Here is a 72,089-nt window from a genome sequence, read left to right as displayed (position 1 = left end):
TGCTTTAGATTAAATATTAGAAGAAAATGATAATTGCAGTTTGTCTAATTTGTAGATTTCCATAGTGATTAAATTTTTTTGCGTTAACATTAATATAAATAACTGTCGTAATCATAAAACACTGACAGCTATTAGAAGCATAACATTACAGAAGACAGTAGGTAAAATCATATTTATTATGCAGATAACTTTTAATACATGATTTAACTGTACATGTGTAAGCAAATCAGTTAGACTTGAAGTACATGGTTTAAAAAACAGTTAAACTTGGAATATACGTCCTCGTACAGCCATTGCATGAAGGTAAACAGATACTTAGATGTGCACCTAGAATATGTGAGAAAATGAGATTTCAATTATTACCAGTGTTCAGCTGATGTAGCCATAGGTAGACTGTGGTGCATAATCATAGGCCTGATATATTCAGTAGATAAGAGATCTGATGAAATCATAGATCAAGGGATAAATAGATCAGTAAAAAAATGGTGGGAATTTAAAAGTTGTTTTCTGTTATGTGCCAGACATTCCTTGTTGATCACTAGTTCCTGACAACCTCTAAAGTTAGACAGCAGTGAGCTTCGAAAACCTCAGAGTAATAGTAAATGATTCATCAGATTTTAAAAACACTGCCTTTTCATAAGTAGTATACATACAATAATCAATTTATGGAAATGAACTAGAAACTAAAAAATTACCTCGCGTGCTACAGACATTTTATGAACATTGATCACATAGCACACTTCCAAATGGTTATTGATATCACATTTTTTGTACCCCGAGTTTTCATACTGCATCATCTATCACATTTGAAGTCTTTCATTGGGCAAACATTAAGGAGTGCATTTTTTACATAATGTACTGGTAATACATTATGTACAAAATGTACCTGGTGCTCACATAACATACACAGCAAAACATTTGTTGTACGTAAAGAAAATTTGGATAATTTCTCATTCTTTATTTGGATTCAATCATTATAATATGCATAATATTTTCAATATTAGAATTTTTAAATCTGATAAATCATTTGCAGTAGCCCTAAACAATGGCACCTGTTCAACTGCACATTAAACATGGAAGCTGTTTTTTTTGGGGGGGGGTGTTTAATTTATTTGATTACAGTATACTGTGGCTAAGGGTAGAGATACTTTCAAAGAGAAATTAGCTCATACATATTTCATATATGCGGAAAACTATGAAAACACACATGCAGCCAACCTATTCGCCAGAATGTGAACACAGGTTGAATTATCAGTACTCAGCTACTTTACTGCTAGTGAAGCCAGAGCTAGACATTTTATTACCTAATAAAATAACTGCTGCTTGCAAATTATGCTTTCCAGTTCCTGCCAAAATTCTAAAAATTTTGACGCTCCTATGTCTTGCTGCCCATTGCAGTCATACAGGTTGCCTTGGCCACCGATGAGCATTAAACATGAAGGCAACTGGGATGTAATGGACCATACGATTACACTTGGTTTCAGAACTGTATGGACATGCATAATGCATGACATAATGTGGCATTTTGTTGATGCAGACCATTGATGTGATTCTTGATGGTGTTGATGTATTAAGATTCATCTGGAAAAAATGAATTTATGTTATTTATCCTTGTATTTGCAAAGTTCTATGCACAACTATAGCTGTAGTCACTTATAATGTTCTAACGAGGGTTTAGTTAGGTTATTTGAATATGGCAAAGCACCTAAGGGCTGCTTATTTTTTCTACCAAAGTTAGCTGAAACAATGGTCACTTTAAAAAAACTACTTTATTATTTTGCTATGTAGCACCTACTTAGTTCTGAACTGTAGAATAATATAACTGAAACAGCCATACATACAGATTATGTTATCTTAATCAATGAGTCAAACTAGTGAGTTCATTGCTTAAGCATTCACCAGCTTTAAGAAAACCAGATCAGGTAGGATATTGCTTTTTTTTTTTCCCTTTTAACATAATTAAGTATCAATGTGCTTTATAAATGATAATTCAAATTGTGACAAAGGTACCTATTGATTATTTACTACATCTCAGATTTTTAGAGGTAGTTATTTCCCAGCAATGATATCTGTGTGTTTTCTTCGGTGGTAAAGTGCCAATAAATAGTATTTAACTGTAACAGTCCTGTATAATCATAACTGACTTCTGATAATTGTGTATGTAATTTTATATTTCATTTTTGTTAGCCATTTTGCATTTTATAAATATGGGTCTTTTTGATTTGCTAAAAATAATGAAAACAGAAAACTGTTCGTTTTTTCTAGTTTCAGTCTGCTATGTCATGGGATAGTAAAAATCTCATAGAATGAAATAATAATCATTCCAAAAGCATATTGCAGTACTAGTAAAGTTCTGATATATGCAAATAAATCATTATGTTAAAGAAAGGAAATTGGTTTGAGGGAAGCATAGCTTATTAATTTTTGTTCATCAGAGTTCACAAAGTGTATAACTTACTCAAAATAATTCTAAAATTTTGAATTTTGGTACTTTCTAATTTTCTGAACCTCACCAGAATGCTGTGAAAAATTATTCATGGTCTAAACCATGTTGCTAAGAAAAATTTATGTGGCTACATATGTCACTAAAAATCATTTATGTGACAACCCAAGTATACACATAGCATTCTCCCAGACAGCACTTCTCCAGATATTTTCACCAGTGTGGTTGAAGATTATGATCCCTCCTATGGGAATTTCAGTACTTCAGCATTGCGGTGGACCACATACTGCAGTTTCTGTTGTTTCTGGTAAAATCTTTGGCAATGTAGCTTTCTCCATGCATTCAACATAAAAGGCATCACATGCCCCTCTTTCCTTTCTCATTTTAGGATTCTGGTGCCAAAATTTTGCAATTTTCTGATTTTTTTTTTAATTAAAAAGATTTATAGGAAGAACAACGGTGAAAAAAAGCCTAGAAATGTGCGTGTCTTGTATTAAAGAATGTAAAACAATAGGTGGTGGTGGATGCATCGTTGAAATAAATTTAAAGATATGCAAACATCCTAACTCACCAACAAGTTTGCAAATGCTCTTCAAAGTTGCCAATGGGTTCATGACTTACCACATCTGTGGTAAGAATGTAAATTCCATATATTTTATGGCTCTTGTTAAAGATGGAATTAAACACAGGAATTTTAATTTAATAACTTATAATATTTAAACACAAAAACTTATTTCTATGTTTCCCTTAATGGGAGAGCAAACATAAATATTGTTGCAAAATTTAGTTTAAAATATTAATGGTAAATTTAAAATACATTTAAAATGCAATTTGTCACAGTTCTAGATCCCCATCTTTAGAAAAAGGAAGAAAAAAGGTAATGAAGTAGAAATAGATAATGGAAATGACACTGTGTATTTTAAAATATAAATGAAAATTTGGGATAATCCAAGCAATGTTTATGTGTGTAAAAAGTATATTCCTTACTACCTTATGCATACTAAAGGTACCTGATAGATTTAACTGATAACAGTTACTTTTAAAAGAAGAATAATATTAAGAGCAATTCAAAGGTTGTATTTAATTTAAGGGACAGTAGGCAATGTAGGCATATATATTTTGCTGTAAATTGACTGGCAAATGTTATTCAGTAAAGGAAAAGATCCCACATGTGCTTTCTCTATACCACTACTTTAATCTAGTCCATCATTAACAATATTTTTCCTGGGATTCCATCTCAGGGTAAAATTGTAAGCTTTGTAATCTTGTTCTTAAAAATGTAGTTGTATCACGATAAAACATTAATAAACTATGTTAAATATTGTTTTTCCAACATTCCATTAGCAAAATAGAATAAGGATATAACCCTCTCAAGCAAATAACCCATTTTCCTTCCTTTGTAATGATCCGGTATTTCTCAAGGTGTATTGCATAAAGTAAAAATATATATTAACATATGAATTAATTCAGTTGTATATAAAATCACCTCTGACTTTTTAACTGATTTTTTTAAAGGATTAAAACATAACCGATGCACGCCATAAAAGGATTTTTATTACACGGGCTCGAGAAGCTTTACCACGTTACAAAACAAATGACGCCGAAAGCTCTATGTTACGTTTGTATTCTTCTAACTAATAGCAGCGAAGCAGCTATCACAGCAGGAGGTACAGCGAGTACGTTTTAGGAACATGCATCCCGGCTCCGATGCTTCTTAGTTTTTGCAAAAAATCATAATTCCAGCCGGAGTGCACCAGAGCTCTAAACAAGAAGGATGCTGCACTTGTAATTGAATATTGTAATTGCAGCTTTTATGTAATTGAATAACAATTTCAGTAGGAATTCTATCTTGAAAATTTTATTTTTAGCAATAAATTTATATTAAAAATCGCTTATTAAATTGAAATTTATCTGTTTACATTTAATTTAATTTTAAATATTTAATTACTTTAATCTTTAATTATTAAATCTTTCAATAAATAATTAACTAATTATCTAATAGCTATCAATTAAATTGTAAATAATTATATATAATTATTGATTAAATAGCATTTAATAAACAATAATTAAGTAGCTATTAATTAATATGATAATAATTGACTATTGAGTTTTAAAATTATTAATTAGTTTAATAGTCGTTTTATTTATTTACTCTTGTTCCCTATTTGCTGACGGTCTTCCATAGGGCTCCGGCAGTTCTAATTTTAGAAATTAAGCTAAATAGCTATATATTATGTATAAATTATAATATAATGTATAACATATAATGCTATGTATTATGTGTGCTATTATGTATCTATAAATACAATAAACGCATATATAGATCAATATATTTTTAGTATATAATGATTCAAAATAAATTTTATGGAAAAAAAAACACACTTTTGTCAGCAAAGAATTTCTGGACATCCCAAGTTAAATACATATGAAATCATTTGCTTACATTCAGTGAACGTTAAAATCAAAACAGCGACACAATGCTTACAACAGCCAGCAATTCCTCCTTTACATGAACAAGAAATTTTAAAAAAAAAAAAAAAAAAAAAAAAAAAAATTATTTTTCCTTTTCCAATAATGAAATGTCCGTCGATTTCAAGCGATCATTACACTATAGAACTTACCCTTCAATAGGAAGTCAAAATTTGTACATTGGGTTTTTCAAGTAAAATTCTGTGCTTTACCAAATGATGCGCTTTTTAAAATTCTCTCTGCTTCAGTAATATAGCGAGAATTTTCGCCTCCTTGAACAAAATCAAACATTTCGCAAAAGCTAAGCAACTCCATTTTTGGATGGACGAAGTCAGATCACAAATCAAAATACCGGTTTTTATCCGCCATACCTACATGCGAATTTAATCGCGGATAAAAAGATAAGGAAAAGTAGTAGAAAATATCATATCTAGAGCTTTAGCAACTTTCCACACAGAATGGTCGGTGTGCGAAAGACTTTCAATGAAGTTATCCCAGCAATTGTTTCTGTAGTCGTTGATAAGTTTTCTGAGGTTTCGATTGGCAGCATTAAATCTTCTTATGTCTTGGGTGGAGTGAGACCGTTGATAAATTTTTCTTAGTCTATTTTTCTCTGTAATTTTCTGTCTAATATTTTGTGGGACCGTATAATTATTCTGTTTTGGAATAAATTTGGTGTGGTTGATGGCTTCGTTGATTTTACTGCTAAGATAGACTGTGGCATCATGAATTTCGCTTTTATTAGTCATTTTAGTGGTAGCAGATATGTTTTCTTCAAGGTGTTAAGCATAGTTTTCCCAATTAATGCGGCACTTTATAGGCGGAAGACCATGCTTTAAGCCATACAAAGTGAAGCGTACTGGTAGGTGATCTGAAGAAAGTTCATTATCCACTTGGAGAAAAGGTATTTGAGGAACATTGAAGATAATTAAGATGTCTAATACATCAGAAGTATTTGAGATTTGATGAAGATGCGTAGGTTCATCTGGACCATAAATGTTGATATCAGGGTTGTTGATGATGTAATTATTAAGAATAATTCCGTCTGGATTATTTCGCCTGGAGTTCCAGTTAGCGTCCTTACAATTTAGGTCCCCCGCAATAATAGTTGGATAACTTGAGAATATAGTCAAGATCTTGAGTGTTGAGGCTATTGTTGGGTGGCTTATAAACAGCAATGTTGAGATATTCTTTATTATCACTGTTCAAAATAGATACACTTGCTTCAAAGCTCATAAGGGGAAGAGGGAAAATGGTACTGTTCAGACATTTTTTCATGAGAATAGCTGTACCGCCACCACGATTATGAAGACGGTCAGATCTATAGATGTTGTAGTTGGGAATTTTAAATTTGTCATTTGATTTGAGGTGGGTTTCACTTAATAAAATTACATCCAGACTGTGCTGGTTGATGTAGTTTTGAATTTCAATTTTTCGATTTTTAATACCATTACTATTATAAAACATAAACTTGGCAAAATTAATATGTTGCATGGTATTTGGATTAGCCGTATGGGCGTAATTATTGGCCGATGCTATTCGCACCACCGGTGCGATTAGCCGCTTAAGCTATTCGCACCAACATTAACCCCGCATGCGCATTGAGTTGTAAAAGGCAGGTTTCTAAAATGGCGTAGTTTATCATTTTTTAGGCGTTGGCGACTTTCAAAAGTTTAGAATGGAAAATGGGTTCCTTTTCTTATAAAAAGAAGGAACACATTTCTTTTTATTAAAGTATATATAAAAAAGGCAGATTTTTATGTTCGCAATGTATATCCTTTTCCTGAACGGTTTGAATAGTTTAAATGACTGATTTCAAGGGGGGGGAAATCGTGCTGACATTTTTTATACTTCTTAGAATACATTTAGCTTTAAAGATGTGTTTTGCTCAATCAAGCCTTTAATTCATTCCTCTTTGAAAAATTTCGTCCGATAAAAGATACTAAAAATTAGACAGCGGATTTCTGTGTAAAAAATTTAGACATGAAATAAGTTAAAAGCGATTATATGAAATATTAAATGAATTATTCTGTATGCCTGCTTATTTTTTTTATGGAATTCCTTGGCATTTTCAGGACGCAAAAAGTACTTCAAAGAACTTTGAAATATTAGTACAAACACATTAAACAATTAAATTGAAATAAATAATGGGATGTAATTTAAAAGACAGAAAAAATTAATGTAAGAGATTTAGATTTAAAAATTTGCACACAGAAATAATTTATCAGATTGTATAAGGTTTTATTTCATAAATAACTTTGATTTTGAAATATGGCATTTGAACCTATAAACATGAGTGGATACTGAAAAAATGATGAATATATAAGAATATTATCATTTTCAGTCAGTTTTCTTATAGAATAATAAATTTTGACAGTCCTATGCTATAAGAATAGGTCTAAGTTTGCATAAACATTCCTCTGTTAAATAAAAGAATTTAAGCAATTTTTGTAGCCTTTTTGTCAAGACACTAAAGATTTTTTTAACTAATTACTTGTCCTCGCTTGCAATCAGAACCATCATTAAATCCCTATTTTATTTAATCATTTCCTGAACATTATCATGTATATAGATTGACTTCGTCTTTGTAACTGATAATTATTACTTGCAAATTATTCTCTTGCTGGTGAACTACTAACAAACCTTTCTATTGCTGAGTTAGGGTTAACAACCTTTGCTCTCACAACCGCCTGCCTTACGGAAATCGGCGTAAAATGCGGCCGATGCTATTCGCACCAGCGGTGCGTTTAGCCGCTTAAGCTATTCGCACCACCATTGACCACGCATGTGCATTGAACTGTTAGATCCATAACGGATTCGACGTACGCGAACTGCCTAAGAGTTGTAGTGAGCCTTTTTTTTTTTTTTTTTTTTGAAGGCGGGTTACTACCTTGGCGTAGTTTATCATTTTTTAAGCGTTGGCGACTTTCAAAAGTTTAGAATGGAAAATGGGTTCCTTTTCTTATAAAAAGACGGAACACATTTCCTTTTATTAAAGTACATATAAAAAAGGTTAGATTGTTCGCAATGTTTATCGTTTTCCTGAACAGTTGAAATAGTTTAAATGACTGATTGGGGGGGGGGACAAAATCTTGTTTACATTTTTTTGATTTTCTTAGAACACATTTAGCTTCAAAGATGTGTTTTGCGCAATCAAGACTTTAATTCATTCCTATTTGAAAATCTTCCTCGGTTTAAAGATAATAAAAATTAGACAGAGGTTTTCTGTGTAGAAAATTTAGACATGAAATAAGCGATTAAATCAACTATTAAATGACTAATTAATCACATAATACTGGTTAATAACAATTCTGTATGCCTGTTTATTTTTTTATGGAAATATTTGGCATTTTCATGACACATCAAGTACTTCAAAGAACTTTGAAGTATTAGTTCAAGCACATTAATAAACTAAATTGAAATAAATAATGGGATGTAATTTAAAAGGTAGGAAAAAAAATTAATGTAAGAGATTTAGATTTAAAAATTTGCACACAGAAATGATTTATCAGATTGTATAAGGTTTTATTTCATAAATAACTTTGATTTTGAAATATGGCATTTGAAACTATAAACATGAATGGATACTGAAAAAATGATGAATATATAAGAATATTATAATTTTTAGTAACTTTTCTTATTGAATAATAAATTCTGACAGTCCTATGCTATAAGACGTCTAAGTTTGCATAAAAATTCCTCTCTTAAGGGGACTCATACACCTTAAAACCCATAAAATGTTCGAATAGGTGACTGTTGCAAGAATCTGGATAACTTATTTATTTTACAAACAATTACTACCAACTTTTACAGCTGACTACATAATATAGCTGCTTTATGAAACAGTAATCAGAAAGTTTGTGTTGCGACAAATATTTTTATAATTTATTCCGCTTTGTGACTACATTTTTCGTCATGTTTCCGCCATACCTACATGCGAATTTAATCGCGGATAAAAAGGTAAGGAAAAGTAGTAGATAATATCCTAAAAATATTATTGTGTCCATGGGTGTAGTCAAAAGGAGAGGAAGCTGTGATCATTTGCAATAAATAGTGTCTCACAGTGAGTATGTTTGCTAAGGCTGAATAGATGTGATGATGGGGGAGGAAAGGTTAGTGTTGAGATGCTTCGTATTCATGGTATTGAACATGGAATACAAGGCAATATGTATGCTTTCATCCTGAGACACACAGCAAAAGACCCATAACATCAGACAAAAATATATATTACTTTAACTAAAATAACTAAAGACAATAAACATAGATCGGTGGTATTTATTAATATATTTATCATAATTTATTACAAGTTTATTTATTGTCAGTTTGCTATCATAATTTATTACTTGTTAATTAATGCTAGTTTAACACATTGAAGAAAACAGTATTTATAATATCTCATAATTCTAAGAATTTATTTAAGGCAATGAAGAAAAAGACATTAAACAGATAGCAAACAACAGTTTGAGAAAAAAAATCGATGAGGTATAATATTTAAAGGCAAAAAAATATTTAAGCGATCTCAGGGGAAAAAAAAAAAAAAAAAAAAGATCGGAGAGCGAAGTAGCGCATAGCGTAACCTAATATACACGTCGCTCCGCAAAATCTCCATTTTCCCTCTATGGAAACTGGAAATACCTCAAAACAAGACAGGACTAAGGCCTTATACTAGTAGATAGGGCTTAACCTGTATAGTAGGGCGGGCTCAGAAGGGAGAATTGTTGACAAACGAGACTGATAACGAAGTTAGCGCCTGTTTGGAATTGTTACCACAAAAAGAGACGCAAGCAATGAGCAATTTCAAGCATTATTTAACGCTAAAAACTGGTGAACAATTATATTAATAAATTTAAAAGCACTTAGATTTGATTTAGTTTAGATGAAGGAAGGATACTTATCTCAAAATTCCATGGTTTCTTCGTGTATTCTCGCAGTGTCCACTCTATCACTCTCATTAACATCGGAGCTAAATTAGGGAAAGAAGAGTTTAAAGCTTTCGCTGCGGAGTTAGATCTAACCGTTGCGAAAGATGTGAAAATTGTTATTTTAACCCTTTAACTGCTTAAGACGTGTTTAAACGTTTTTGGAATTTCTTTAAAAATGCTTAAGACGTCTTTACACGAATTTCAAATGCCCGAAAAATGCTTAAGACTTGTATACACGAATCCCGAATTTCGCGAAGATTGCTTAAGACGTGTTTAGACGATGCGATCTGGTCTTCCTTCCCCTACCTTTCTGCAGGCGGCTGTCAGTTGACACAAAGGTCTTAATAGGGTGTGAAGTCTCTTTGAAAAGAGCGCTTTAGGAAAAAGTCCTTAGAGTGAAGTATCTTTGTCAGACAGCAGGTATGTATTATCTGTGTGCCGACTAAAAGTTTGCGAAAGAAGATAAATCGTTTTACAACTGTTTGCCTTGTGGTACTTTATACAAATGAAAGTCAAACAGGATCCGACGTTGTTATAGTACATTGCCGAATTTTAGTAGAAACAAGAAAAAATAAGAATTGTAACGGAAGACGCCTTTATGCCTATATGTTATAGAATCAAATATTTTATTTTTGTATTGAAAAATGATTACAATTTCTGATTCGGCTGGAAAAAATATAAAATGTTGCAACAAGCTTTCTTGCTTGCCTTCGTATTTCAAATGCGCGTTATTATAATGGTATATTCTTCTTTTTACATTCTTAAATGTTAAAACTGTACTTTCAGCATGACTGAGTTTTGTACTCGTATGTGTGGCTCTATGCTCCGTAGAAATGGCGAACTGACATATAAAAATTATATGAATGTTGAAAGGAAGATATTCTACTCGAAACTTCAACTATATGGAATAAATGAATACGCCGAAGGAATTTCTAGAAATATTGGTTTTAAAAATTTTATTATTAAGACTTTAAATACAAAATGTTTTGAAATCTAAAGAAAAATATATGTAATCCTTGAAACATTTTTGGAAAGAAATCTATCGATATAAAATCTCTTAAAATTAATGGAGTGTAAATTAATTAAAACAGTTAGTGTACGGAAGGGTTAGATATACTGCGCACAAAAATTACAGTCAGAAGATCAATTATTTAAAGATATAAATTAATTACATTAAAAGAATTTAAAATAAATTAACATCTGTCCAAATGTCAATGCTAACAGCAATAGCACGAATGAAAGTTATTCTTTAAATTCCGAACTTAGTTCATCCCTCGGTACGCAATGATTGTGTCTTTGCGATTACGTTTCTTATAGATACTACAAAAGGCCGCCAACGAAGTAGCGGTAAAATCGTTGAATACTAATAGTTTGAAGCGGGTTCCAATCCTGATGAATGGATTGCCTGCATACCAGTTTTAGCGAATGTTTGTTGCGCATGTTTAATGTGAATATGAGCCAATTTTAGTTAGCTTTTCATGATGACGTGCCTTGACTACGAGTCCTCGCTCGGGTTGTGTTTGGTTTGGCTTGTTAGATTATTAAGCACGTGAAGGGGATTTGTCTAAGGGGAGGTATGCTTTCGTGACAGATTTTCTAAGGGAAACAATCTCGCACTACAAAAAGTTAAAACCATAAAAACGCCCATGCAATCAGCTTGTTCACGAGGGTTTGAATGCAGGTCAAACTACCAGTATGTTAAGAGAAGCGATTCCAAGAATGTTTAATTATTTTATTTAGTTTGTCATAAGCTAAATACAATAATTAAACATTCTCGAAATCTCTTCACATTACTGAAATGGCAATAACTTCGAATTATACTATGCTACCACTTTTCCTCCAATATGAAATTTTGAACTTTTCCGTTATCGGACAGCCCACCAGCGACTGAGCGGAGTCTAACGGAACAACTGGTGGTTCTGTCCGGGGTTCGAATCCCGGCAAACGAGCTGGTTGCCAAGATGATATTCTTAGTTTTCCATATGTGTAACATGTATGCAAGCCAATTTCCGTTAAGCAGTCCTCGAACGAAGGCATCCTTGACCTTAGGCAAATAACCATCGAGTACTTTGCCATAATCAAATAAACCTTTATCCATAACATGCTTCAAATATTTTTATGTTGAAAAGTTCATGCGCCAAAGTTGGCCCCCGTTGAATGAAATGTGTTGTTTATTTTTTCTTTGTTTTTTATAACAACAATGTTCTTGTTTTCAGAATCTGAATTATCAATAAAATTCTTTTAATAATATGCGATTCTTTTTTTTTTTTTTTTTTTTTTTTTTTTTTTGTTTTTGTTTAATGAAAAATTAATTTAAGCGACAAATCTCTTATATTTAGAAAATTTTTCTATTTTCGAAACGAGTTGCTGTCAAAAGCGCATCTTCTCGTTGCTGCATATATTTATTTAAAGCAAACTGCTTGGCGCGTGTGCTTTTATATTTGAAAAGATTCAGAGAATTTTCAACAGGGAAATAAAGTTATTAATTTTACTGAATTTTGTGGATTCTTTGTGTTTTGAGGTAAAAGTCAAACCATCAGATATGTGATAACTTTAAAATAAGGGTATATATAATCAGGATTTTGCGGCCAGACATTCCCAGCGAAATACATTACAAAAAATTATCTATGTAGAATTAATGTATATTCCGTTTAGTATTTTAATTTATCAGTGTTATTACAGATAAGTTTATCAGTGTAAGTTATATCGAGTTTTAGTTGTGTTCGATATAAGAATTTTATTTGGTTTATATAAATCCGATTCGATTAATAATATTATATTTATTAAATACTATTTATTAGGTTTCCAAATCTGTCAAACCCAATCAATGGCCTCCTGGCTAAGATATCTGATTATCGCTATTTCGACTCGTATTCGAACCCAAACAAACGAACTGGTTGAATTTTGTGATTTCCCCTATGTGTAACATGAACATGAGTACGTTTTACTTAGAAAGTCGTCCATGGAGACATTCATTGCCTTCGGCTGATAGATCTCGTTTCCTTTGCCATACTCAAAAAATCTAAAAATTTTTCTAAAACACTAAGAGATGCATATAACAAAATAAAATTAAGTAAATAAGAAAATAAATTAAGTAAATGCATATAAAAAAACTGAAGTAAATGTATATAACGAAAAAAAAAAAGGAGGTAAAAACAAATTTTCAATACAGTAGTTTTTAAATTGCTTGTTTTCAAATTTTATTTCATTTTTATGTATGTACTAATATACAGTGTATGTGTGCAAAAGTGTGCTTGTTCGGCATATCTATATATATTAATTAAATAAATCTGATTTGAAAATGCATGCACTAACGCGCTATTCTCGTAATTTGAAAAACACTAAAGTATTGTCTGAGAAAAAGTATTTATAAAGAAAATTAAATTTCGTTTTCTTATCGGTGCTGTGTAAAAAATTTAAATAAGCTTATTAATTTTTTTCTTCTTTATTAAAAACAAATTAGTTTCTTTTCATCTATATATGAAAAATAACAAAATCTTGCTGTCAGAATGGAAATTCTTAAAAATATAAAACTCGTTTTCTTCGAACAAAAGTTTCTGAGAAATTTCTCTAGGTCAGCAGGTAGTAACAGGACCACTGACTGCTTTGTATGAAAAACCCGATGAAGTGGATGATTTTACCCCCAAAAGGTTTTCTTTAACAAAGCAGATGCGGTCCAAATGGCTTTTCTGAAAAGCGTTCGTATTTGAATAGCTTGAAGCTTGAAAGCTTGAGTTGGAAGACTTATTGTTTCCGAAGCAATGAGTCAGACAGCAATAAAATTTGTTATAGATATTTCTCTCTCTTTGTGAGTTCTTGAAATCTTGGAATGGGTGAAAGTTTATTTTGTTTTACATATATAAGGAAATTGCATGTAAAGCAAAATAATTCAAGGCACATGTTGTATGTTAATCATTGTACGTCCCCTCAGCTCTTCCGTTGGGTATTAAGAAAAGAAATTCCTATACTGCTTTTGTATTACTTGTATATCGAAAGATGTGAAAAAAATAGCTTCATACGAAAAGTTTTTCTCCGATGAACGAATGCAGCTGAAACATGTTTCTGTCTTCAAGTATATCCACAAAACATGAAATAGTATTGTACTCTTTTGTATTCTATTGCATTTTTATATTACTTCGTGGTAAATTTTTTGGTTCTTAAATTTCTCTCTCTCTTTTCTTATAATACACAAGTACTCTTTCAAATATGGCTGACCTATGAACCTAAATTTTTATACTATAAAATTTTATATGAAAATTAGCCGTAATCATTAGACACAGCTTTGTGTATATTATATTCTTGAATACATGCCTGCAATTAATACTAAGAATACTATTGATAAAATTCGTGATATAATTAATAATGAAAATACTGTTTAAGCTAAAAACCGATTTGAATCTTTTTTTTTTCATTATAGGGTAACATGAGCCAAACAATTTTCGTTAGAAATATACAATTATGCTAACTTGACCCATCAGATAGAAGATATTTTATTATCATCATCGGGGCTATGATAAAAGACTTTTTACGCTTAAGATTTTGGATTATGATAAAGCACACAGGACTTATTTGTCTAAGGGAAAGGAAGTCTTCGGGGTAGATTTTTTTTTTTTGTGGGAAACAAACTGTTAATTCACAATCAATTGTACTTATGAAAAACCCCTAAACCCCCCATGCAGCCGCTAGAATTTACCGGTGCTCAGCTATCTTACCGTTTGGAGACTAGTTGGCTCTCTGAACTTACGCAATACCTATCTGAATTTGAATATTTGCATAAAAAACGAGCAAAATAAAATGACACATTGTAAATAGTACATTTTACTGAAATCAAACTTTCTTTGAAAAAGGAAAATTAATTGTAAGGAATAAGATGGATGCATTTAATTAAACGGCGGGCAATAACAGCGCTGATCGTATGTTTCGTATAGGAAATCATTTTCTTCGTGTTATCGTATAACGGAAAATATCCACAGATTATATTTTACAGTTTTTAAGAAGTCATGGGTTATCTGCTTTAAGAGAACACCTTCGTGGGCAATTTTCTAAATAAAATTGGCTTGAATTCACGTTACGCATCGAGAAAATCATAAATACCACAAGCAGCTAAACTGTTCGGTTGCCAACAACAAAATACCAACATCCAGCAATCTTATTCACTCAACTATAGTGAACTTAACTAATGTTTGTATATTATTAGTAGTATTAAAATAACGAAAATATTTATTCTAATAAAAATTTTTGTTTGAATATCCTCCCTAGTAAGGTATTTCCTTTGGTTGGAGATTTGTCAACAATAAATGCTATGTTTAAGCAAGACATTTATTTAGAGCATAATGCTTCAAAAATGTATGCTGGGATCCCTAGAAAAAAAAAATATCGCCGGAAAATATATCTCCGAAAAAATATTTAATTATTCATATTCTTATGATTAATTATTAAATAATTAATAACTTTTATAATTATTAAATTAAATGCTTATTTATACTTTACCAAATGTACAGCAACACTCTTTCTTTACAAATATACCATATCGAATAAATTATATTGTAAGCTAATAAGTAACAATATTGCTTTGTTTAATTAAGATACAATAACAAGCCGAACAAACATTAAATTGGAAGTCAAACAACAAAAATCAGCTTTATATTTTCAAATTTTCACAATCTAATTTTCATTATATCTTATCTCGTTCATTTGCGCTTTTGCAGCTGAAGATGATGGTTCGGTAAAACCATCGAAACTAGTCCTGTGAAAATTTGAAAATATAACGCTGATTTTTGTTCTTTGACTTGTTCTTTGACAAATTAATTGCTTTGTTTGTTATTACTATGTCTCATCTTTCCTATTTCAGATAAAATTTACTAGTGTTTCTTGGACAGGAAAGCAAGAATTTTTAATTTGAATCAATAAATTTATGATACACTGAAAACGGTTTCATGTTATAATTCCCTTTCTGAATATCTTGAATGTATATAAAAAAGTAAAATGCAAATTTAATATTAATATTATCACCCTTAAAAACACCCAAATATTTCGTTTTTCGTCCTCTGAAAACTACGTAATAATTAAGGAAAAAAGAAATTATTTAAAATAATTATTAGTTGCCTGCAAATATAGAATTATTAGTTGCCTAAAGAATATAGGAAAATGCTGAAGGTTTTAAAGATTTTTAATTAATGATAAAGCTACAGAAAATCGGAAATAATACGAAATGTTTCAGCAATATCTCAGAAGGAATGAAAATTGCACCAGATATTTGTCAGAATATAATTTTAGTGATAGCAGTTTAATCAGTCTGCATTGAAATTCCGGTGATAATCAGTGACATACAGATTTAGGTTACTTAGGTTAAAAATGCGTAATAATTTAAAATTTAACCGGGTAAATTTTAAAACCAATTTATTTGAAAACTATCAGTTTCGCTGCGAGCCTTCGTCTGGCTTTTAAATGTACCGGAAAAATGGCTGAAGGGAACTCCAAACGTTAAATTTAAAAACTGCGTAGGATTTTACTCTGCAGAACAACTTCATAAAAAAGTTATTACGCATAACAAAATTACAATGAAATAAGCAATGTCACTTAATACAAATATTAATTATCCTAATAAATAAATTAACCAAATTCCCTTTGCAAAATCTTAAGAACTCAAATGGTATAAAGGAGGTTAATAACTTTGTTTCCTAAAAAAATCAGTCAAAACTTTTCAATATCTTAAAAACAGTGAAATGAGCAATAAATAAAATAAAGGAATGCAAAAAAAAAACAAAAAATTCTGAAAAGCAAAGTATAATTAATGATATTTTATCTTATGTTTTCAAGCGAAAAAATTACAATGAAATAAGCTATATCTCTTAATACAAATATTAATTATCCTAATTAAAAAATTAAAAAACTTTCCGTAGAAGAACAAAAATCATGCAAAACTTTTCAATATCTTATAAACAGTGAAATAAGCAAAAAAATAACATGAAAGCAACTCAAATAACATAAAATTCCGCGCAGAATTTTACTCCACAGAACAACTTTATAAAAAAAAAATCAATAAAAATATATTATATTTATATAAAAATGACAATGAAATATGCCAATCTCTTAAAAACAGTGACATAAGAAATACGATGAAAAATTGTTGCCAAACCCATATTTCTAAAAGAATGAAACTATTCAAAATGATGCGATTTCATCAAAAATCTATCAACAACAATAAGACAGGAAAATTGTTGCCAAAATCACATTTTTAAAGATGTGAGATGTGAGAAATGTACTCGGAAGCTTCATTTAAAAAAATCTTTTAAAAATACCAAATATTATCATTTTTCCAAAATTCTTTTTGTAAAAGCATTTGCAAGGATGAAAGTTTAACGTGTCCAAAAATCAAAGAAAAATAAACTGTACATTTTTAAAAATAAACTTTTTTAGAAAAAATCCAATTGTAAAAGTGTTAAGCTCCCTTTGTTAAATAAATTCGTATTTAATCGATTTATTGAAACACGAAATTTATTTTAAGTTCGTAAAATAGCTAAGTGCCTACGTTTCATGACGATATGAAAATGGAGTGTGTAGAGTAAAATTTCGCTTTCCTATATCCCATTATGTTTCAAAATGACACAATTTCGTCACAAAACATGAAATAAAAAAAAATTCGAATACGAATTTCGAAAAACTCGCTTCGAAGTGCACTGGCTCTTGTGTAAATGTACCTATGTACCAAATTTCGTAGCCGTCGGTCTATTAGCTTACGCGCAGCGCGAACGAAAGGCGCACACACACAGAGAGACTTTTAGACTTTTTCTTTTATTATATGTAGAGAAGATATGTAGAGATAAGATTGTTTAAGGGAAGGAACCTTTCAAGTTTCGCAGCTGTAGCCTGCGGCATTAAGACGATCATCACGGAGAGTCCAGCCTTTTGCAATTCTCTTGAGAGCTCACAGCTACCGAACAATATATGGCAATCAATATCACTTAGCGGAATCACTGCAGTAAAATTCTGGGAGGGATGGGAAATAACAAAAGAACTGCTTGACAATTTTCAGAGGTTTAGGGTTATTTTCGCGACGTTTTACGGGAAGTTCGGTCCAAAACTAGCGACAGTTTTAAAGGGATTCGCAGATAATTACTCGACAGGCTAAGGGTTAAAAACTTTTATAAAGAAATAATAAAGTTTTGAAAACTTATCAAGAGTTAGTAAAAGCGTAGTTGATTACGCGCTTAAGAAAGGGGAAAAAACTCAAAGCCAAAAACAAGTCACAAATTGCGTTACAAAAACTTGAAAACGAAACAAAGGTAGAGTTAGATCAAATCAAACTAGCGCAGTTGGAGAAAGAACTTCAAATCGCGAATATCAAATCGAGTTGTCCCAAAATACGTCGTCTTCCACAGTAAAGCCATCAAAAGACAGACATCAAAGACCTAATCCCTGATATCTCAGTTGATGAATTTGAGAATGCTGAAAAGACACTTTGTAGGTTTGGAACAGAAAGAATCATTTACATGCATAAAAGACTCCACTGTTCGTGCGTTGAGACTAATCGTAGACGAAATGGAATTTTCAGAGCGAAAACGGACGTCCTACAGCGTTAAGATGAAGAAAATTTCCAATATCCTCTCATTTTACCTTTAAAACACTCTCTTGTTTAGACACTAATTTATGAGACACATGTAGAACTCCAGCATGCTGTTGTCAGCATTTTAATGGCAAATTTTAGAGAAAAATTTTGGATATAAAATCCAGAAAAACTGTTCGAAATATTATTAAATATTATCAGGAAATGTGTAAGATGTAAAAGATTTGCTACACAAAGAGTAGTAGTCGAGCCAGGATTTCCACCCGAATTCAAACTTAGAGAAAGGGCCGTTTTTGAAGTCGTCGATGTAGATCTAGCAGATCCTCTCTATCTCCGTGATGGATCTATAGCTTGGATAGTCTAGATTCATTGCTAGAAGAGGTAGACCTTATGCAATATATTCCAACAACGGAACTAATTTGGTACGGACTAACAGTGTTCTTAAGAAAGTGAAGTAGAACGCCATATGTTCAGCTGTTTCTATTTAAAGGACACGATGAAAATTCAAACCTCCGACTGCTACCTGGCGGGAGAGGCTTGTGCGAATGACGAAAGAAAATTTTTAAGAAGAATATAAGGCCGAACTTTCTTAAATTACGAAGAGTTATATATTATATTATGTGACTGTGAACAAATGATTAATACACGACATATCACATACGTATCAGAAGATAATCAAGATCCTTCACCATTGACCCCTGTGATGTTCCTCCATGAATTGGCGTCATCAGGAGTTCCTGATATTGACTGCGTAGACTACCAAGAACTAAACCGCTGATCCAAATATCGACAGAGAATAAGACGTGATCTAAGAAACAGATTTCGTAGTGAATATCTTGGTCAGTTGAGACAACATGCGATAAAGAGGGAAAAATATCAACAGTGTCAAGTAGGCGATGTCGTTCTGTTGGAAGACGCCGCACTCATTAGTGTTTAGCCAACATAATCGAGCTTTTTCCCAGTATAGACGGAAAAGTTAGACTAACGAGGGTCAAGATAAGAAATGAACTTGCTTCCTCCAGTGGCCCGGCTTTCCCCGTCGGAGATCTCTATTCCCGAATCTGCTGGTCCTCTGTTCCACGGCAGCACATCTCGAGATAGAAACAACCCTACGACTGGTCAGGTTGATTGTGTTTCAGAACCTGCTTCAAGTCCTCACGTGATAACCAGAGCTGGAAGAGTTGTTGGTCTCCCTCATCGACTGGACCTGTGTGTATTGAGTTCCTCCGTACCGTCGGACCTCAATGGTGGGAGGAGATGTTACATCTAAACTCTGGACTGTCAGCGCCGTTACATCTAAAATCTAGAATAATCAAAACAAAAACGTACATAGAACTCTGATTTGCATTTAGCTAGAACCAGAACAAGAACTAGAAAGATTGTATGAAGGAAAGAGCGTAATGTTCATCTAAACGTAGTCTATTAATTGTGTATAAATATAATCTATTTATGTTTCACAGAAGTCTAAGTGTCAATATTTTGAAGAATCTTTGAATTTAGATAGTTCAACGATCAGTGTTAAGTTTAGGATTACATATCTTTAGATTGCCAATGTTCGTCTTTGGTGTTCGTGAATAAACGTTGTGTGGTATAACGCTCCTCTGTTTATTAGAGATTTACACATATTTTGTTTATGGTGCCTGCAAACCGGGATTATTACGAATCAGAAAATCGACAGACTGAATAGTTCGAAAATGGAGGGCGTTCTTGAAAATTTGAAAAAGAAACGATCGGTTATAAGACAATTAACTACGAAACTGATAACCAAAGTCGAAACGAATTTAGGAAATAATATTCCGCTAAATGAGAAAATTGAGATAATCGAGGATTTATATGAACAGTTAATTGAGAAAAATCAACGAACTGAAAAGTTTAGATTCAGAAATCGAAACGAAAGTAACTTCGGAGGAGATTGAAAATGAAGTTACCTTAAGCCAAGAATACCAGGATAAAACTGTTATATGGAGAGGAAGAATGCAAAGATTTTTGAAGAAGAATTCGGAATCTTCTAGAACAGTTCATCAGAACGAAACGGCTAATGTTGCACTTCCAGTTGAAGCGAAAACAGTGAAGTTGCCACGTCTGCAAATCGGAACTTATTACGGAGATTCGTGTAAATGGTTAGACTTTTGGAACCAATTCGAAAATACAATTCATAATCATAGTGGATTGAGAAAAACTGAAAACTTTGCGTACCTAAAATCCTTACTTGGAGGTAATGCTTTAGCTGCCATTTCCGGTTTCGCTTTAAGTGACCAGAATTATGATTCCGCAGTAGAAATATTGAAAGAACGTTTTGGAAGACAAGATGTTGTTATCACCTCGCATATGAATAAATTATTATCCCTTGAACCAGTGGGAAACATTTCAAATGTTAAAGCACTGCATAAGCTGTACGATGAATACGAAGTCAACATTCGAAGTTTAGGATCGTTAAACGTTACTTCTGGAAGTTATGGAAATATTCTCTGTCCTATCATTTTGCAGAAATTTCCAGAGGAATTAAATTTGGAATTTAATCGAAGTCGAAATATGGAATCAGGATTTGATATAAAGGAACTTATAGAATTCTTAAAAAAGGAAGTTAACTGTCGAGAAGCTGCAAGTTTAATGAACTCTGCGAAAACGAATCAGAAACCATACTTTCGTCAAAATGAACAACGCACGAAAGTTTATCCGAATTATAAACCGAAAGTTCCGACTGCTTCAGCTTTATCAACAATTGGATACAAATGTATATTTTGTGATAAAGAAGACCATACGAGATATAAATGTACTGAGGTGAACTCTGAAGAGAAACGCAACATTTTGAAACGTACAGGAAAATGTTTTCTGTGTTTTGGATGTAAACATTTAGCTATCAACTGTAAGAACAAACAGTTTTCCTGCAAAAAGTGCCGCGGTAAACATCATGAAAGTGTGTGTGTAAATCCCACATCAGCTGTCTTCAATGTAAAAAATAAGGAAACCGAAACATCGGCAGAAATTGTTCAAAATTCTTCTGCCAAAACTGGATCTAATATTATGCTTCAAACGGTGTATGCTGTGGCTGAGGGCAGAAATAAGAATTGTATTGTGAGATGTCTTCTTGACGGCGGTAGCCAAATCTCTGCAATTCGAGAAGATTTATCAAGAAAATTACAGTTACCAGTGAAAGGAGAAACCGTTTTAAATCTGCATACCTTCGGTGAAAAGAACGGAAAATATTGGCGTCGAAAGAAAGTTGAACTTACTCTCCGCAATATTAATGACCCTGAAAAATCCATAAATCTCGAAGTCATTGAAGTACCAGTCATAACAAATGCCGATATACGGGTACCAGATGTAGAAATGAAATCCAAACTCCAGGCATTCGGCGTCATAGTCTTTGACACTACAATCTCAAATCCCAACCAGATCCTTTTGATCTTTGCCGCCTGGTAAAGTCCACTTGAAACAGCGGGTGTGGAAGGTTGATCGTGGCGAGGGGAAACCGGCAGAGAGTGTGGTATCCATTCTTGCTCTTGACTGTTGCGGTGTGCGCTTCGAAAGTAAAGCACTTCTGCTCTGCTTATTTTTGTAGCTCTTATTTAATATTTTACAATATTCTTTTAGCTGTTATTTAAAATTTTACACTTTTCTTTTCAGAATTTACGAGTTATTTTTTTCAGGTTTGACAAGTTAATTTTTTTTTTCAGGTTTTCCTTTCAGATTTTGCGGTGTGCGCTTCAACTAAAGCTTTTTTTCTCTGCTTATTTTTGTAGCTCTTATTTAATATTTTACAATATTCTTTTAGCTGTTATTTAAAATTTTACAATATTCTTTTCAGAATTTACGAGTTATTTTTTTCAGGTTTGACAAGTTAATTTTTTTTCAGGTTTTCCTTTCAGATTTTAAAAGTTATTATTTTTTTCAAATTTACAAGTTATTTACTATATCTTTTGCTTATCTGTGAGCTAATTTAAGATTTTACAATATTCTTTTCAGGTTTTACAAGTAAATTTTTTCAGGTTTTCCTTTCAGATTTTGCAAGTTAATTTTCTGTTTATTATCGTGCTTAACTTAATTATTATTTCAGAAGTAATAAGGCATATATATTTCAGAAGTAATAAGGCATATATATTTTTTATCCTTAATTAATTACTGGGCGTTATTAAAGTTTGATTTTTTACTTTTTGGGTAACAAACATTTCCATTAATTAACTTTTTTTCTATGCTTGGTTGATTTTAAATACAGCATTATTGATATATATTTCCGTAGAATAATTTTGGTTTTTTGTTATGAATATTATGCGCTAAGTTATACAGCTGCTATTTACAGCATATTTATATATACACACCATGATAATGACTCTGTGTTGATGCAATTTAAAAATCATCTAAATATTACTGTTTTTTCAAGTGTTCCTATTTAGATTGCCATTTGTATTTTTCTGATAACTACAGAGTTCTTATGTTGTTAAACTAATAACACTAAGAATATTTTATATACTAATATGTCATCGATAAGTTCTAGGTTTTGTTGTGCTTCTTGTGACTGCTCATTTTCTGTTAAAAGTAATTTATATAGACACATAAGAAATTTTCATTCTGAACATAAGTTGGAAATTTATAATGAAAGAGATTGCACTCTGTGTAATGAAAGGTTTACTTCTATGAAAGAGTTGCATGACCACATAGATTCTGTCCATACAGATATAACGTTAAATTTTCAGGAACTTATTTTTCATTCTAAATCTGAATTCGAAAATTGGAAGGAAGATGTTGAAAAAAGTAGTCAGTCCTTTTTTTGCGAAACGAACGTCTAAACGTTTGGCAGATGGGACAATTCGTAGTTATTTCTTATGTAATAGAAGTGGTTCATGTAAAATAAAAACTGACAGAATACGTCACATGAAATGTGGAGGTTCAATTGAAATAGGGAAAACATGTCCTGCTGAAATAAAAGTGTCAGAGAAAGAGATCGGGGATATTTTTGAAATTAAAGTCAGTTACCAATCAGTGCATGTTGGTCATAGGCATGAAGTTGGGAAATTGCCGCTCTCAAAAACTGAAAAATCTAAATTAGCAGGTATGATGCAGCAAGGTATTCCAAAAGAAAAGATTTTAATGTCCATTCAAAGTAGTTATTCACCAACAAAAAGAATTGGTGTTACTCGCTTAAAAGATTTACAAAATATTTCTAGAGGTATTCAGGTAAATAATGAAATTGTTTTTGACACTAATGATGCAGTATCGGTGGACTTAAAAGTCCAGAAAATGAAAGCTGAATCTGGTTGTCCAATTGTGTTGAACAAGAAAGTTGGTGACGAACTGCCAGGTTTTCAAGGTGTATCAAGGGATGATTTCCTTTTAGGGGTTATGAATGGTGCCCAACTTAGGTTGCTGGAATTAAACAGCAGCTGTATTATGATAGACTCTACTCATGGTATGAATCAGTACAATAGTATCAATTAACTTCTGTACTTCTCAATGATGATAATCATGAAGGTTTTCCTGTTGCTATTTTGTATTCATCAAAAATAACAGCACAAACTTTTATACCATTTTTTTCAGCTATTAAAGATAGAGTTCCTAATCTTAAACCTAAGGTTTTCATGTCAGACGATGCTCCGGCATTTTATAATGCATGGTGTCAAGTTTTTGGTTAAGTTGATAAGTGTCTTTTGTGTAGCTGGCATGTTCGCAGAGCATGGAATAAAAACTTATCTAAAATAAAAAACAGTGACTTAAGGTTAAAAATTGCAAATGAGTTAGTGGAAATAATGCAGGAAATTGACATAGTGTCTTTCAAAAGAATTTCGGATATCTTTGTCACCAGCTGTTTGTCTAATGAAGAAACAAAAGCTTTTGGAGAATATTTCTACAAAAATTATATGTCTCAGCCTGAGAAATGGGCCTATTGCTATCGAATTGGATTAGGGGTTAATACAAATATGAAAGTTGAAAGGTGGCACAAGCAGCTTAAGTATGAACATGGTAACGCAAAGGTGATAAAGAGACTAGATTATTCTTTATCTTTGGTGTTAAATGCTATTGCAAGGAAACTGATGAATCGTGCAATATCTTTAGAACGTCATAAATTGACAACTAGGGTCACAAAAATTCGTAAGCGACACAGACAGAGTATGAGTATGCCTGAATATCAGGTAATTGAAATCGAGCCTAAGAAACAATGGTCAGTTTCGAAGGCTGTTATTTCAAGAGAAATTACATTTTATGATGTTCGGATTCATGATCCTCGTGCATGTAGCATAAGGTGTGATGACTGTAATATTTGTATTCATGCATTCTCCTGTACTTGTATTGATTATAGTATCCGTTTCAGTATTTGTAAGCATATTCATCACGTATGTCAAAACCAGGTAACTGAAGTTCAGAGATCTGGTGTGACAGAAAATGATGAGTTTCATTCAGATAATTTGGTAATTGATGTGACTGAGAGGGATTCCAGGCATGCCAAAGAACGTTCGGCGATAGTTAATGAAATAACGAGTGAACAAAATGCTGAAAGTTGCGAAAGTATTAGACAGGAAACAATGAAATTGTTTGAGAATTTATCAAAGAACGTTGCAACTATTGAAGGTCTTAAGGCATTAAGGTGTGATGTGTTGTCGTTATATGCTAAATATCAGTCAAATTACTTTATTCCTGTATCCTCTACTAATAATCGAAATATAAACACACAAAGGAGATTTTAGAAGATATGTGTGTTTTACGTTGAATAACTTGTGTATTTTATGTAATATGTATTACTTTTTCCTAGGTTATGACTATACAAATTTCAATTTCTTTGTTTGATGTTGTATGTGTTACTTTCTCCTAGGCTATGAGTATATTATTATGGTATTTTTTTCTTGTTTGTAATATATAGAAATATAGCATATTTTCCAGTATAAAATTTCACTTAACTTTTACTTAATAGTATTGGAAAGCAGATTTGTTTCATGCGTGATTCTTATAATACTTGAAAATGAATGAATTTTAATCTGTAAACTTTTTTTTTTTTTTTTTTTTTTATTGTTGTTAATATTGAAATATAGCTTTGTTGTTTTTCTTTTAGATACACTTTTAGGCACATGTGTGATCATATCAGACGACATGCAGTAGAAAAAAGTATGCATAAATTTTCCCATAATATTATTCCATATTGCTTTATTTGAAGAACTGGGTCATTGTGCTGCTTCAGTGAACATTCATAAATATGCATTTGAAATTTGACTATTCAGTGCAGGAAGTGGAGTTATACTTTAAAAAATCATGTTCCTTAATTTCAAAAAAACTAGTAATTTTCATTGTCATACTACATGTTATATCTCAGTGTAAAGGGTAACGGACAAAATAAGTTATTATGTGTATCTGTTTTTTAAGCATAATAGTTTTGTTCATTTTAGTAGTACATGAATAAAAGATGGTATGTGTTACTTCAATTTATCTAAATTTTTCATTGTTATACTGCATGTTATTTCTCAGTGTAATGCTTGAATGAAAGATGGTATGTGCATTCCTTCATTTTAACAAAACTTCAAAATTAGTATTTTTCACCATGTTTAAAAAATAGTATTTTTCACCATGACATATAGTTTTTCCCCCTTGTTACGTTTTACATTGAGAAATACTGTTTGTTATTTCTCAATGTAAAACGTAACAAGGGGGAAAAACTGGTATGTGTATCTGGTTTTTAAGCATGGTAATTATTTCTTTAGTGATCCACATATAGAAGGTGTTTGGTCAAGTTAAAACAAATCTAATTTTACTAGACTTCTCCCCCCCCCAGGTGTAGAAAAGTTTCAAGTGCCGAAAGTTTTTTTGCAAAATTAATTCACTTCTGATAAACTTATTATAATTAATTTTTACACATTTTACTACTGTGTAATTAAACTGTATTTATGGCAAAAAATGTACTATAATTTTGCATCTGGTGAGTAATATCATATGCTTCTTCTAAGAATATTACTTTAACTTTTGCCATAATTTGTGTATTTAAGGTATACAGAACTGTTATTCTGATATACTTAAAAGTGTTTAACTCGATCAATTAATGGATACAGATATTTGACAGTTATTTTTCGAAGATATTTGTCATGTCGGTTCTAATTATTCTTCTAATAAAAGTATGTTAAAATGTAGTGAATCATGAGACTAAATGATTTTTATTGTTATGATTTGCCCAGGCTGAAGAACGTACTTTCCGCCCGGTGGAAATTGTCAGCAAACTGTCCTGAACAGGCTTTTTGTTGATAATGACTTCCAGGCTTATCAGTACCTCCTTTTGAGTGGAGGGTATGCAATTGTAGTACCCGATTTAAATTACATTGTAATTGTATTATGGTATTCATAAGTTATTGTAATTGCATTGTAATTATATTGTATTTGTGAACTCTACTTTCATTACTTTATGCGATTATGCTGTAAGTGCATAATCTAATTGCAATGATATAATCTAATCACAATTACGAATTAATTATAATTCCAGTTACACCTTAATTTGAGGCCATTTTAATACTTTTAAATTTTTGTGAAAAAAATTCCCATTAAGGTTCATTTGAAGGAAACTATGCACAAATACTAAAAAAGAAATGCTACATTTACATATTTTGTACAGTTACTTCAGCAAACATGTTGAGGCCACAAACAAGTTGGCACATTAATTGTGCCTAATCCGAAAAGCTTACATTTTTTATAACTTTGCATCAAGAAGGAAGCAGCAGTCTGGCTAGGCCAAAGCGTTTAACCTCCCAACACGCGCGCTTGACAATTTTACACGAGCACGCGCACGCCCTATTTTTCACGAAAACTTTTACTATACCATTTTTGGCACGAAAAATGACAGAAATGAGTGAATGTTGGTAATAAATTTGTTAAAACATAATATATTAACTTTATTATTGTAAACTACAAATGATGTCACATTTAAATGATAGTAAATTATTTTTAAATGCTTATATTAGTCAGGTGGAAAAGAAATGATGTATTTTATTATAGAAATTTAAAACTTTATTATTTAATAACTATATTTTAAAATCCAAGTTAGTTTTAATGTTCATCTGTCCTGTTGATTTATCATCGAATCGAAGATAACTTGTCAGAAATTAAAATCTCTTGTAGCTCATCACAGCTCTCGTTATTTCAATTCCAGTGCCATCACTTGAGAACAATTCTTTCGCATTTGCATGGTGTCCTTTTTTTATTCCTATGGTATATAACAATCCAAAGTAGGCCATCATTTCTACTCAGTGCAGTCTCTATCTCTTGAGTATTTTACCTTTTAGTAAACTTGTATATTTATTTGACATTCCAAAATTTCATCAAGCATATTTATATCAACTATTTTCAAAAATGTTCCTATTTCATCCTTTATATCCTTAGCATGGTGTTGTAAGCCAGGTTAATGCTCACAATATTCGTCTTTGAGCAGTTTGTATACTTCTGATTTTGCCACTTAGAAGATTTATCTTTACTAACATAGAATATATCATCATCCTTCCATTTTTCTATATCATTATTACTATCATCATCTGAAATATAATGTTCAGATTTACTGCTGGTATTATTTATCTCGATATTTTCCTCACACAGATCGCTATTATTCTGGCATCCAAAGGTTTCCTAGTCTTCTTTTTCTTCATCAAATAATTCTTAAATAATGCGAGCAAAATCAGCTGGTTGCACATATTTTGTTGCCATGAAAAACTGATATAAAAATTATAGAGTCAAATTTATACAAATTTAAATAATACACATCAATTATTAGAACAAAATTACAAAATATTTGAGAAAAAAATACTTTCCGAATTTTCACCTACGACCATGCGCGTGTCGTAACTTTTACGAAGAAGCTGCCACGTAACGCAAAACCCCAGTTTAAAAAAAAAAAAAAAAAAAAAAAAAAACTCATATAACTTTTTGTTGGCACATTACATGATGTGGGGAAGGGTTGAGAGGAGGAATAGAAATGGCATTTAGACGTCTCAGCTGTGATATGCGAGAAGTGTGCATTAAAAACCGAATTTGTCGTAAACTTTGCGCACAGCGCGCGTGTTGGAAGGTTAAAGCAAGTGCGTTATGTTCAGGTTGACATCTTAATTCAATCTGTATATGACTGAATTAGTTTTGGTTCTCAATGCATTTTGATTGGATAGTTAATACTTCTGTAAAATTATTATCAGCTGCAGAGTTTTAGTTCCATTTACATCACCAGAATTATGTATGTCAAATGACGTATATTTTTCTTGAAATGACGCAGTGCACATACAGGTTACTATTTTTATAATACAGAAGGGAATTAATTTTTGCTGCTAATTTAATCTTCTACATATTCTCAATTTTTCTTACATACATATACGCTACTAACATTGTAACAAGTACTTTCTTGTCACAATGCTGCTCAAACTGTAGCATTTTCTGATAGAATGCGTGTGTTGCCTAAAAACCGAATGTAATCACTATTTTCAGAATAATTTCCTATAACAATAAATTGTAACTTTTAAAGCATTAATCTAATTAGTCGATTTTATTGAAGATAAAATTTGCTGATATTGAAAAGGTAAAATATGTTTTGAATTATAATGAATGCTGCGAGACTTTCGCAGACCTAATAGCTCTAGTAGAATTCAGAATCATGGTTATTTAAAGGAAAGCGATATAGGAATTGAATACCAGTGTGAAAAGAGAATGCTTTCATGATGAAACATGGGATACATGTAGATAAAGTGTTAATAGTATATAGTAGAAAACATTGAGGACTAATTTAAACACATCACACCTATATGTAATGTTCTTCACATTATCTGAATCAATATTAATTTAAGTTTTAAAAAACAATGTAAAAAAAAAATTGTTGTCTGAAAACTTATAGCATAATACCTCGATGAAAACGCTACTACTATTAAAAGATTTTAAAATTAGAATATCGAAAATAATTTTAAAAGTTAGAAAACCATAATGTTATTCCACCATTTAAATTAAATAACATCAACTGTGTCCACATCCTAAAATTAAATTTGCATTGCTATTTAGTTATTTTAACACATAAATCAACTCAAAACGAATGATATGTCTACAGTAGACAATTATAAGTAATAAAAAAGAAAAAGAGAGAGATGAGACTAGTCGGAGTAAAAATATTCACGTTGAATTAAAATGGAAAGAGTTTAAAAATAATACAGCAGTTCGGTTTAAATTATTTCATAGCAAGAAGAAATGCCTCATATGAGCATACAAAATGTCAGAATGGTAAAAGCATGCAGTATCATTTTTTTTTATTATTTGAACACTTTTAAAGATTTGATTGATGAATTCACATCAGTCAAACACTTTATTACTTACTCACCTTTGTCTATCTATGTTTATACGTGTCTCACCAAAAGATAAAAAAAAATAAATAAATAAATAAAAAAAAAAAAAAAACTGAAAAAATTTGCTAATGATCCCACCAGAGAAATCAAAAATAGGCTTTACATCTAAAATCATCCTGCACACTTTCAAGAAAAGTTTCAATTTTTATTCTGACATTTATTTTTTTACTTTGTTCAATCAATGTCTCGTAAATCATTTCAACATGTCAATATGCGGTTTCTTGCAAGCAGGAAACACAGCAGTGGTTGGGTGGATATGATTGCTGAATAATGAAAGTTTGTTCCCATGCTAACGGGTTGGCTTTCCGCATATCTAACATGAATACGAGCATGTTACTCTTAGAAAGTTCTCCACAAGGCCAGTGGCATAGCAATGAGGGCGAGGGTTCTATCATGACCCGTGCATCTCTGGCAGAAGATATGCCAAATGGTCTCCAAGACAAACACGATTTTCTGGAAAATTTCAGTCTTTATTTTGATCGATTTCTAGGAAATATATTAAAAATTAATTTAATATTTCTATTATAATTAATTATTCCTTTCTTTCATCCCTACCTGACAAAATACATTATAAATAATGTTTTCGTAAATCGGTTAAACATCTCCGTTTACAAAACGTTCCTCGTTCTTTCTGAACGCTTTATTTTTCTAAAATAGTGATATGTTTTTATTTTCTAAACGAAATGCACATACAGCTGACACTTATTTTAAAACGATAATAAACAATGCACTATAGTCTTTTATTATATTAGAAGCCCTTTGACCTTGAACAGCGGCGTAAATAAGGGTACGCAAGGAATGCAGTCGCATAGGGGGCCCATGAATGTCCTGCTGAACTACATTTACATATTTAAACTTAAAATACGAATAAAAATCATGTATTCGATTAGTTTAGTATACCAAAAAGTTTTCTTAAAAGTGTGTGTGTGTGTGTGATTGATTATGGGAAAGCCTCGAGGGCTATCTGCCTAAAGGGAGGGATGCCTTCCTGGAAGACTTTCTAAGGGAAAGTGGCTCGTATACACGTTACACATGTGGAAAACCACGAAAACGCCCATGCAGCCAGCCCGTTCCCGGGATTTAAACCTCGGACTGAACTACCAGTGTTCAGTGACTTTACCGCTCTTTCTTCAAAGAAGGGGGGTAAAACTTTACCATACATATTTTCTAAAAAACTTGTATGTTGGATTGGCGCAGATTTTATATAGAAATTCGAAATATACTTGCATGTAAAACCTACTGGATTTTATTTAAAAATCTCTGCAAATCTAAACTTTCTTCCTCCCCCTTTTTTTAAACACAGTAAATTTATTGGGGAGCGGGGGGGGCGGAAATCTTTTTGCACAAGAGACCGAGAGTTCTAGCTACGCCACTGACCTTGAACTATTATTAATTCGGCGGCCAAACTGTAAGGATAGATATTTTTATTATGCATTTTTTAACATCAAAATGGCGATTCAATTATTCGACAAATTGTTAAGAATTGAAGAGATAGACAATATTCAGATTTTATTGCTATACTAGCAAGCTGCGGACGAAACAAAATTTATAATTATGTTTCACATCTGTACCCTTATTCTTTTCAAGCAGCAATCAATTCGTAACTAATTTATTGTTGCCAAATCAGGAAAAAAAACTTTTGGCACTTCAACAAGTTAACAAGCACGACGTCATGATTTAAATTTAATGAAATATAACAACTTTTTCTCAGTGTCAATAAAACAACTAATGTGGCAGTCAGTTATCCTAACCTGAAGCAAAAAAGGGCTAAAGTGCAGAATCGCCCACTTATTTGCTTGGCGCAAAATAGCCCACTTATTTGTTTGGCGCTTTTTACAAGAGCTAGAAGAATTGGATTTTTGTCAATTTTCTTTGACTTTTTAAGTGAAAATAGGTCGATGTGTACATGGGTAAAGTCAAGGGAGTACACAATGCCATTTTTCTGCAATTCTGGGACGTATTTTTAATTGAAAATAGGTCGATGTGTACATGGATACAAAGTATGTGCAATTCTTAAAATCGCGGCAAGCAGTGGGCGATTCTGCACTTTCACCCAAAAAAGTTGCCAACAGCAGCTCTTTATTTAAAATCTCTTTCATCCGCCTCCCTCACTCCTTTCACCTTTCTCTTTCTCCCCCCACCCGATCTAATTTATCAGAAGTCGAGTAAAAAGATGTTTCTACATCTTGACACTCGAGAATAAAATACGATCTGTGTGTGTGTGTGTGTGTTTATTTAAAATGCTGACATTCACGAAACATTTTCGACATACAATGACGTCACATGCAATAATGTGTTTTCTTCACCCACAGAATATGACTTTATATAATATTAATATATTTAATGTTTGACAATGCTATTTTTAGTTCATATTTTGTAAAACTAACATTTTTTTTTTATTATTATTATTAAAAGACTAATATAGAAAGCGAACAGTGGCATCATTTTTCGAGATATAAAATCTACAGCGCGCGAGACTGTTGCCACTCGAAAAAATGAATGCGAAAATTTGAGTTTTCGGAGATTGTTATTAATATTTCGGCTGATGAACGTTGTGCGATGATGAAAATGGTCCAAATGGCTTTCCACGAGTTTTTGGAATACAAGGGAACGAAACTCAACTCTCCGCCTTTCCGGAGGATATGATGTCACAAAAATACAAACAAACAGACGCGCACAAATTTCAATAGAATAGATTGTTTGGAATTTGCAATAAAATAGGTTCTCGGTTTTATATTTTACTTACTGTTGTGTTGTTCAAAGGTAATATCTTAATTAATGCACTAAGAACCGATGAAAGCTTGATAAAATTTCTTTTACCAAAAGAAAGACCTTACAGTTCTGGAACTTTCCACAAACATACTCGTACAGCTTTTCGCAGTATCATACAGCGCAATCAGTAGTTAAAATTTCAAACTACTAAGAAAGTTAACGCCATGCAAAGCGTATCGAAAAGGCGAAGCTCTGTCAAATGTCTAAATACTCCGAATTCAGCTCTAGACTAAAATCGAGAAAATGACGCTCTCTCTGTTCTTGACAGTTTTACGCCGGGCACTGAGAAATCTCTAGTACCTTCCACTTCTCGAAATTACTGGAAGGCATATAAGAGCTGGATACGGTTGCGTGATGACCACTACACCACAAAAGCATGCTAAGAGGGCTGTCTGTTCCCAGGTATCACTTGAAAGCTCCTGTTGTTGTTACTTATGCTCAGTTGCCGTAACATCAACCAAAGCGCACGAAATACCTCGTGGCAAGGAACGGTCCGCCCCAAATTTTGATGGAGAGCACACCGGGGGAACGGGTCCAAGGGTCTCCTACCCTCTCTCTTTCCACCAAACTACACGAGAGGACTTTCGGCTCGCCGCATAATTAGACTGCTGCCATGCCGCACCAACACTATACATTTACAAACTACCATGCCTTCCAATCTCTGGGATTAGAACCCGGGACATTTTGTTAATATTGAAATATAGCTTTGTTTTTCTTTTAGATACACTTTTAGGCACATGTGTGATCATATCAGACGACATGCAGTAGAAAAAAGTATGCATAAATTTTCCCATAATATTATTCCATATTGCTTTATTTGAAGTACTGGGTCATTGTGCTGCTTCAGTGAACCTTCATAAATATGCGTTTGAAATTTGACTATTCAGTGCGGGAAGTGGAGTTATACTTTAAAAAATCATGTTCCTTCATTTCAAAAAAACTTCAAGATAGTAATTTTCATTGTCATACTACATGTTATATCTCAGTGTAAAGGGTAACGGACAAAATAAGTTATTATGTATATCTGTTTTTTAAGCATAATAGTTTTGTTCATTTTAGTAGTGCATGAATAAAAGATGATATGTGTTACTTCAATTTATCTAAATTTTTCATTGTTATACTGCATGTTATTTCTCAGTGTAATGCTTGAATGAAAGATGGTATGTGTGTTCCTTCATTTTAACAAAACTTCAAAAATAGTATTTTTCACCATTGTACTGTTTGTTATTTCTCAATGTAAAATGTAACAAGGGGGAAAAACTGGTATGTGCATCTGGTTTTTAAGCATGGTAATTATTTCTTTAGTGATCCATATATAGAAGGTGTTTGGTCAAGTTATAACAAATCTAATTTTACTAGACCTCTCCCCCCCCCGGTGTAGAAAAGTTTCAAGTGCCGAAAGTTTTTTTGCAAAATTAATTCACTTCTGATAAACTTATTATCATTAATTTTTACACATTTTACTACTGTGTAATTAACCTGTATTTATGGCAAGAAATGTACTATAATTTTGCATCTGGTGAGTAATATCATATGCTTCTTCTAAGAATATTACTTTAACTTTTGCCATAATTTGTGTATTGAAGGTATACAGAACTGTTATTCTGATATACTTAGAAGTGTTTAACTCGATCAATTAATGGATACAGATATTTGACAGTTATTTTTTGAAGATATTTGTCATGTCGGTTCTAATTATTCTTCTAATAAATGTATGTTAAAATATAGTGAAACATGAGACTAAATGATTTTTATTGTTATGATTTGCCCAGGCTGAAGAACGTACTTTCCGCCCGGTGGAAATTGTCAGCAAACTGTCCTGAACAGGCTTTTTGTTGATAATGACTTCCAGGCTTATCAGTACCTCCTTTTGAGTGGAGGGTATGCAATTGTAGTACCCGATTTAAATTACATTGTAATTGTATTATGGTATTAATAAGTTATTGTAATTGCATTGTAATTATATTGTATTTGTGAACTCTAATTTCATTACTTTATGCGATTATGCTGTAAGTGCATAATCTAATTGCAATGATATAATCTAATCACAATTACGAATTAATTATAATTCCAGTTACACCTTAATTTGAGGCCATTTTAATACTTTTAAATTTTTGTGAAAAAAATTCCCATTAAGGTTCATTTGAAGGAAACTATGCACAAATACTAAAAAAGAAATGCTACATTTACATATTTTGTACAGTTACTTCAGCAAACATGTTGAGGCCACAAACAAGTTGGCACATTAATTGTGCCTACTCCAAAAAGCTTACATTTTTGATAACTTTGCCTCAAGAAGGAAGCAGCAGTCTGGCTAGGCCAAAGCGTTTAGCCTCCCAGCACGCGCGCTTTACAATTTTACGCGAGCACGCGCACGTCGTATTTTTCACAACAACTGTCACTATACCATTTTTGGCACGAAAAATGACAGAAATGAGTGAATGTTGGTAATAAATTTGTTAAAACATAATATATTAACCTTATTATTGTAAACTACAAATGATGTCACATTTAAATGATAGTAAATTATAGTACTTTTCCGTTTTGCTGGCACAAACGATAAACTTGCCAATAATGGTTTAACTGATGCCAGACGGAATATCTTCGCTGGTAACCTTTTACGCCTCAGTTTCAAAACAAGTTGAAGCTATTTCTTATCAGATTGTTTCTTTCAATACTGGCATACAATAATATAGAATTTTTACACGATATTTAAATTTTATCCCCTAAGACAATTCACGGTAATTAAGTCAATTAGAACGCAATTACACCGCTCATCCGAAGGCAAAATCAAGTGTTAAATTCATCAATTCTAATGAGAATGCACTAGCGAAGTAAAGCACTGCGGTTTTACATGATTTCTGAGTAAGCTATTCGTACGAATTGAAATAATTCTTGCATTTAAACTTGTATTCCAAATTAAGATTTAACTTGAAATTAATTAATGTAGATAATTACTGAGCGAATTAAATTTTAGTAGCGTAGTTTACGTGAGATGAGATCACTTGGGGTCACGTGACACGAACCGGCGAATCAGGATTTTGAACCATGTAATAATAGTAAATTCTTAAATTAATGTCTTTTTACAAATTTATTGTCTTTATTTATTGGCTTTTTACAAAATTGTAAACCACATTAAAATGTTTATGCCTTCAAAATTTAAAAAAAAAATTCTTAGAATTAACATTTTTTATGTGTATACTGTATGTTTTCGCCAACAAAGTCTGCTTGGCGAGATTTGCGCCGGCGAAACGGAAAAGTACCTAAATTATTTTTAAATGCTTATATTAGTCAGGTGGAAAAGAAATGATGTATTTTATTATAGAAATTTAAAACTTTATTATTTAATAACTATATTTTAAAATCCAAGTTAGTTTTAATGTTCATCTGTCCTGTTAATTTATCATCGAATCGAAGATAACTTGTCAGAAATTAAAATCTCTTGTAGCTCATCACAGCTTTCGTTATTTCAATTCCAGTGCCATCATTTGAGAACAATTCTTTCGCATTTGCATGGTGTCCTTTTTTTATTCCTATGGTATATAACAATCCAAAGTAGGCCATCATTTCCACTCAGTGCAGTCTGTATCTCTTGAGTATTTTACCTTTTAGTAAACTTGTATATTTATTTGACATTCCAAAATTACATCAAGTATATTTATATCAACTATTTTCAAAAATGTTCCTATTTCATCCTTTATATCCTTAGCATGGTGTTGTAAGCCAGGTTAAATCTCACAATATTCGTCTTTGAGCAGTTTGTATACTTCTGATTTTGCCACTTAGAAGATTTATGTTTACTAACATAGAATATATCATTGACATTCCATTTTTCTATATCATCATCTGAAATATAATGTTCAGATTTACTGCTGATATTATTTATCTCGATATTTTCCTCACACAGATCGCTATTAATCTGGCATCCAAAGGTTTCCTTGTCTTCTTTTTCTTCATCAAATAATTCTTGAAGAATGCGAGCAAAATCAGCTGGTTGCACATATTATTTTGCCATGAAAAACTGATATAAAAATTATAGAGTCAAATTTATACAAATTTAAATAATACACATCAATTAATAGAACAAAATTACGAAATATTTGAGAAAAAAATACTTTCCGAATTTTCACCTACGACCATGCGCGTGTCGTAACTTTTACGAAGAAGCTGCCACATAGCGCAAAAGCCCAGTTAAAAAAAAAAAAAAAACTCGTATAACTTCCTGTTGGCACATTACATGATGTGGGGAAGAGTTGAGAGGAGGAATAGAAATGGCATTCAGACATCTCAGCTGTGATATGCGAGAAGTGTGCATTAAAAACTGAATTTGTCGTGAACTTTGCGCATAGCGCGCGTGTTGGAAGGTTAAAGCAAGTGCGTTATGTTCAGGTTGACATCTTAATTCAAACTGTGTATGACTGAATTAGTTTTGGTTCTCAATGTATTTTGACTAGATAGTTAATACTTCTGTAAAATTATTATCAGCTGCAGAGTTTTAGTTCCATTTACATCACCAGAATTATGTAGTCAAATGACGTATATTTTTCTCGAAATGACGCAGTGCAAATGCAGGTTACTATTTTTATAATACAGAAGGGAATTAATTTTGCTGCTAATTTAATCTTTTATATATTCTTGATTTTTCTTACATACATATACGCTACTAACATTGTAACAAGTACTTTCTTGTCACAATGCTGCTCAAACTGTAGCATTTTCTGATAGAATGTTGCCTAAAACCGAATGTAATGACCATTTTCAGAATAATTTCCTATAACAATAAATTGTAACTTTTAAAGCATTAATCTAATTAGTCGATTTTATTGAAGATAAAATTTGCTGATATTGAAAAGCTAAAATATGTTTTGAATTATAATGAATGCTGCGAGACTTTGGCAGACCTAATAGCTCTAGTAAAATTCAGGATCATGGTTATTTAAAGGAAAGCGATATAGGAATTGAATACCAGTGTGAAAAGAGAATGCTTTCATGATGAAACATAGGATACATGTAGATAAAGTGTTAATAGTATATAGTAGAAAACACTGAGGACTAATTTAAACACATCACATCTATATGTAATGTTCTTCACATTATCTGAATCAATATTAATTTAAGTCTCAAAAATAACGTAAAAAAAAATTGTTGTCTGAAAACTTATAGCATAATACCTCGATGAAAATGCTACTATTAAAAGATTTTAAAATTAGAATATCGAAAATAATTTTAAAAGTTAGAAAACCATAATGTTATTCCACCTTTTAAATGAAATAACATCAACTGTGTCCACATCCTAAAATTAAATTTGCATTGCTATTTAGTTATTTTAACACATAAATCAACTCAAAACGAATGATATGTCTACAGTAGACAATTATAAGTAATATAAAAGAAAAAGAGAGAGATGAGACTAGTCGGAGTAAAAATATTCACTTTGAATTAAAATGGAAAGTGTTTAAAAATAATACAGCAGTTCGGTTTAAATTATTCTATAGCAAGAAGAAATGCCTCATATGAGCATACAAATGTCAGAATGGTAAAAGCATGCAGTATCATTTATTTTATTATTTGAACACTTTTAAAGATTTGATTGATGAATTCACATCAGTCAAATACTTTATTACTTACTCACCTTTGTCTATCTATATTTATACGTGTCTCACCAAAAGAAAAAAAAAAAAAAAAAAAAAAAAACTGAAGAAAGTTGCTAATGATCCCATTTGATCCATCAGAGAAATCAAAAATAGGCTTTACATCTAAAATCATCCTGCACACTTTCAAGAAACGTTTCAATTTTTATTCTGACATTTATTTTTTTATTTTGTTCAATCAAATGTCTCGTAAATCATTCCAACATGTCAATATGCGGTTTCTTGCAAGCTGGAAACACAGCAGTGGTTGGGTGGATATGATTGCTGAATAATGAAAGTTTGTTCCCGTGCTAACGGGTTGGCTTTCTGCATATGTAACATGAATACGAGCATGTTACTCTTAGAAAGTTCTCCACAAGGCCAGTGGCACAGCAAGGACGGCGAGGGTTCTATCATGACCCGTGCATCTCTGGCAGAAGATGCCAAATGGTCTCCAAGACAAACACGATTTTCTGGAAAATTTCAGTCTTTATTTTGATCAATTTCTAGGAAATATATTAAAAATTAATTTAATACTTCTATTATAATTAATTATTCCTTTCTTTCATCTCTACCTGACAAAATACATTATAAATAATGTTTTCGCAAATCGGTTAAACATCTCCGTTTACAAAACGTTCCTCGTTCTTTCTGAACGCTTTATTTTTCTAAAGTAGTGATATGTTTTTATTTTCTAAACGAAATGCACATACAGCTGACACTTATTTTAAAACGATAACAAACAATGCACTATAGTCTTTTATTATATTAGAAGCCCTTTGACCTTGAACAGTGGCGTAAATAAGGGTACGCAAAGAATGCAGTCGCATAGGGGGCCCATGAATGTCCTGCTGAACTACATTTACATATTTAAACTTAAAACACGAATAAAAATCATGTATTCGATTAGTTTAGTATACCAAAAAGTTTTCTTAAAAGTGTGTGTGTGTATGTGATTATGGGAAAGCCTCGAGGGCTATCTGCCTAAAGGGAGGGATGCCTTCGTGGAAGACTTTCTAAGGGAAAGTGGCTCGTATACACGTTACACACGGAGAAAACCACGAAAACGCCCATGCAGCCAGCCCGTTCCCGGGATTTGAACCTTGGACCAAACTACCAGTGTTCAGCGACTTTACCGCTCTTTCTTCAAAGAAGGGGGGTAAAACTTTACCATACATATTTTCTAAAAAAATTGTATGTTGGATTGGCGCAGATTTTATATAGAAATTCGAAATATGCTTGCATGTAAAACCTACTGGATCTTATTTAAAAATCTCTGCAAATCTAAGCTTTCTTCCCCCCCTTTTTTTAAACACAGTAAATTTATTGGGAAGGGGGGCAGGAAATCTTTTTGCACAGGGGACCGAGAGTTCTAGCTACGCCACTGACCTTGAACTATTATTAATTCGGCGGCCAAACTGTAAGGATAGATATTTTTATTATGCATTTTTTAACATCAACATGGCGATTCAATTATTAGACAAATACTAGCGGGCTGCGGCCGAAACAAAATTTATAATTATGTTTCACATTTGTACGCTTATTCTTTTCAAGCAGCAATCAATTCGTAACTAATTTATTGTTGCCAATCCAGGAAAAAAAACTTTTGACACTTCAACTAGAGCTACTAGAGATACAGGCTGACTCGTCAGCCATTTTGAATCTAAGCTTTAGGGTTGCAATTTAGGTGTGGAGCGGCAACTTTGGCTCTTTAGCGCTGTCCGCTAAAATTTAACATTCTAGAGAATCCGAATTTCAGCTTTTTTCTGCATTCCTATAAAGATGTGTGGCTTTTCCCCCTTCTTTTGTCTGCAGTTCAGATTCTTTCTCGTATTTTTTTTTAAATTGCCAAATTTCTCGTATGATTCAAGTTATTTTAAAAGTTTCTAAAACATTTTCACATATCATATTTCAAATTTGTATTTTTAGTTAAAAATGCTTTCTTTTTGAATTCCTTTATTGAATTTTCAATTTTTTCTTTTAAATACACGCATAATGTTATTTATCTCAAAATGTATTTTTTGACAAGAGCTTTCCCTCAACCACATTCTTAATATGGTTGAGGGAAATCCCTCAACCTCCATTAATTTAGGATAAGGTTTAATCTTTAATTTTTGTTTTTTATTTTTAATATGTTATTTGAATTTTGCTCACATGGAATCAAACATCTATTACTGTAGCAAATTTGTTAAAAATGTTATTTTGTGTGTGTTTCCAGAAAAAGCTGCTAAACACTTTATGATTTTAAATACTGATTCAAGATATACACCTTTAAATTATAATGCTTTTAGAATGAAGTGCAGAATGCTATAAAAATTACTTCAGTGCTCAGATGACTGTGGGATTCATAGATTTAATAGAGTAAAAAATTCCATTAATTTTTTTTTCCCTTCTTTATTTAGCTATAAACAATATTAAAATAATACACACACAAATAAATAAAAATAAAAATAATACCTTTACATACAGAATTTACAGATACTATTTACTTATAAGTTTATTTGTTGTTGATGGTTACTTTTTATTATACTTGGAAAAATTATACTTACATACATATGCTCTTAATATTACACGTATCTGAATATTTAAATGATAATTCCATAACATAAAAAGATTCAATCTATATCACAGCAAAGACAATACTTGAATCACAGTTCTTTTTATTAATTAATTTGCATAAGTAAAAACATAAAAATATTCTTTAGCTTCAAATCTATAAAATAAGTCCTCTAGTAAAAAACATATGACAAACACATATAGTGAAAATAAAGATAAATAAATAAAAATGTTTTGCTTGTTGGTCTAATGTAGTGCAATTCAGTCTATTATATTCAAATTTTATTAAAACATACTGCAGTAATTGAATTTTTTCCATTATACATCAAACAGCTTTATATAGAATGATATTATATTAGTTTTACTTTTAAAACTAATATAATATAATTAATTCTCATTTATATGCGGAGATGTTTGAATAAATGCAAAAAACCATCTGAATAAATTTTAGCCAACACTATTCAGATAGTATTCTTGTTTTCAAGGTATATCATTTTTATTTTGTTCTTTTCCCATTAAAGGAGCTAACCTAAGACCACAAAGGTTCGATAATATTCAGGTCTGGTGACTGTGGTGGCCAGGGAAGATGGGACAACTCATCCTCGTGCTCAGAAAACCAGTCATGGACAATGTGAGCTGTGTGAACAGGGGCTTTGTCGTCTTGGAAGACACCATCACCATCGGGGAACAAAGTTTGTACCATGGGATGAACTTGATCGGCCAAAATATTCACATAAGTCTTGGCAGTCATGTGCCCTGACACAGTTCATTTGGGGCTAGCAGAGAACCACGATATGGCTGCCCAAACCAGAACAGAACCCCCGCCATGTTTCACTCTTGGCAACAAGCAGTCTGTATTATAGGCTTGAGATGGCGTTCTTCAAACGTAAACTCGGCCAGAAGTGGGAAACAATGGGAAAGAAGACTCGTCAGACCATATTACTCGCTTCCACTGCTCTATAGTCCAGGCTTTATGACTTAAACACCACCTTTTCATGTTACAGGCATTAGCATCACTGATGAGTGGCTTCTCAATTGCAGCACGGCCAGCAATTCCCTGTTTATGAAGCTCCCTTCTAATTGTTTTGGTACTCACAGGGTTCGGTAACACAACATTCATTTCAGCAGTAACTTTTGCAGCTGTGGTCTTCTTATTTTTCGTCACAATTGCCCTTAATGATCGTCTGTCACGATCACTCAGGACACACTTTCGTCCGCCCTGTGATTTAGCAGATGATGTTTTTCCGCTTTTCAAATATGCGGAATAAATCTTCGATACAGTACCTCTTGAAACACTAAACACCTCGGCTACCTTGCTTACGGAAGCACCTACCATACGTGCTCCAACAATTTGCCCACGTTCGAAGTCTGTTAACTCTGACATAATGCAATGACAACCTCACATAACAGTACTCCGACAACAACTGAAATGTTTAGCACATTTACAAAGTTGTATAGGTGGCGTCAGTAGTCAAAAACGCCAGCGCCACCTACATTTCATTAAACTCAATCTTTCTTTTCAAACATGCATTTCACAAGGTGTTTCCATATTTTTGTCCATCCACTGTATCTCATTGATATATTATAAATATAGCTTAAACATGTTTTATGTGCATACCCAAAGGGGGTGGGAAGTAAGCCTTCATTCAAAATCTGTTTTAAAGCAATAAGTAAATAAATAAAATACACTGGTTCTATTAGAATGTCAAAAAATACTGTTATGTATTCTATAAACAAATCCAAATTATCACATCATACTATATAACCCTGGTACAAAAGAAGAAATGTTTGATTAGGAACATACTCTATTTATTTGGTAAAAAAGAAGAGTAAAACATATGCAACATCCCATTATGAAAAATCCTGCAAGCCATTACAATACTATAAGACATTGATTAGTAAGGTAAATATCAGTTGATCATTCTTTCACAACAGCAATAAATGTTTCATTTAAAATTCCTAATAACATTCCAAAACAGATTCACAATTGATGCCTCATTTAAGGTCACACAAAAGTAAATCCGATTTAGCTGACTATGAGATATTCTATTGTAGAGGACTTTCTAAGGAGAACTGGCTTGTATTCACATTACACATGGGGAAAAACCACAAAAAAACCAACCATGCAGCCAGCCTGTTCGGAAATAGAACAGAAGATGGAACTCCCAGCATTCAGTAACTTTAACCATTCAGCTGTTGGTGGGCCTAATTATTATTCGAAGAGACAAACAGCAATTTTTCAGTGACAACTACTCTACTTTTTTACAGACAGAACTGAACAGCAAAAACTTCTTAAACTCTTGATTAGATTCTAGTTTACTTTCTTCCTTTTAAAAGCAGGAGATGCAAAACTTTGCCGCTGCTGCCTTTTATTTTGAAGAAGCTTCTTGAGACCAATTCCACGGGCAGTCAAATAATATTTTATTATCTTTGTTTTGATATTGCAACAGAAGGGAATATTTACCTCGCCTGCTTTCTTACAAATCATATTAACAAATTCCACATCCATAGTTACATTTCCATGCATTATTTCGTCTCGAAAATTTTGAATTATTTTTTCACACAGAAGGCACAATTTAAAAATTTCTGGAGAAGGACATTTAAGCCTACCTAAATTTGCAAAATTAATTATGTACTGCTTATTTTCATCAATGGAAGGAGTATTTTGCTCACAAACTAAGAGAAACTGTGAGCATGAATTACAAGCATTTTTCAAAACAGAATTTATTGCAGCTCCTGCAATATAACAGACGTTATTTTCCTCACTAAGGGTGAGATTCTGTAGAGATACATCAGAAACTTCTGGTATGGTAACAGGCTCTAAAGCTTTTTTCTCCTTCAGAAATTCAAATTCATCTTTCGCATAGTTTAATAAGTAAATATCTGAATCAGTAGCATAACTGGAGTTCTTAATGTCAGATATAAACTGAGATAAACAGATAAGCTTTAATGCTTTCACAGCTTGCAAAGCACTTGGCCTCAAACCAGCTTTTCTGCGTATCTGAGAAAATACATTTTCTAGAGCATCTTGTGTCAATCTGCTCGTCAAAATAAACTGAAAATCATTCAGAAAACATGCCTCTGCTAACTGTATGGCTGATAAAGTAGAAAGAATCAAACCAGTATGTAATGGTTTCCACCCTTTACCAATTTCTATAAGCTGTATAACATTAATAAATTCAAAAAGTAACTCAATTTTTTTGCTTTTATTTGTCACAGAAATTGAGTTCTTTCTACATCTAGAGGATAGCATTTGAAACCACTGACATAAAAATCTTATCCACCATGCTGTTGTAAGAGCATTAGGGCTTATCTCTTTTAAAGCTACTGCCTTCTCCAATCCCACAGCTGTTTTAATTGGAAAAAACCTCACAGCAGAAGCAACATTCATTTTATCAAAATGTGAGGGGAAGAGGTCTTCTTTGCTGAGATGATGCATAGTTCTCAAACCACAATTTTGGTTTGTTTCAGTAATCCAGATATCTTTTATAAATCCTGCAGATACATGCAAAGTAACCAAATTTTCTTTATTGCAAACATAAATGGGCAGTTTTATACTATGATTAAGAGTTGCAGACCAGAGATTTTTTAAAAGATGTGGCACATCTGCAAATACATAAATAATTTTGCCCTTAATTTCAGTAGTGAAATTATTTCTTTGGTTTCGAGAAACAGATATTCCTAAAGAATTCCACAGGCTTCTATTTACTGCTGCCATATCGCTAACAATACCAACAACATTAAATCCAACAGAATTGACAGCTTCGATAACATTGACAACAAGTTGTTTGAGCTGGCATCCTGTTACCTGTCCAGTTATCTCATGGGCAACCACTTGCTTCCATTTCAGCTTCAAACCTCTTAGTAAAATAACTAAATAGTGATTTCCTGCACCCTTTTGATTTCCTAATGTACATTTACCAATAAATTTACATTTTGAAATATCAAAATCAGGATTGCCAGAAATCTCCATTTCATCCAATGATAAAATACAGTCTTTATCACTAGCATTCATTTTTTCTCCTTTAATTTTCAAAGGTTCAATCATCTCACTGATGATTCCAAAATTCATTTCAAGACTTTGAAGTCTTTTATTTAAAGTGCTGTATGAAAGCACGGAAAACCTATTCCGTGCAAGTAATTATAACCATGCTTGCCCAAGGCAAATCTAACTTTGAGGCCTTTTATTATTCCCTCGTTAGACCATTTTGCAATGCTTCTGCGAGGAATTTTCAACATTGCTATTTGTTCATCTGAAAGAAATGTTTTCACTCCTTTCAGCAATTCCTCATGCTGTACTTGAAGGTCATGAAGTTGAATTTCAGTGCTATACCATTTTTTTAAAACATTAATTTCATTTTTTTTGGTTGCTGTAAGTTCTTTCAGTAATATTTTGTTCTGGCATTGCAGAAGCGAGATCAATTCAGTCTGCTGTTTTATAAAATTCCTTAAAAGAACATCCTGGAATAAAGAAAAAATCTATATGAATAATCATCAAAGAAGGGGGGGGGAACACAACAAACAAACAAAAAGATCTGAAAGGTTTCAGATTTTAAATTACACCCAAAGGGGCCTTTTTTTAACATTTTGTGTTTTACCTTTATTTATTAAATATCAAGTTTTTCACACTTAAATTATAAAATTCAGTTCAACAGCAATATCGCAAGATAATTTTAAAATGAACATATCTTCAGAATTCCCGATTCATTGTCTCACATGCTGGAGATAAAAGTGTCTTTTCTGTACAATATTGCCATTGCTCGCTTTGAAATCCTCAAGTTTGTTAATCAAAAATTTGTTAAAGTTTTACAACATATAAAATATATATTAAAACAAATTCCGAATTTCAAGTTCGGTCTTCCAGATGTCCATATTCACAGTAGAATTAAGTCATTCAAAATTTGATGGCTCTAGGTACTGTTGTTTTATCAGAATGCAAAAAAAAACATACATGCATTTATGCAGATTCTTCACTATATAATTTCTTTAAATATAGAACAGGGTGATAATATTTGGTGGCAACAATTTGAAAAGTGATGCAGCCGTTTATAGTGTTTCAATACAAAACGAAAACAATAGTCCTTCAGGGACAAAGCCCCTTTGGATTAAATGTCAAACTTAAACAGATAATAAATCCACAAAATAAAAATGCAAGTTCCAGGTCTCTTTTCCTATACTGTGGTGGGTTTTTAAATTTGACTCTATTGTTTTCAGCATTTTCTAGATTATTTTTGTTTTATTTTCTAATATTTAAAATTTATTTCACTTAAAGATAGATTTTTAAAATTTTAAATTTATTTCCAGCTTTTCAAGGGATCGATTATCTCCATAATCATGAGCAATTTAATAACACAAATTATCAACTTATATCACAGCCTTCACAAATGCTGATGAAATTAATTAAAATTAATTACAATTTGGTTGCAAGATGAATCTAAAGGTTGTTTTTGCAAACAAAACTGAAATTTACATAGAGAATTTGCAACTATTGATGAAATTAATTACATTCCTTTTACCAAAAAATTACTTTATAGAACATTTTAAATGCATATAAGGAAGCAATTTAATTATACATTAGTTATCAACTTACATCAGAGCCTTCACAAATAGATGGTATTTCATTGCAAAATGAGGCTAAAGGCTGTTCTTGCAAACAAACCTGAAATGTACACAAAGAATTTGTAAATGCTGATGAAATTAATTACATTCCTTTTACCCCCCCCCCCAAAAAAAAGTTAATAGAAACATTTTGTATAAGCAAGCAATTTAATAATACACTAATTATCTACTTACATGAGATCCTTCACAAATAGATGGCATTTTATCACAAGATGAAGTTGAAGCTTGTTCTTGCAAACAAACCTGAAATATATATATAAGAAATTTGGAAATACAGATAATATAAACTACATTCATTTTAAGAAATAATTATTTTACATAACATTTTATAATTCATAAATAGATAATAAATTGTTAACACTCAAAATTCAAAAATAATTCCATAGCACAACAGCCAGATATAGTACAGCTGTTTAGCAACCATAAGACAAACAATTTCATATTTCAGAAATTGTATAAAAATTCATTAATATATGTAAAATATATGACATTTAATAGCTGCTCAAATGAAAACATAGAATAGATTCTTTACTAGCAGCTGTTATTTAATCAGAAGGTAATGCTAAATGTTGTTGCAAACACACCTGAGATGTACTGTAATGTACACATTTGCAACCACTGGTGAAATGAAATAAAGTGCATGATTATGAAGATGGAAACATTTAAAAAAAACATAGTACAGTTTACGAATAGATGTTAAAATACTATTAAATTGTTTTAGAAGTGCAAAATGGCAATTTACATCAGATACTTCGGCAGCAAAATTTATTTCTCCAAAATATGAAGCTGAAGGTTGTGGCAAATGAACCTAAAAAAAATTATAATATATGAAATATGTGGAAGTGAAAGAAATTATAAACTCTGATCGGATAAAAATAAATACAAATAATCATTACCATTTTCAAAGTAACTCAACTTATAAAAAAGCATAAATACATTGGACTGTTCATAGCATTCATACTTCTTAAACATAAGTAAATATTACGTTAATATATTTTTAAATTTTAGAAACAGTGTTAATACTTTTTAGAAAAAGTTTATAATACTAAATATTTAATAACTGTTCAAATGAAGACTTACAACAGATGGTTCAGCAACAGAAATCGCTTCAGTTGATAAAGGTAAACTGTGCAGCAAGCCACCCTGAAGATGCAAAAATTATGAAACACATATAAGTAAGGATACCTGAAAATGCTGATAAATAAAATATACTTAATGTAATTTTAATAATAAATAATATAAATAATCCTAATAAGTTTTGTAAATCTTTAAACAAAAAATAACATTCAGACAAGACATATAAGACATTAAAATATACATTTAAATCAATGTATTATAACTATATTATTGTATTACTCAAGATTAAAGTTATTAATTTCAATATTATTTCTTTTACTTACTCCATAAATATTTCTCTCTATTTATCTGGAATTTAAAATTAAGCAAAAAAGCAACTTTAGTTTAATACAAATTTTGATTTAAATTTTTTTGACTTTAAAGGCAATCAGATACCGGTTTCTTTCTTTTAGGAGCAAATTTGAAGAAACCAGACCCATGTATGACCGTCCTCGAAAAACTACAAAAACTTTATCCAAAAACTACATCAAATTGAGGTTTTACGCTTAATTTTCAATATATGATTATAATAACAAAGTACATACTTAATTATATATATAACAACAGCAAAATTTTAATTTTTTAATCTAATCTTAGGGACTGTAATTACAGCTTTATCACATAATGCCTTAATTTCAATATTTTGATTCTTTTATAAAGCAATTTAGTCCATTTGTAATAAAAACATATTTTTTTATGAAAAACCATAAAAATAAAAAACACATACATTACAAAAATTGGATGTAACTGAACGGTGCTTTGGTAAACCAATGCCTTTTAGACGCTGTGGGGTCAACAGTTATGGGGGATTAGGCACATTGAAAAGAGTTGGCACAGCATTGGGCTTGAGTTTTTTACACCCATCTTGCCTAGAGCATTCAAATTGATTTTCTTCAAAATGTACCTGCATATTTAACAAAAGCATGCATGAAATTTAACATTAAAATCAAAAGCACTAGTATTAAATTACAGTTACATATATTATAATAATTTAAGAATGTAATTTTCTGATAAATTTAAATTTTTTTTTATGAAAATAGAACAAAATTTTTAAAAAGTAATCATGTTTGTAAAACTACTTAAAACATATTTCCTGCTCACACACTAAAAATAAATTTAAAGTACCTATAGTTAAAAATACAACATTAAGATTTACTACTACAATAAAGGATAATAATGGGATCAAAACGAATCATCGAATATTTAAATTAATATTTAACTTCTTAAAAATGTCTAAAAATACAGAATATATTTATCTTACTATAAAGAAAAAACAAAGTCATTTATTATTTGGATCATATCATCCAGTTTTTAACATTGGCGCCAACTATCCGATTTGGCGACAATACATCAGAATCAAAACATAGAATGCTACTTTAAATCACCAATCGTACAGTAAAATTAAAGAAAAGAAAAAGGCACATCACATTTCTAACTGAGCACAAAGTTTACATGAAATGTATGATACAAATTTTACAAACGGTATAAACTTTTCACGATAACAAAAGAAACAACATGAAACAACGATATTTTACTGCACAAACACATACACATTCCGCATTTGATTTTGTACTTATAAAATCAGTTGATCGTCAATAAGTGACAGTTAAATGAAAATAAATATTTTAAAGTACCAAGAAGAGTAATTTTTCTAACATTCTATGGAAAAATACGAAGCTGAACTTACCTCACAAAGATACGCTCCTGGGCCCGGGATCCATTGATCTCGACGAGAATTAACTATCCATTTTCTTCGTCTTTCTTCATTTCTAGGGAAACGAAACATCCTAAAGTTATTTTTAGACTGATTCGAACAATTTGGTGCAGCACAATCACCCATTTTTCTGAAAATTAGGTCGGAATCGATCCACAAATATGTCAAGAAATCAGTGCTAATCCAATAGCGAATACCAACAAGTTAGCTTCAAAATGGGTGATGATTCAGCTCCCCTTTATAGTAGCCTTAACTTCAACAAGTTAATAAGCATGACGTCATGATTTAAATTTAATGAAATATAACAATTTTTCTTTCAGTGTCAATAAAACAACTAATGTGGCAGTCAGTTATCCTAACCTGAAGCAAAAAAGGGCTAAAGTGCAGAATCGCCCACTTATTTGCTTGGCGCAAATCGCCCACTTATTTGTTTGGCGCTTTTTACAAGAGCTAGAAGAATTGGATTTTTGTCAATTTTCTTTGACTTTTTAAGTGAAAATAGGTCGATGTGTACATGGGTAAAGTCAAGGGAGTACACAATGCCATTTTTCTGCAATTCTGGGACGTATTTTTAATTGAAAATAGGTCGATGTGTACATGGATACCAAGTATGTGCAATTCTTAAAAACGCGGCAAGCAGTGGGCGATTCTGCACTTTCACCCAAAAAAGCAGCTCTTTATTTAAAATCTCTTTCATCCGCTTCCCTCACTCCTTTCACCCTTTCTCTTTCTCCCCCCGCCCACCAGCGGCCGAGCGGTAAAGTCGCTGAACACTGGTAGTTCGGTCCGAGGTTCGAATCCCGCGAACGGGCTGGCTGCATGGGCGTTTTCGTGGTTTTCCCCATGTGTAACGTGTATACGAGCCAGTTTCCCTTAGAAAGTCCTCCACGAAAGGCATCCCTCCTCTTAGGCAGATAGCCCTAGTGTGCTTTGCCATAATTAAATACACACCACCTTTCTCCCCCCACCCGATCTTTATCAGAAGTCGAGTAAAAAGATGTTTCTACATCTTGACACTCGAGAATAAAATACTATCTGTGTGTGTGTGTGTTTATTTAAAATGCTGACATTCACGAAACATTTTCGACATACAATGACGTCACATGCAATAATGTGTTTTCTTCACCCACAGAATATGACTTTATATAATATTAATACATTTAATGTTTGGCAATGCTATTTTTAGTTCATATTTTGTAAAACTAACAATTTTTATTATTATTATTATTAAAAGACTCTAATATAGAAAGCGAAGAGTGGCATCATTTTTCGAAATATAAAATCTAGGTCGCCGCTTTTTCGGATGGCCTAGAGTCTCCTTTTCCCATCGATAGAAAGACTTGTGTCAACGATAGGGGAATGGCCGGTTTATCGATTACGAGTTTCAAAGTCCGTCTCGTGTATGAACCTTTGTGTTTAGAGGCAAAATGAATTTTGCGAAATCTTGGAGCGAATTTAAAGAAATACTTCGCAGACACGAAGTAGAAACTGTAACAAAATATGTTTACTACTATGGAAAGTCATTCGATAAAGAGAGTAAGTAATTTTTGAAGATGTAATGAGTAAATAAAAATCCTCTAGAATGTAAATGCTTTCTTTGGTTGTTTAGTTGATATTTGGCCATTTTGTTCCAAAGAACTTATCAGCACTAATTTGTATTAATTTTATTGCGTAAGATCTAGTTGATGTTGCGAGATTCGGTCCAAGTTGAAAAAAGGGTTTATAGACGTTCATATTCATTAATTTTGTTGCATAACGTGTAGTAGCGTTATGTTTGATTTTTATTTGGTTTCATTGTCAGGTATTGCATGTTTTTTTTTTTTTTTTTTTTTAAATAGCTGATGCTTCACGAAACATTCCGTACTATATTAAACATTAAACAAGATATACCGTGTTAGATTTGAAAATTTTTATTGTTGTTTCTTGAGAAACTCGACAATTGTCTCGATGACTACTATATTTTTCATCCTATTTTAGTGTATGAATGCAGTCTGTTGATTTGAAATATAATCATTTAATAGTCTATAAAGAAAATCCATTCTTTAGTTTTATCATTAACAACATGTTTCAAAATAACCTTATAATAAACACTACCAATTCAAAAAATATTCTGTTTTATTTTCAGGTAATAGTTCACCATAAAATTATAATGCATTGAAATATCAGGAAGTTATAATAATAAAGATATTAAATTTTAGAAAACAGGAAAGTTTTCTGAAATGTATATATATTTCTTTAGTGATGTGATATATATATTTCTTTAGTCAATGAATGCTACTTATCTTGTGTGTCAAATCACATTACTGTCTATTTTGACTCTTAGCACCAATGGACTAGCAGATAAGATAGCTGAATACTGGATGTTTGATCAAGGTACAAATACTGTTGAATGGATTAGCTGCATGGGAATTTTCCTGTTCTCCTTATATATAAGTGAATACAAGACAGTTTCCCATTAGACCTTCTCAAAGGCATCCCTTTTGCGTAAGGCAGCTAGCTCATTCTATACTTTACCTAGCATATATAATTTTAATATGAGACAAAATGACATAATATTTTTACATAATAGTTTAATGCTTTTAATATCTCTCTATGTTTGCAGTAGGTGCTGCTTAATGTGATTACATTTGCCCATTTTTGATAATATAAGATGATGAGAAAAGTATCTTTTAAAATAGGAATTGAATTAACTATAAATATAACTAGCCACTTTCTTAACATTTTAATTAGGAAAAATAAAAGTTTGTTTATCAATTGTTTACAGTCTTCATTGCAAAAGTTCATTTGAGTAGTCCATAATGTTTCTGAAATTTATTGGACCAATTCTATACCTATAATCTTAATACTTGGAGGGCATCCTTGTTTAAAGAGATTTTGCCAATGTAAAATCTGAAATTGGGCAAAAACGCAAGTGTATTTTGGCAAAGATGTTTTCAGGAATTTTTACCTCCCTTTTGAAGAAGAGGGAACTGTGCTGAAGCCCTTCCAAATCAATAGCTATTGAAAATTCGTATGAAATTAAGTTTTTTTTTTTTTTTATTTTATTGTTTTGCGCTTTTTTCTAAATGCTTGATTAAAATCATTTTCGTTCTTCAGTTTAAGAAATTTATTGTATAATATTTTGATTATATTAACCAAATTGAGCAAATAAAATTACAGCAAATGATGCATTTTTTATGTTTCCATATATGAAAGAGCAGAACTTAGAAATTCAATAGCAATATACACGACATCAGCTGCAATACATTAAGCAGTGTCTACAGTATGTAGTATATATAGAGACAGTTAAATGTATAATATGTTTATAGAGATCTGTAATTTCTTTCTTTTAAAAATCAAAGCTTATCAGATTGTGATCTAAATCAAAATTTTCTTTCCAGTTGAACTAACTCCAAATTTACGATTAAACTGGTTAGATGATATTCCCTATTTCCACTTTGGGCGAAAAACCTATGTTTGCCATCAAGGAAAAGATCTGAATAAACATCAAAAGGAAAATTATGCTAAAGAAAAAAAAATGAAAAGGTAAAATAACATTGTTATATTTAAAAATTTATACAAAAATATCACCTCTTGGATTATATATACAGTCAAAAGTCGTTAATTCGGACACCCATAATTTGGAATGATCTATAATCCGGACATCAAAACTAAAAACTTTCTGCACATGCGTCACGTTGACACATGCGCAGAGGCGTTCACGCGTGCGCGTAAGACCTTTTACGACTGCGCATATGAGTGTGCGCAAGTGCAGAATACGTTTTCGCGTGCATATTTTATGTATAATGGACGTATAAGCTAAAATTATCTAATTATCTATTTCAGTTAATGTTGATGATTGCGTTGTTCCTTAATTTTCGAATTGCATCCGGCTTATTATTTTTTGCAGAGTGTAAGAGCAATTTTATAAAAGTAAGCTTAAACTTTCGATTATATCAAAAAGAATTTCCGATATATATTTGTTAATATGTAAAGGATCTAAAGCGAAAGTATGTTTTGAAATCCGAAATCTGTTTATCAATTTCACGCTGCTCGGCGGCGGGCGTGTAATGAATTGGAAGTTGATTTGTCAGCACTATCCTTATCTTCAGCGCAGATGTTTTTATTTTATTTGGCTTATAATTCCTTACCAAATGTAGTATTTCATCTCGATATGCTCCGTCTTTGATATGATTTAAAACAAGTTCCTCGTTTATAGCGAAGAAAAGTGACAGAGGTTATTGAAAACAAAAAAATTTCGATTGACAAATTAGTCGGTGTTCTTGACACAGCAATTATAGGACTTGAACGGCGGAACTTTGTAACTGAACAAGAAATTATGTCTGTTTAATAGAATTAAAGAGAAAGTATTATCACATGAAACGAAGCAAAACTTAAACAACTTACATTGAAAGAAATGTTTAATAAAGTAAACAAATAAATATTAAGCTTTTTCTTTTTGCAAATTTTGATACCCTTTAGATCATAATTGTTCTTTATTTCATAAATTACGGTTTCATATTTTTAATTTTAGAATTTCTGCATGCCATCTTACGAGATTTAAACTAATGATCTATAATCCGGAATCGCCGAAGTCCCGACGAGTCCGGATTAACGACTTTTGACTGTATATATGTATGTGTGTGTGTGTGTGTGTGTGTGTGTTTTTTTTTTTTTCCTTTTAGTGTCAAACTGATCATGCTTTTGGTAAAGCATATTCCAAGAACCAGACAACTAAAAAAGTTAATTGTCCAGCTGTAATTAATGTTACCCGAATGTACAGGATGCCTCAGTTCAAGGTAGAAGTTTATTTAACTTTTTGTTCTAAGATGGTCTTAGTAATTTTAGAGAATTTGTTTTTAAGGAAAAAATATAATTCTGTCACGTATGAGCAAGATGTATTGAAGGTATTCTATGATAAAGTATACATACTTTTTGACATAAAAACAAAAGGTATTTTTAGAGTCACAATGTAAAAAAGAGAAATGATTTTTTGTGTCTCTTTATTCAACATATTTTTCTAAATAGTTTTTTTTTTTTTTTTTTTGCCTAAAGAGGGTTTTTAACAGTAATATTTTCCTAAATAAATAATTCAGTAATTGACATGCAAATAAAATGATGTTTTCAGGCCAGAAATGCTAATTATATTCTAACCAATTTGCTACAAATAGAAATAAGTTGTTCAAAGTGAAGTTTTATTGGTTATGTTTCTTTGAAGAAGTAATTTGATCTATTGTTATAAAAATGGAAGATCCTTTTTACAGCTTTTTTTAAAGGAAAGAAATGACTCCTCTGTTTTTTTTTTTTTTTTTTTTTTTTTTTTTTGAATAATTTGCTATGAACAGAAAGTTTTTAAAATTGAACCTTTATCAATAATTAGTTTTAGATGACTGTGCTGGAATTTCTAAATTTTACTGTGATAAATATGTTACAGGTAGTGCCAACCCGAAAAAGAAAGATTATGATATCTCGGAAAATTAAGGAAAAACTAGCCAATAAAGATAGTATTGCTGGTGAAGAAGTTTTCATGTTTAATTTACCTAATAGCCAAGATCATCAAAATCATCTAATGGGTAACATGGCTGCAGTAATAGAACCTATAGATGCTAGAGTACGGCATTTCATAGCTTCTAAAGTTAAGAATGGAAAATGCAATGCCACTGTAATTGCAGAGCTATTAGAAGTATACGTTTCAACTGAATTGGGAGAAACTGATAAAACACGCAGACGATTTTATCCAGAAATGGAGGCAATAAGGAAAATAATAAGCCAAGCAAAATCCGATATTAGAACTAGTAAAATTGACCAGGAAAATACAGAAATGTTAATAAATAGCTGGGATACTTCCAAGTGTTCTGTTTTTTTTAGACCATGTACTGAAAATACATATGATGGTACTGAGCCAAATGACTTTACAGATTCAAAACTAAATCTGCTATTTGTATATCAAAGTGAAGAAATGAAAAATTTATATGTCTTATATGGTTCTAATCTTGTTCTTCTCGACGCGACCTATCGAACCTGTAAGTATGCTCTCCCACTTTATTTTTTAGTTGTCAAAACAAATGTGAACTATCAAATAGTGAGCATAATAATTACACAAAATGAAACAGCCAAAGCATTAGAAGAAGCTCTTATAATTATTAAAAATTGGTCGCCTCTCGTTAGACCAAAATATGGGATGGTTGATTTTGCAATGGAAGAAATTACAAGTTTGGAAAATGTCTTTAGAGGAATTAAGGTTTTTATATGTAGTTTCCATCGAGAGCAGGCATGGTCAAGATGGGCTTCTAAGAAAAAGAATGCAGTGGTTCCCAAAGAAGAGCTTTTGTGTAAATTACGTGCCATAGCAAATGCTCCAACTCAAGATGAAATGGTTGCAGCAATAGAGGTATTAAAATCATGGAACCAATATGAAGCTGTGAAAGATTATTTTGAATTAACATGGTTCAAGGAAATTGAGAGATGGGCTTTGGCTTACAAACCAAATGACTTATTCATAAACTCGAACAATGGTGTTGAACGCTTAAATGAGGAACTAAAATATAGATATCTTCAGGGATATAAAAACTGTATGCTGTCTGAAATAATTAAGATCTTGGTTGAGAAATTTCTGCCAGAAAGATATAGAATTTACGTCAGAAAAAATCTGAGTATGCTTTCGCAGGCCAGATTATACAATGAACATGTACCAAATTATTTAATCAATAAGCCAAAATGGTTAATTGATCACATAAAAACAAAATTAAGAGCTGCTGAAGTTTATGTGGGTAGTATAAAAAAAATTTCACATGGCTTCTTTAAAGTTTCTTCTGAAACTAAGCATGATGCAGTTTATTCTGTCACGTTTGATGAACAGAAACAACTGTGTCAATGCACATGCTTAGATTTCAGAAGAAACCGACTGCTGTGCAAGCATATTGTGTTTGCTGGCATGAAGTTTCCAGCCTGGAGTTTGGAATGTACTGCAGAATGGCTATTTTCAAAGTTGATGAAGATTTAGTCTCAAGAAGTATTTCAGGCACCAGAAAACGAAAATATTCATCAACTGAAACTCCTTCAGGTGGAACATCAGATAATTTACCCACCATATCTGAAGAAGCAACGTTGAGTAAAAAAAGAAATTTGATCAATGAGTGCGATGCAAATTACAGATCAATTCGGTCACTCCTTTGGAATTTAGATAGCGAAAATTTACACAATGCAGCCAACTCTTTGAAGGAGATTTTCGAGTCTGCTTCAAAAACAGTTATGCTAAATGAAAATACTGGTCTACCGCTTCAAATTGAAAAAAAAAATAAAAGAATTGTCAAGAAGTATGGTCAACTAAACCTCCATCGCCGTAGAAATACCAGAGTTGGAATAAAGGTGGATATACATAAAGAAACCATTTCAGTAGATGGCCAGTAATTAAAATTAGTATAAAACCTAAAGCAGGCTACAAAGAGCCTTTGGCAAAGGTGACACCCCCACCTATGAGTGGATAATAGAGTAATCTCGGGGACCTGCATGCCATGGATACACTAATACTTATTTTCAAATAAAATAATAAATTTCATACTTTTAGGATAATCTTAAATACTGAATATTATCATACTTGAAATACTTTAGTATGTGCATTTATTTTCAGATTCTTCAGAATTTATAGTGAAAAAACTGCTACAACTATATACTATCAAATACCAGATTTCAGACAATTAAAATTGACGATAATTCAAAGTATAACATGTAAGTTTTGTACAATTCAATAAACATAATACATGTTATTATTTAGTAATATTTATTTCCTGAACAACTTTACAAACACTTATTTGAGAGTCATATAACTTATTTCTATTCAATAATGCTGCAGCTGCATTGATTGTCACGATCAAGACATATGAGCAATATAGTATTTAATGCACTCAAAACTGAATCTGGTAAAGACTTACGGCATATTGGTTACCAAATGCATCTAAAGCAAACCAGTATGCAGGGTTAGTTTTACAGGTTCACTTGTTTTCAAATTAGCAACTCTGTAAAAGTTTTACTCTTGGTTGTACTGACACTGCCTGTTCTTTCTCATATCTAATTGTAGTTATTTGGTTGTAATATGCAGTAAAGGTAAGAACACTGGTGTAATATGCTGTAATTTTTATGTTAGATAGCCCAGTTACATGACTACAACATTTTTCCACTACTTTTTTTACACCGTAAACTCGGTTTAGAAAGTTATTTTCCATGATTTTGGGGTGTTGTATAATACATCATATGGAATAACTACAGTTAAATGTATTCATTCAAAAGAGGATATATTGTCTTGCTGAATCTTTTCCTGTACTTATTGTTTGATTTAATATTTCCAATGTGGTGGATTGACCATCATGGAATCATAGCATCTAGTAGATCTTTCAATATAACTCCATTCAGATATTCACATTTATATTATTGTAAATTAACGTAGAAGACAGATTGACAGATATTCTCAGTTCATAGTGCCAAAGTGTTTTTTAATAATGCTAAAATACAATTAAAAAAAAGATTACTCATGTTATTATGTAGAATTAATGTTAAAATTCCATACAAGAAACAAGCATCGATTAATTGTGTTATATAGAATTAAAGAATAAACAGTCAGGTAGAAATTTATAAATGCATAAAACACAACAAAAGGCAGGGCTGCATTTATTCATCCAGTTCATTGAAAAAGTTGTGGCTTTCCTAGACCCCTACCCCTTGTCGAACATGTAGGTTGTTTCGAATGTTGTCATGAGTAACTAACATAAAATATAATTTTTTCCCCAAATTAGTATGTTATAATTTTTGAATAAAAGAAGAGTGAGATAAGTGGTTATTCTAGCCGAAATAAAGTGTGCGTCGAGTTCCAGTAAAGACCCAAAAATGTCATCTGGGAAAGCTGAGAAAGGGGAAACGAGCTAGCTTTAACCTGAGTCTAGAGATGCATATAATACATACATACAATACAGATAAGTGTGAGTAAACTGGTGCACTTAAATTATAACATAAGTCACAAATGTACATTACAGGTAAAGCATGTCAATTTAAATAATATGTGTATTAAGTATGGCCATAGGCCATTTACAATTATTTGGGTCATTCACATTATAATCGTAAACTCTTATAACAGGGTTGTCTTCAAATCTTTAAATTCAGAAAAACTTCTAAAATCGTAATTTTTTCTATAGAAGAATTTCTATCCTCAGAAAAATAAATGTTAAAGAATTGAAATATAAAATTTGTGCATTTTATGCAGAAAGTAAAAAGAAATTCATTATTTCATTATAAATTTAATCATAAACAAAAATCTGCTTAATATTTTTTAACAATAATAAGAGAATTTCAAAGATTATTTCAAGTACTTCATTTTGATGTCCAGTGATATTAAAAATTGTTTTAAATTTTGACTTACAGATGCCCTAGAGGAGTTGCATGGTATCTAAAATTTCTGTGAAACACAGTTTGAAAACCTTCAGACTACTCGAAAACTTCAGATTATGTGAAAAAAGAAATGTAGATGTAAAGAGCAGTGATTAAAAAGTTTTAATGACCAAAATATTTTCATTCCATCAGATTATTTGTGTATTTTGAAGAAGACACAATCAGATAATAAGATCACAAATAGAGGATAAGTTTTTTTTTTTTTTTTCTTTTTTTTTTGGGGGGGGGATTATTGCATATACCATACATTTTAACATATAGAATATTCTTGGATTGTCTACTGAAAAAAGTACATAATATATGTAAATTTTAATATATAAGAAGTAATGCAAATATTTCAATAAATGAATGGATAAAAAATGGCCTTCTTAAACAACCTCATGTTTAAATTACTTAGAGGAATTTATGCGAACATGTTTCTGTTGGCATTAATTAAACATTAACAAATGTAGATGAACGCAAATTGCATAATGTATTTTAATTGAATATATGTTTTGGAATGAAAAATGTAAACAGCCTTAATATACTTAATAACTCGGATTTGTAATGCATATATTTTTATTTCCAATGGCAGACAAAAGTATTTATACAGACACACTATCAAATAAACACACACAAACAAATATATCACACACTAAATAAACAGAGAATAAGGAAGCCTATTTACTACTGCTTGAACATACTCTAGGCTTCCAGTAACAGCCACAGAGATCCTGTACAAAGAGAGCCATGCATTTTGCAGATGGTGGAGGTTCGTATCTTGGGCTTTTATCACAAAGAACGAATACAGAATTTTTTAATCAAAAAGTTTTGCTGAATAATGACGAGTTAAAATACAAGTTGTTATGATGGAATTAGCCTTTGGGTATCGGAAATGAATATGTAGTTGAAGAACGAAGGTTTGCTTTAAATTACAGATTTCTAATACATTAATTTAATTATGTGTTTTAAAAATATCATTTCAATATAATATTTTTCTAATACATTTATTTTATTATCCAAAATTATTTTCTAATTAACAGAAAGATACAGCATAACTTTCAGTGATCCATTGTCAAAAAAAGGCTTCTTCTGGACAGCTTAATAATAGTACAAGGAAATAAGCTTATTTTATGCATGCCTTGTGGCATGAGATAATGAATTTCTGAAGTATTTTAAAAACTGTAAAAATATGTACATATACCATAGAAATGATTTTTAACACTAAATAAAATTCAATACGTGCCCATAGTAAGATCAACTTATGAAAGCTTTTTTACCAAACTGGAAATCATTGCATAAGGAGGAAAATTTCCAAAAGCCATTTTTTAATTTTTATAATATGACTAACGATAAGGTATTGCTTTTTGATCAATAACATGGGTTGTTTGAACTAATAAAGAAAAACAGCTGAATGCACATATTAGTAACCTTAAATTGCATCAGTATTACCGCGAGTTAATTCTAAATCACAAAACACTTCTGTAAGACAGTCAGACACAGCTGCTACAAAAAATTTTCTATGGAAGTGGTTGTCTTAGGTGATATTTGATGTCAATGTTATTAAATTACCACTTTTGTTATCATCATAGTGTGATATGCATCTCTCTGTGTATACATTTTGAATCTGAAATAATGCATTCAGCATAGCATATATACTTTAGGGATAATTGGGTGTAAAGAAAAGTCAATAAATACAAATTTATTCGCATACAAAAATAATTATATGGTTAAAATGTACACAAAATGATGAAAATACATAGTTTTTTTTTATTATTAATTACCAGACATAAACAGCGCATAAATCTTAACACTAAGCAGGATTATAATTTAAAAAGAAATCAATAGCAAACAAAAATCCACAAAATATTAGTTCACTTGAAGCACTACACATCTTAATATCTGCTGCAAGAATGAAAAAGAAACGTGTGCCTACATGAGAAGCAACAGAAAGAAATTGGAGAGTATGGTTAAATAATAAAAACCAAATCCTTAATATCATCTACTGACAGAAAGAGAACAAAATGCAAATAAGAAGCAAATTTCTTAAAAGCTAACAATAAAGAAGAGATTAAAATTAGGATGAACTGTCATATTTTTATTGACATAAAACATCAGATGCCACTTGAAATCAAATGTTAAGTGAAGTGGTGCCCCCACCCCAGTATAATTTTTCGATGTAGAGAAATGAAAATCGTAGACAAAACAAAATTTATAAATTTCTTTGCTCCAGACATAAGTTTGTGCTGTTTAGTACAAAATTTAAGCATCTCAGCTGTTCGGAGCAAAATTTTAACGCTGTCTTTGCTTGATCATTGTATATGAAACAACACAGTCAGAGAATATTATAGATATTCAAAGAAGTATTCAGTTGGTATTTCTCTAAGATTACATTACATATATAAGAAAGTGCTTGTGTGGTATAGTATTATAATGTTTATAATAACACACAATTTTTTTACTAAATCAACCCAAGTTTTAAGGCCCGTTTATTCGTATATATATGCACACACAATTAAGTACACAATATATTAAAATAGATATATCACCTAAAAAAGATATATCCCTATGAACAAAACAAAAATTATGGGTCATTCAAATAAATAAAAATTCAGTGATTCTTTTGCTCTGTTCTACCCTACGTAATTATTACTTTAAATCGTACATATACAATCAGTAGTCTAATATATATTTTACAATCAGGCATTATTACTACTTAGTCAACAATACAGACATATCTAAATTTTCATTATTGTTTACACTCATTACATGCACAATTGCGGTTTTTTATTTTAACAACAGAAATGAACTAAACATATCAATACTCTTGATCATTGTATCAGCAATATGAGCAAGTTTCTGTGTATCATACAGATTTATTCGCATTGCGCCCAGTCTCGTATACCGCAAAAAAATAAATAAATAAAATAAAATATAAAGGTGAAGGCCCTTTTCCGTTCCGCAAAATTTTCCACAATTCCGCCTAAAACGTAAACAAAGTATCGAGACTTCGTAATCGATTACAAAGTGCAAAGCTATCAGCTAGTCGTCATCGATGGGGAAAAGGAGACTCTTGGCCATCCGAAAAAGCGGCGACCTAAAATCTACAGCGCGCGAGACTGTTGCCACTCGAAAAAATGAATGCGAAAATTTGAGTTTTCGGAGATTGTAATTAATATTTCGGCTGATGAACGTTGTGCGATGATGAAATTGGTCCAAATGGCTTTCCACGAGTTTTTGGAATCCAAGGGAACGAAACTCAACTCTCCGCCGTTCCGGTGGATATGATGTCACAAAAATACAAACAGACAGACGCCCACAAATTTCAATAGAATAGATTGTTTGGAATTTGCAATAAAATAGGTTCTCGGTTTTATATTTTACTTACTGTTGTGTTGTTCAAAGGTAATATCTTAATTAATGCACACAGAACCGATGAAAGCTTGATAAAATTTCTTTTACCAAAAGAAAGACCTTACAATTCTGGAACTTTCCACAAACATACTCGTACAGCTTTTCTCAGTATCACACAGCGCAATCAGTAGTTAAAATTTCAAACTACTAAGAAAGTTAACGCCATGCAGAGCGTATCGAAAAAGCGAAGCTCTGTCAAATGTCTAAATACTCCGAATTCAGCTCTAGACTAAAATTGAGAAAATGACGCTCTCTCTGTTCTCGATAGTTTTACGCCGGTCATTGAGAAATCTCTAGTACCTTCCACTTCTCGAAATTACTGGAAGGCATAAAAGAGCTGGATACGGTTGCGTGATGACCACTACACCACAAAAGCATGCTAAGAGGGCGGTCTGTTCCCAGGTATCACTTGAAAGCTCCTGTTGTTGTTACTTATGCTTAACTCCTGTTGTTGTTACTTATGCTCAGTTGCTGTAACATCAACCCAAGCGCACGAAATACCTCGTGGCAAGGAACGGTCCGCCCCAAATTTTGATGGAGAGCACACCGGGGGAACGGGTCGAGAGGGTCTCCTACCCTCTCCCTTTCCACCAAACTACACGAGAGTACTTTCGGCTCGCCGCATAATTAGACTGCCGCCATGCCGCACCGACACTATACATTTAGAAACTACCATGCCTTCCAATCTCCGGGATTAGAACCCGGGACATTCGGCAGTCAGCGACGCTAACCACTAGACCATTTCTTCCATGTTGTACTTGAAAATTAAATACAGAACAAAATTAAAATTGGATCCTAATTTATGGTTAAAACTAATCGAACGCAGACCAGACATAACGAAATTGATCAATCTCAAACAGGGCCAAATCTCACACTAAATTTTAGAATTAAAGTATTATAGGGCCACACCAGCGGCCGAGCGGTAAAGTCGTTGAACACTGGTAGTTCAGTCCGAGGTTCGAATCCCGCGAACGGGCTGGCTGCATGGGCGTTTTCGTGGTTTTCCCCATGTGTAACGTGTAACGTAGCCCATTTCCCTTAGAAAGTCCTCCACGAAGGCATCCCTCCTCTTAGGCAGATAGCCCTCGAGGCTTTGCCTTAATTACACACACACATAAAGTATTATAACTTAGATTTTGCTAATTAAAATGGCAACCAATTTTTAATCTAATATTTTTTGTGTGCATATTTAATACAAATATCCAATAGGTTGTGCAAATGGCAAATATAGATTAGATTTTTTTTAAATATTTCTATTGCGATATAGAAAAAAAAATCATTTCTTGATTATGCATTGTACTTATTTTCAAAATATTTTGATTCTTACAGCAGACGTATGAAAATAATTTAAATACTTCCGCCATAAGAACAGGACCGAAACAGTCTTGATCCGAAAGAAATATTGACCTTGGGTGAATAACTTAAAAGCACGCTAAATTATGTATTGCAAAGGGGAAATTATCATAAGCGACAAAATTATTTAAATCTGAATTAATTAACTCGCGTTACTGTCTGCCCAGATAAATATTTTATAACGTTTTGTAATAATTAAGTTTTGTTTAATCACGTTTTCATTCCCGATTAGTCCGAAAAGTGTAAAATCCCGATTAGCCCAGATAACGTGGATTGCCTTGTATGAGTGAAAATACATATAAAGAAGCATCTATAATTATTTCGTAAAATTTATTGTGAAGAAAATTTTTGGTCTTAATTGCATTATTAATTATTGTGTTATTACGTTATTAATAACAGTGTTTGAGAAAGAAGGTCCTTCCGATACACAGTCTCGCGCTTTGGAAACAAAAAGTTTTTTTTTTTTTTTCTTAAATCCTTCTTAGAGTGTTACCACTGCTAGCTTTTAAATCGTTTAGTTTTTTTAATCAAAAATTCGTTGAAGTGTTGCAAAATATGAAATCGATAACAAAACAAATTTCAAATTCAAATTAGGGCGTCCACATGCCCATATTCTACGGAAGATTACGTTATTCAAATTTTTATGGCTCTAGGTACTGTTGTTTTATCACAATGCGAGAAACATACGTACCTTTATGCAGATTCTTCATTATTTAATTTCTTTAAATATAATACAGGGAAATAATATGTGGTGGCAACGATTTAAAAAGTGATACAGCCTTTTAAAGTTTTCGACGCAAAATTCCAAAACGAAATTAATAGTCCTTGTGAGCAAATTACTCCTTTGGACTAAAAAAAATAAACAAATAAAAGAACAGGGGCATGAACTTTCATCACAGACAGGAGATCAAATTTTTAAAGTTGTTTTGCAGATTATTTATTTTTTATTTAATTACTCATTTCGTGCTCCGTCGTTAGGTACTTCACGGCAAGGATTAATGCCCGTGAGGTGCATTCTAAAGAAAACTGGCTAGTATCCACGTAACAGATGGGAAAACTACGAAAATAATGCGTAGCCAATACGTTCGAGGTGCTCGAATCTGGAACGAGTTACCAGTGTGCAGTGGTTTTTACAGCTAGGCCGCTCGCTGTATTTTCCCAGCTTAAAACATAATTTGCAATGCTTTCTTAACGATTAAAAGGTGTACTTAATATGGTGTATTTAAGTATGGCAAAGCACACGAGGGCTATCTGCCTAAGGGGAGGGATGCCTTCGTGGAGAACTTTCTAAGGGAAACTGGCTAGCATACACGTTACACATGGGGAAAACCACGGAAACGCCCATGCAACCAGCCCGTTCGCGTGATTTGAACCTCGGACCGAACTACCAGTGTTCAGCGAATTTCCTTTCCATGCATACAAAAAAAAAAAAAAAAAAAAAAAAAAAAAAAAAAAAAAAAACATACCTAATTTCAAATGATCTTTTGATCAATCGGAAAAGTCACTAAACATTGGTAGTTCGACCCGAGTTTCTAATCCAAGAAATTCCCCCAGCTCTTTCTTTTTTTTACACTCATTTACTGTGTAAAAATGCATCGTAAAAGTTTCAATTCATGAAGCAAAAATATATTTTTAATTTATTCTTTAAAAATATTGGAAAAATTTTCACCTTTACCTTAGCATATCTTTTTACAAATCCCTTTAATAAGAAAAAATAACGAAAGAAATTAACTCATATTCGATGATTGATACCTCGGTCCAAATTTATTGTAACCTTTTCCAAAAGCATATAAGGTATTTCTCCCGCCTTCCTAGCGTGCCTTCGTGGTATAGTGGTCAGCACACTGAGCCTGTATTTCAGAGCTCCGTGGTTCGATTCCCGGCGAAGGGTTTGCTTCATCTTGCCTGCTTCCAATTAATTCTAATGTCTCTACAGTGGCGCCCGAACTAAAAGGATTCTACACACCCAGGATTTCGCGATTGGGTCCCCTGAAAAACCCCAGTCGCCCTTTAAAAAGGGGAGTATATAAGGTATTTATCCCGCTTTCCTAACGTGCCTACGTGATGTAGTGCTAAGCAAACTGAGCCGGTATTTCAGAGATCCGTGGTTCGATTCCCGGCAAAGGCGTTGCTTATTTTTCATCTTTCCTACTTCAAAAAAATCCTAATGTCTCTACAAGCCTAGAGTTTATGTGGGTATCAATTAATTAAGGATTATTTCTCCATCTAATTTTCTTAACATGTTTATTCCAGAATATTCTTTCCACACTGTAGCGCTTAACTTTATGAGTTTTCCATAATCATTCAATTTCTGTAGCTATGGTAACTTTGTATACCTTCTGATAAGGAGTTATATTTTTAACCACTGTATTTTAATTCCTGTTGACCATCAGTATATTATTCACTTGTTTCACAAGTGCAGATATTTATTTTCTACGCAAATCTACGTAAAATAGCAATAAAACTTCAGTTATGCGGTGCTCCTGATCGATTGCTTGTTTCAGATAGAATGAAATTAAGCTTAATGTTACTGTTAATTAGCTTGTTATTAATTTAATTGTACATTTCTAATTAATGATATGTTCAGATATTTCCAAGTATATTACACAAACTTTTGCATCCCAATTTTTAGTTTTTCGTTAAAAAAATAAGCTTTTATTTACTGAGAGGCTTGATTAATTACATTAGTTTACAGTACTGTTATCTTAATTCTTTCCTTCTAGATAAATTTTAGAAAAAACTTCTTAGCATAATAATTTACATTTTTTTACAATTCATACGTCAGTGTTCCAAACGCATACTAATCTTGTTATAATAGATTTCATGCTAAGCTTTTTTTAAATTTAACTATTAATTTCTGCCAACATTTACATGATTACTTTAATTAACCAAAAATATTTCTAACACACTTTAACACACTTTCATTCGGAATAATCTTTTGCACGGCAGGGAACTATATTCAATTTTCCAGTCTAGTTCAGACATCTTGACTATTATTGATGCAATTTATAAAAAATATAATTGATATGCTTTATAATTATTTAATTCATAATACTATTATAATACTCTTTGCTCTAATATTGTAGTTAATGATAGATGTTTGTAATGCTGATATGTATTTTACCAATACATTTAATTTTCTTTGTTAGCTATTCAATTTATTACTGTTATTCAAGTAATTAGCGTGCTTGTTAGATATTCTTTACTTGTTCTTCTGATTGTAGATATAAATTGTATTCCTTTAGTTTTATTTTCCTCTTGGCTACAATTGGCTTCGAAAAGACTTCAGACTTAAAAAGAAGAAAGAACAGGCGAATGGACTTTGGTCGGAGAATTGAAAACAGAGGGGAATCAATGAAACAGATTTCGAATCTTGTTTAAACATTGAAATCATTTTTTTATAGTACTTACATTTTTTACTTCTTGATTTTTACATGCGTATTTTATTACTAAGTTTTATTCTTTAAATGCATTGAATCAAAAAGGAAAATGTTTATGATACTCATTAAACCATTTAACAAATGTTAAAATATGTGACAATTTAAATTTTGTGCCATTGTATATTCTTATTTTTTCCTGTTCTTAGGAATTATTTACTGAATCATTTCGAAAACAACTGCACCTGTAGTTCCAAGAAATTTTGCTGTCCCATAAAAGGGAGCGCAGAATTAGCCATGTTCAACCATGACCTGTTTATTTGTTCGTTTTCCAAGAAACCCGAAATGGAGGCTGGAGGCTGTGAAAAGTTTCTAAGCTTTTTGTTTAAAACGATTTTACTGACAACTATGGATGGGCCATTAAGCTTCAAAGCTCTTGACTTCAAAGACTTCTTCATTTCTCTAACTAAATTTGCCGCTGCTGTACACAAAGGGTCGTCAATGACTGTTATAAATGATATCAATCTCTGCCATGGGGATGCAATGTTAAGCATTTTAAAGAATGCTTGGTCTATTCAGTATTCAAGGTGTGTATTAAATTATTTATTACACTTCAGCACTATTTGCGAACCGATATTTCAAAGATATACTAAATACTCTTTCCGGAGCGCCAGAAGTTTTTCCGCGGGGCCTTTGTAGATAAAAAGATACCAATTTTCCACAAAATCAAGACAGCAGGCAGCAGGTCATTTTCTAATGTTCATTATACAATGATTAATAATTTCGTTTTGACACAGATTTTGCACTATTAATTAATGCAATATTAATTATTACAATTCCAATTAATGCAGCTGTAATTGCAGTTGCATGCAAAGTTGATGCTTTAAAAATGTCAAGATTTATAGGACGAAACAATAAAAGAATCAGTCTTAAAAATTAAATTTTGGCGTTTTTACGACTGACATTTTAACAGTTCTGTTTTTTTTTTTTTTTTTTTTTTTTTTTTTTTTTGTGCTTTTCTTTCACAAAAGTAACTTCTATATCAAAATTAGAATTTACAGAAGATTAGACCAGAGTTTATCAAACAATTCTGGATCCCTGTTTGTTTTCCGTATTATTATAAAGCCCTCTGCCTCTTTCATATATGTATTTATATTAATTAAAAAGTATGATTTAATTAGTTTTAATGTAATTAATTAAATTAACATTTTATTTTCGTTTTAAATTCGTTTATAAATCGTTGCAACCATATATTATCCCCTGTATTATATTTAAAGAAATTAAATATTGAAGAATCTGCATAAATGTATGGAGTGGACACCAACTGCGCGTATGAAAATCGTCCCCATTCTGCTATAGTCCAATTGCGCGAATCAAAATTTATTTTCTCCCTTTGCCTACAGCGTTACAATTTAACTTTTCAAAGCCAATTGTAGCCAAGAGGAAAATTAAAATAAAGGAATACAATTTATATCTACAATCAGAAGAAGAAGTAAAAAATATCTAACATGCACGCTAATTACTTGAATAACAGTAATAAATTGAATAGCTAACAAAGAAAATTAAAGGTATTGGTAAAATACATATCAGCATTACAAACATCTTTCATTAACTACAATATTATAGCAAAGAGTATTATAATAGTATTATGAATTAAATAATTATAAAGCATACCAATTATATTTTTTATAAATTGCATCAATAACAGTCAAGATGTCTGAACTAGACTGGAAAATTGAATATAGTTCCCTGCCGTGCAAAAGATTATTCCGAATGAAAGTGTGTTAAAGTGTGTTAGAAATATTTTTGGTTAATTAAAGTAATCATGTAAATGTTGACAGAAATTAATAGTTACATTTAAAAAAAGCTTAGCATGAAATCTATTATAACAACATTAGTATGCGTTTGGAACACTGACGTATGAATTGTAAAAAAATGTAAATTATTATGCTAAGCAGTGTTTTCTAAAATTTATCTAGAAGGAAAGAATTAAGATAACAGTACTGTAAACTAATGTAATTAATCAGGCCTCTCAGTAAATAAAAGCTTATTTTTTTAACCAAAAACTAAAAATTGGGATGCAAAAGTTTGTGTAATATACTTGGAAATATCTGAACATATCATTAATTAGAAACGTACAATTAAATTAATAACAAGCTAATTAACAGTAACATTAAGCTTAATTTCATTCTATCTGAAACAAGCAATCGATCAGGAGCACCGCATAACTGAAGTTTTATTGCTATTTTACGTAGATTTGCGTAGAAAATAAATATCTGCACTTGTGAAACAAGTGAATAATATACTGATGGTCAACAGGAATTAAAATACAGTGGTTAAAAATATAACTCCTTGTCAGAAGGTATGCAAAGTTACCATAGCTACAGAAATTGAATGATTATGGAAAACTCATAAAGTTAAGCGCTACAGTGTGGAAAGAATATTCTGGAATAAACATGTTAAGAAAATTAGATGGAGAAATAATCCTTAATTTATTGATATCCATATAAACTCTATGCTTGTAGAGACATTAGGATTGTTTTGAAGCAGGAAAGATGAAAAATAAGCAACGCTTTGCCGGGAATCGAACCACGGATCTCTGAAATACCGGCTCAGTGTGCTGAGCACTACACCACGAAGGCACGTTAGGAAAGCGGGATAAATACCTTATATACTCCCCTTTTTAAAGGGCGACTGGGGTTTTTAAGGGGACCCAATCGCGAAATCCTGGGTGTGTAGAATCCTTTTAGTTCGGCGCCACTGTAGAGACATTAGAATTAATTGGAAGCAGGCAAGATGAAGCAAACCCTTCGCCGGGAATTGAACCACTGAGGTCTGAAATACAGGCTCAGTGTGCTGACCACTACACCACGAAGGCACGCTAGGAAAGCGGGAGAAATACCTTATATGCTTTTGGAAAAGGTTACAATAAATTTGGACCGAGGTATCAATCATCGAATATGAGTTAATTTCTTTCGTTATTTTTTCTTATTAAAGGGATTTGTAAAAAGATATGCTAAGGTAAAGGTGAAAAATTTTCCAATATTTTTAAAGAATAAATTAAAAATATATTTTTGCTTCATGAATTGAAACTTTTACGATGCATTTTTACACAGTAAATGAGTGTAAAAAAAGAAAGAGCTGGGGGAATTTCTTGGATTAGAAACTCGGGTCGAACTACCAATGTTTAGTGACTTTTCCGATTGATCAAAAGATCATTTGAAATTAGGTTTTATTTATTTATTTATTTGTGTGTGTGTGTGTGTGTGTGTGTGTATGCAAGTAAAGGAAATTCGCTGAACACTGGTAGTTCGGTCCGAGGTTCAAATCACGCGAACGGGCTGTTTGCATGGGCGTTTTCGTGGTTTTCCCCATGCGTAACGTGTATACGGGCCAGTTTCCCTTAGAAAGTCCTCCACGAAGGCATCCCTCCCCTTAGGCAGATAGCCCTCGTGTGCTTTGCCATAATTAAATACACCATATTAAATACACCTTTTAATCGTTAAGAAAGCATTGCAAATTATGTTTTAAGTTGGGAAAATAAAGCGAGCGGCCCAGCTGTAAAAACCGCTGCAAACTGGTAACTCGTTCCAGATTCGAGCACCTCGAACGTAATTTATACGGCTACGGATTATTTTCGTAGTTTTCCCATCTGTAACGTGGATACTAGCCAGTTTCCTTTAGAATGTACCTCACGGGCATTAATCCTTGCCTTGAAGTACCTAACGACGGAGCACGAAATGAGTAATTAAATAAAAAATAAATAATCTGCAAAACAACTTTAAAAATTTGATCTCCTGTCTGTGATGAAAGTTCATGCCCCTGTTCTTTTTTTTATTTTTTTTTTTATTTTTTTTTTTTTTTGTCCAAAGGAGTAATTTGCTCACAAGGACTATTAATTTCGTTTTGGAATTTTGCGTCGAAAACTTTAAAAGGCTGTATCACTTTTTAAATCGTTGCCACCACATATTATTTCCCTGTATTATATTTAAAGAAATTAAATAATGAAGAATCTGCATAAAGGTACGTATGTTTCTCGCATTGTGATAAAACAATGGTACCTAGAGCCATAAAAATTTCAATAACGTAATCTTCCGTAGAATATGGGCATGTGGAAGCCCTAATTTGAATTTGAAATTTGTTTTGTTATCGATTTCATATTTTGCAACACGTCAACGAATTTTTGATTAAAAAAACTAAACGATTTAAAAGCTAGCAATGGTAACACTCTAAGAAGGATTTAAGGGGAAAAAAAAACTTTTTGTTTCCAGAGAGCGAGACTGTGTATCGAAAGGACCTTCTTTCTCAAACACTGTTATTAATAACGTAATAACACAATAATTAATAATGCAATTAAGACCGAAAATTTTCTTCACAATAAATTTTACGAAATAATTATAGATGCTTCTTTATATGTATTTTCACTCATACAAGGCAATCCACATTATCTGGGCTAATCGGGATTTTACACTTTTCGGACTAATCGGGAATGAAAACGTGATTAAACAAAACTTAATTGTTACAAAACGTGTATAAAATATTTATCTGGGCAGACAATAACGCGAGTTAATTAATTCAGATTTAAAGAATTTTGTCGCTTATGATAATTTCCCCTTTGCAATACATAATTTAGCGTGCTTTTAAGTTATTCACCCAAGGTCAATATTTCTTTCGGATCAAGACTGTTTCGGTCCTGTTCTTATGGCGGAAGTATTTAAATTATTTTCATACGTCTGCTCTAAGAATCAAAATATTTTGAAAATAAGCATAATCAAGAAATGATTTTTTTTTCTATATCTCAATAGAAATATTTAAAAAAAATCTAATCTATATTTGCCATTTGCACAACCTATTGGATATTTGTATTAAATATGCACACAAAAATATTAGATTAAAAATTGGTTGCCATTTTAATTAGCAAAATTTAAGTTATAATACTTTAATTCTAAAATTTAGTGTGAGATTTGGCCCTGTTTGAGATAGATCAATTTCGTTACGTCTGGTCTCAGTTCGATTAGTTTTAACCATAAATTAGGATCCAATTTTAATTTTGTTCTGTATTTATTTTTCAAGTACAACATGGAAGAAATGGTCTAGTGGTTAGCTTCGCTGACTGCCGAATGTCCCGGGTTCTAATCCCGGAGACTGGAAGGCATGGCAGTTTGTAAATGTATAGTGTCGGTGCGGCATGGCGGCAGTCTAATTATGCGGCAAGCCAAAAGTCCTCTCGTGTAGTTTGGTGGAAAGAGAGAGGGTAGGAGACCCTCGGACCCGTTCGTCCGGTGTGCTCTCCATCAAAATTTGGCGCGGTCCGTTCCTTGCCACGAGGTATTTCGTGCGCTTGGGTTGATGTTACGGCAACTGAGCATAAGTAACAACAACAGGAGCTTTCAAGTGATACCTGGG

The 72,089-nt window shown here is 31.9% G+C and overlaps 2 protein-coding genes across 3 annotated transcripts; one reads left to right on the top strand and one right to left on the bottom strand.

Moving 5' to 3' along the window:
- Nucleotides 1-44,789: 44,789 nt before the first annotated feature.
- LOC118194221 (uncharacterized) lies at nucleotides 44,790-49,484 on the bottom strand. Its single transcript, XM_085807355.1, has 7 exons — nucleotides 49,117-49,484; nucleotides 48,157-48,333; nucleotides 47,394-47,456; nucleotides 47,056-47,121; nucleotides 46,488-46,556; nucleotides 46,285-46,353; nucleotides 44,790-45,155 (listed from the first exon to the last, which is right to left on the bottom strand). The coding sequence occupies exons 5-7, from the start codon at nucleotides 46,512-46,514 to the stop codon at nucleotides 44,790-44,792; spliced, it is 462 nt and encodes a 153-aa protein (XP_085663481.1). The 5' UTR covers nucleotides 46,515-46,556; nucleotides 47,056-47,121; nucleotides 47,394-47,456; nucleotides 48,157-48,333; nucleotides 49,117-49,484.
- Nucleotides 49,485-50,438: 954 nt separating this feature from the next.
- On the top strand, nucleotides 50,439-56,626 carry LOC146993293 (uncharacterized). 2 transcript variants are annotated; one of them, XM_085808524.1, is made up of 5 exons: nucleotides 50,439-50,679; nucleotides 51,467-51,627; nucleotides 52,524-52,668; nucleotides 53,808-53,921; nucleotides 54,557-56,626. In XM_085808524.1, exons 4-5 carry the CDS (start codon nucleotides 53,898-53,900, stop codon nucleotides 56,123-56,125), a joined length of 1,593 nt encoding a protein of 530 aa, XP_085664650.1. In that variant the 5' UTR covers nucleotides 50,439-50,679; nucleotides 51,467-51,627; nucleotides 52,524-52,668; nucleotides 53,808-53,897; the 3' UTR covers nucleotides 56,126-56,626. The 2 variants fall into 2 exon arrangements, with proteins under 2 accessions (XP_085664650.1, XP_085664651.1); XM_085808525.1 differs by lacking the exon at nucleotides 51,467-51,627.
- The last annotated feature ends 15,463 nt before the right edge of the window (nucleotides 56,627-72,089 follow it).

The sequence above is a fragment of the Stegodyphus dumicola genome, chromosome X1, assembly GCF_044657685.1.
Source record: "Stegodyphus dumicola isolate Sdum_Otavi_A_Nest chromosome X1, ASM4465768v1".
NCBI lineage: Eukaryota > Metazoa > Arthropoda > Arachnida > Araneae > Eresidae > Stegodyphus > Stegodyphus dumicola.
Note: the sequence above shows the minus strand (reverse complement) of the source record. Positions and strands in the feature narration are given on the sequence as shown.

Excerpts from the sequence above, each read along its gene's own strand:
- LOC118194221 (XM_085807355.1), bottom strand. The coding sequence starts at position 46,514 with ATGCCATCTATTTGTGAAGGATCTCAT. Across the intron at positions 46,354-46,487 it reads CTATTTGTGAAGGATCTCAT|GTTTGTTTGCAAGAACAGCC; the intron begins GTAAGTAGATAA and ends TGTACATTTCAG. Across the intron at positions 45,156-46,284 it reads CTATTTGTGAAGGCTCTGAT|GATGTTCTTTTAAGGAATTT; the intron begins GTAAGTTGATAA and ends TCTTTATTCCAG.
- LOC146993293 (XM_085808525.1), top strand. The coding sequence starts at position 53,898 with ATGTACAGGATGCCTCAGTTCAAG. Across the intron at positions 53,922-54,556 it reads ACAGGATGCCTCAGTTCAAG|GTAGTGCCAACCCGAAAAAG; the intron begins GTAGAAGTTTAT and ends AATATGTTACAG.